This window comes from Macrotis lagotis, chromosome 5, assembly GCF_037893015.1.
Source record: "Macrotis lagotis isolate mMagLag1 chromosome 5, bilby.v1.9.chrom.fasta, whole genome shotgun sequence".
NCBI lineage: Eukaryota > Metazoa > Chordata > Mammalia > Peramelemorphia > Peramelidae > Macrotis > Macrotis lagotis.
Window position 1 is genome coordinate 260,357,742 of NC_133662.1, and position 71,444 is coordinate 260,429,185.

At 47.2% G+C, this 71,444-nt stretch overlaps 1 protein-coding gene across 3 annotated transcripts; it reads right to left on the reverse strand.

The window, feature by feature from the left end:
• Positions 1 to 5,226: 5,226 nt before the first annotated feature.
• EPHB3 (EPH receptor B3) lies at positions 5,227 to 35,788 on the reverse strand. Of its 3 annotated transcripts, none has more exons than XM_074189597.1 (16): positions 35,718 to 35,788; positions 23,727 to 23,791; positions 22,384 to 23,056; positions 19,229 to 19,384; positions 18,503 to 18,853; positions 17,532 to 17,656; positions 15,905 to 16,064; positions 15,294 to 15,402; positions 14,691 to 14,743; positions 12,706 to 12,867; positions 12,002 to 12,249; positions 10,418 to 10,633; positions 10,143 to 10,292; positions 9,227 to 9,420; positions 8,978 to 9,133; positions 5,227 to 7,841 (listed from the first exon to the last, which is right to left on the reverse strand). In XM_074189597.1, the coding sequence occupies exons 2-16, from the start codon at positions 23,781 to 23,783 to the stop codon at positions 7,733 to 7,735; spliced, it is 2,919 nt and encodes a 972-aa protein (XP_074045698.1). In that variant the 5' UTR covers positions 23,784 to 23,791; positions 35,718 to 35,788; the 3' UTR covers positions 5,227 to 7,732. The 3 variants fall into 3 exon arrangements, with proteins under 3 accessions (XP_074045698.1, XP_074045700.1, XP_074045699.1); XM_074189598.1 differs by having other exon boundaries at positions 5,230 to 7,841; positions 12,706 to 12,828; XM_074189599.1 differs by lacking the exon at positions 35,718 to 35,788 and having other exon boundaries at positions 5,229 to 7,841; positions 12,706 to 12,828; positions 23,727 to 23,888.
• Between the last annotated feature and the right edge of the window lie 35,656 nt (positions 35,789 to 71,444).

Sequence of the window (71,444 nt, forward strand, 5' to 3'; positions counted from 1 at the left end):
CCCACTCAAAGAGCATAACCCCCACATCTAGATCTGATAGTCCTGTGGAATCAAAGAAAGGAGACCCTGGGGCAGAAGAGAGCATATTTGTCCCTTCTACATATACTCCCCAGCTTTTCCTTCAAAATTTCACCATTTGATATCCCCACGTTAGAGTAGGGTCTCCCACCTCCCATAATTCCATTGCTTCCAGCACAATGTCAGAGACACAGTCGGTGATTATTGATTGAGGGATTGATCCCCTGATATTGAAAGTTGAGGGTTTGGAGGGTTTGGAGAGGGAACTGAAGTCTCCTGAAGTGCCAAGTTAGACTGAGTTTGAAAGACAAGTTAGCATATGCGGTAGGTCCCTCTTCTGGCTGAGGAAGCTAGGCTTGGTATGCCCCAAGCTTGATCAGAAATTACCTTCTCTGACTTGTGACCTGGGGGGGGGGGGTGTCATCAGAGGAAGAGGAGAAGGAGAGGAGGAAGAGTAAAAGAAGAAGGAAAAGGAGTAAAAAGAAAGGGAGGAAGAGGAGAGAAAAAAGAGGAGGAGGAGGAAGAAGAGAAGGAGGAAGAAAAGAAAGGGTGAGGAGAGGGAAAAAGAGGAAGAGAAGGAGGAAGAGAAATGCCCAAGGGGAGCTGGGCCTACCCCTCCTTCCCTCCCAACTCCCCAGGTAGATAGAGGCTGGCCCCAGAACAGGACAGGTTTCACAGCCTTTGCCCTCCCCATTGGTCCTGAGAGCCCCCATTGCTTTCTATCACCCTCCCTTCCCCACTTGTGTGTATACACTCATTTTCCTCAGCTAGACATGGGAGAGATGGGTGTGGAATCGGGGTAGGGGTAGGGGGTTAGGATCCATTTTTGGAGGCATCTGAGGAGAGAGTTCATCCTTTTGGGGCAGAGGAGGGAGGCCTCAGCATCATGGGGAGCCCCAGGGGAGTCAAAGGAAGGGAGAGGCGGGTCTGCCTACAGAGAGCTCTGAGGACCAGGAGCCAGAGCCTCCCACAGGTCAGAGGCCGGCTGTGACCTTGTCAGGTCTCTCCGGACCATTTCCTCCTCCTGCTCCACCCCCTCTCCTGACTCAGGCCAGTCCTTGGGGGAGGGGAGGGTGTCCTGGGATCTCTTTTTTCATCCCACTGGGGAAGGGGTGGAAGGAGCTCAGCTGGACTCAGGGGTGCTCCCTGGCCCCATCCGCACCCTGCTCCATCTCTCACTTCAGGCAGGGAGAGAATGACGGTTTCCCAGGGAGCCTCCCCACTGACTTGAGGAGCTGTTATCTAATTTGGAAGAGGAAGGATTTGGGGCTGGAAAAGCTAGGGGTTTCCTTCACCCCTGCCCTAGAGCAGGGCATAAGGTGCAAACTGTCGGGGTGCGGACAGACAGAATGGGTTAGATTCTTGCTCCCCCACCCTACCATTTGGAGGCGGATGAAAGTTCCCCAGGGACTCTAGAGATTGGGGCTGAGTGGGTGAACCTCAGGAAAGGGCCCCACGCTGGGAACTTCAGGGGAGGCTTGGGGGCATCAGTCCTCCCTGGTGATTGGGCCTGCAGAGCCTGGGGCCAACTGAGGGGATTGGGAGTACTCCTCCCCACCCAGAAGCTGGAGGCTGGGGGCACCCTGTGCTCCTTTGGACCCCTAGGGCCCCAATTTGTACCCCCTCCCCACTTCCATGTTGGGGGCTCAGGCGAGGAGAAGCAGGAACCAGGGAGGAGAGAGACGAGAAGAGGCTACTGACCCCCCCATCTATCTCGCCCAGACAGACAGTGGTGGGGGCTGCGGGGAGGGAGATGGGGAGGCTGGGTGGGGCCAGGAGCAGGCCGGCTCTTCTCTCTCCTCCCCTCCCCTCCCCCTCCTCTCCCCCTCCCCCTCCTCCTCCTCCCCTCCTCCCTCCTTTCTCCCTCCTTTCCTCTTCCTCTTCTCCCTTCTTCTGCTCTTCCTCCTCCTCCCTCCTCTTTTCCTCCTCTTCCTCTCCTCCCTCCCCCCTCCCCTGGGCATGGGCACTGCGGCAGCCTCACTCCGTGGGGGGAATATTAAGGAGCCTGGCTCGCTTGTGCAGCAGTGTGTGTATGTGTGTGTGTTTCCTTGTGAGTGTGGAGGGTGCACGTGTGTGCATGCATGTTCACGTATGTGCATAAGAACCAGGGAGGAAGCAGCGGAGTCTTCTCACACCCCGGGGTCCACTAGGACCTTGGGGCCTATCCCTGAACATCAGCTCTAGGTCCTTGGAGACACAGGGAGGATAAAGGAGGAGGGTCTTCAGTCTTAGAGCAGAGCTGGGTGGGATCTGAGGGGGACCTTCTGCCCCCCCCCCGCATCTGCCTCCCAGTGAGCTGACAAGAAAGACTGGAGGCTCCTGCCTGTCCTGCTGAGCTGGGCCCCTGGAACCCTGAGGTGACCCTCCTCCTTGGCTCTCTGCCCACCCGGAGAATCAGGAAGGTGGGGGGTGGAGAGAGAGGCCCTTTGGGGTCTCGGGCAACTCCAGAGAACGCACCCCTTCCTGTCCTCTTGGCCTGGGCACAGTCTACAAGAGCAGTGGGCCTGTGGGGGGGGCAGCAGGATTCTGAGAGCAGGTGGGGGAGGGGCCGTGTCTGGGCTCTGGTGGGTGACGAGAGGGGTCAGAGCCGAGCTGCAGCAGGAAACTCCCAGACCTGGGTGGTGACATGGGCCCTGAGGCAGGTGGGAACCGGCCACCCACAGCCCATTAATGTGTCCTCACCCCATATATCTGCATTTCCTCTGGAGAAAGCCTCTCCTGGTTCCCATCAGGTTCAAATTCCTTCCACTGGGTCTTGACTTTGCTTCTCCCCCACTCCTCGGGCTCCCTCACCTGCCTTCTAGTCTAGGCTTCCTCAGAATTGGGAGGCAGAAGACTATGTTGAACTGTTGACAGGTCCCTTCTGGGCCTCAGTTTCCTCATCTGTAAAATGTGATTAGATAGATCCTTTCCAAGTCTAGAGCTCGGACCTTAAGTCCCACCCTTCTGTCCCTTAAGCCCCCACCCCCGTGAATCTCCATGTAAACAATTGCTTCATCTTTTGTTCCTGATACAGCTTCTGACACAGTCACACACACAGTAACTTGACTCTACCCTAGTGGTTTTGATTCTCTTGGAGAACGAGACAACACGTCTCTCTGAGAAGCCAGCCTCCCCCTTTGTTTCAGAAATTACACCCCAAACCTGCTCCTCACCACACACACACACACACACACACACACACACACACACACGCACCCCACACTCCCCTCAAGGAACCCTTCTCAGATTATTTTAGGGAAGAGGCAGGCACTTAGGGCCCCCTTATGCCAACTTTCATCCTAAACCCCTCCTGAACCCCAAGAATTTTCCCAGAGCTCCAGTCGAACTCTCAGGGACCACCAGGGGCAATCAGCTTCTTCCTATTCTCCAGAAACTGGGTTGGTCCTAAAAGAGAGATCAGAACCCCAGCTATTTTGGAATCTCCAGGAAGAGATGGCACAAGCTCCAGAAACCCAGCCTAGTGGGCCTCCACCCCAGTGCCTGGGTCTCCCTAAGACCCTGTTATTCCACATTGCCTCTTCCTTCCCATGAACTAGAGGGGGAGGGCCATCAGATGTCATACTGGAAGGGACCAGAGAAACTATCTAGTTTAGCCCCCTCATTTTACCAAAACAAACAAAAAAACCCCAGGAAGGTGAAAGTGACATGCATACATTAAAAAAGAAGGCTCTTTAGTCAGTCAATCAATCTGTAACACCTTCCTTGGGCTTGCCAAGGTCTTGTAAAATATGTGGGTCTAGGGGCCGCTGGGTGGTGCAGTGGATAGAGCACCAGCCCTGGTCCTGGAGTCAGGAGTTCCTGGGTTCAAATCTGGCCTCAGTAATTGCCTAGCTGCGGGGCCTTGGGCAAGCCACTTGACCCCATTGCCTTGCAAAAACCTAAAAAAAAAAAGTGCATCTAGTAAGTACCTACTGTATACTTAGCAACAGAGCTATAAAGACAGAAATAACGCCCCTCTTATCCCCATAAAACCTCCAAGACTGCAATTGAACCAGAGTCCAAAACTAAGGGCAACTAGAGGTCTGTTAGGGCATTGAATTTCGGGGTGCTCAACTGTTGTTGCATCTTTTAAGTCCACAGTATCTAATTAGCCACAGCAATTAGACTAGAAATGACCGGAGAAGCTTCCTCTGCTCCTGTCTACATGTCCTGATGTGGCAGCCTGCTCAGCAGCACCCCTTATGCCAGGGTCCCAGGGTCTGTTTTCTTCCCAAGGGCCAGTACCTTGAGATAACCCTCCATTAGGGGAATGTTTGCCATTTGAGAATTACTCTCACTCCAAACAAATTTCTAGTTGTAACTCTGCCCTAGGACCTCCCCAGATCTTGAAGTCATCTCTGGCTGGACTGGGGAGTGGAGCAAAGTTTCTCATTATTCAAGGACAACTCCCTGGCACCCCTCTCCCCACTTTGATCCCACTTATAGGATCACAGAGCTAAAGGATGACCCAACTGGAAAGCAGTTTAGAGATCATCTGTTGTTCAAATCCTTCATTTTTCCAACCTGACATCAGAGTCCTAGAGGGGGAAGAGATTTGCTAAGGACTCATAGGTAGTGGAAGAGCTGAGATTAGAACCCGGATCTCCTGGAATTCTTAGTCCTATGTTCTTTCACTCTACAGCCCACACCTAAGGGATGCCCCTTGGCAGGGGCAGCTGGCTTCCCAAACCCTGAGGGAACCCCACCTCATTTTACAAATGAGTAAACTGAGGGACAAAATAACTGGCCAAGATCACACAGGCAGTAAGTGGTGAATTCGAATTCAAATTTCGAGAGCAGAAGTAATGATGAGTCCCTCCAGCCTCCTCAGGCACCTGGAGCTGGCTGTCTCTGTGTGTCTCTATCTCACAGCTTCCTTCTCTGTTCTTCCTCTGGCTGCCTTTCCCTAACTTCCCCTTTCCTCTCCTTCCTCACTCTATCTCCCCATCTCCCCCCTTTCTTTCTCACCCTCTCTCTTTTCCTCTTCCTTTGGCTCCCCCTTTCTCTCTCCTTTTCTCCCTCCCTTTCTCTCCCCTTCCCCCTCTCCCTCTGAATCTCTATCTTCCTTTCCCATCCTCTTCCTCTCCCCATCCCCCACTCCCCAGCACAAAGCCTCTAATCCCATTAGTACCTTCTCCAACTCCAAGGTCTGGGATAACACAGGCAGGAAGACCCAAGAGCTGTCTGCTGTGGGTAAAACCCCACCCAAGCAGCTAACAAGATGGGGGGAGGGAGAAGAGGGCAAATGACCCAGAAGGAAGCTAGTTGAGGCAAGAGGGGAGCCCACTAGCCACAAAATCCTGTGACAGCAGGAATATGCCTTCGTCTCCCCCACAACAGTGTGGGCTTGGTAGATGTGAGCCCCTCCACATGAATCCAGCCTCCAGGGTACCCCAGGGCTTGCAAAGGCTGTGACTCCAATAATTCAGTTTGGCTTTGGGTTGGATTCACTATCTCATTTGCTTAGGGCTGGAAGTGCATATAACTCTTTCATTTATTGACAAGGAAACTGAGGCCTAGAAAGATGAATTACTTACTGGACAGAACATTTAAAGTGGGAGGGAATGTTGGAGGTCAGCTCACCTGACCCCCTGAAAATTGTGTACAGAAGAGAGGGGCTGAGGGATGAGCAAGAGTGCCCCTGCTCCCACCCCCATACAGACATGGCAGCTCCTGTCCTGGGTCCAGGCCTCGACTTTCCTCTCTCTCAACCTTCTTTGTGTCTGTGTTATCCCAGACCTTGGAATTGAAGAAGGCACTAATGGGATTAGAGTCTTTGTGCTGGGAAGTGGGGGATGGGAAGAGGAAGAGGAAGGGAAAGGAAGATAAAGAATCAGAGGGAAAGGAAGAGAGGAGAAAGAAAGGAGGAGGGGGGAAGGAGAGAGAAAGAAGAGAAAGGGAAAGGAGTGAGAAAAAGATAGGAAGATAGAGTGAGGAAGGAGAGAAAGATGGGAAGGGAAATGTTTGATCATCATTATTGACCAGACCTGGGTGTCTTTGGTGTAGGGAAATTCCAGTGCAGGGAAACACTTTCGCCCTGTGCTGCAGTCTGTGGTCCCAGAGAGTCGGCTCGGACACTGAATATCTAAGGGTCTTACCCAGGGTCACACAACCAGTTTGGGTCAGAAATAGAACTTTGAACTCTGTTTGTCTCAGTTTCCCCATCTGTAAAAATGAGTTGGAGAAGGACACAGCAAATCCCTCCAGTATCTTTGCCAAGAAAACCCCAGATTGGGGGTGGGGTAGAGGGGGGGTCACAGACAATTGGACTAGATTGAAACCTGACTGATCTGAACATCCCAAGGCTGAGGCCAACATTCTAACCCCACCTAGTATGAGCTGTCTATGCATCCCCAGGGACCAGCACAGGGGGCTGGGGCAGGAAGCGTCCCTATTTTCTACACCTTTGCACCGGCTGTGACCTGGCTTGAGGATGCTCTCCCTGCTCCTTTCTGAGCCCCTGAAACCCCCATCAGATCAGAGCCATGTCTAATCCCTCTCCCTTCTTGTCCTCTTGAAATCACTTTGCATCAAGTGACTTACCTGTCTACATGGTGGATCGCCCCCTCCCCACCCCCGTCCCCTTTGGGAACGGGGACCTTCTTTTTTGCCTTTCTTTTCTGGGTGACTGGGCTTCTTGGCTGATGCCTTGGTTATCTACATCCCACTAGAATGTAGAAGCCCCCCGAGGGCAGCCCATCGCAGCCTCCTGCACAGGGGAGCTCACAGGAGCTTGGTGCCTGTTTAGTTGGATCTCTGGTGGACTCTAAGTGGCCTGAGGGCAGAGCTGATTTCAGGTTTTTCCCCCTTTATAACCCCAAAGCATCTGGAGTGGAGTTGATGTTGTTTCTGGCTTGTAGAGGTTGCTCCATGAAATTCAGAAAGATCGGGTGGGGTAGACAAAGGTCAGGAGATGGGACGCTGAGCATCTCGGGGAAGGGGCCAGCGAGAGGTGGGCTGGAGGTGAGAATGAGTGGGAGGCATCACAGCAATGACTTATTGCCTTTATTTTGCTGACACCCCCAAGGGCCCTCCCAGCAGGGCCCAAACTCTCCCATGTTCACATGCCCACTAGGCAACAGGGCTAGCACGCACAGCAGACATCCATTCTCTGGCTCTGTGAGTCTCTCAGGGGCAGAGGAACTGCTCCTTGGCTGGCCCTCCTACCCATTTTGGAAGCCAGCCTCAGCACCATCAGGCTGAAGGAGGGGGGCTGGGAGCTATCAGGAAGGAGCCAGGTCCTGCCCCACCCCAGAGTCCATGTGCAAACGTGGAATTGCTGGCTCTCTAGCAGGGGTGGGGTGTCACTCCCTGAAGCTTCCCCCCTCCAGTTTCTGAGGGAGGGGCTGATTTTTGCCTACACGTCGGGGGCCTTACCCCCAGGCTCACCACTGCTGTCTTCCTAGCGTGGAGAATACCCAAGTCTGAGGCTATAGGGGCACCCCCCTGATCGAGAGCAGGGAGGCCTGGGCCCCATGGGGGATGGGCAGCACAATGACTGTCATCCCCTAATCCATCTTCAATATGAAGAGGTGGCAACCGTCCTAAACGTCCTGACTCTGCTCATCCAGGGAGGGAAGGCAGGCCACTGAGGGGGCTTCCGCAGATCCCCTGACACATTGTGAACTTTGGGGCGGCAGCCCTTGACCAAGCCAAGCATCCAAACGTCCAAATGACTGGTCACTCCCAGTCCCTGTGGCACCCCGGGACCTTCTGGGGCTGCTCGAGGGGGTCAGACCTGCACAGGCAGTGTTTGATTCATCTGCAGCCGCATATCCTGGATGCTACTTAGGATCTTCTTCTGGTGTCCGGCCAAAGTCACTCCAATTCGGAGCAGGTCCCTGGGGAAGGGTGGGAGGAAGGACCGTTGGTTAGCTTCCCTAGGTCATTTTCCTAGACTTCTTTTTTCTAACTCTGCCCTTTCTACCCAGGGCTCTTCCCCTTGGGAGTGGCAGAGAATCCACCCACCTTTTCTAGCCTGGAAAAGGTGTCCTCCCTACTACTCTAGGCCTTCTAGCAATTCTCCCAGAATCCCTAAACTCCAGTCTACCTGGCTCTGGTCCAACACTGCCTCCTCCAAGAGGCCTTCCCCAACTCACTCATTCGTTAGCCCCACCACCCCCTCCACAATCCAAAATGACTTTGTACACACACACTTTGCGTCGACTTATCATTAAACATATGATCTTCCTCTAAGTAGAAGGTAAGTTTTTTGAGGGCAGGACCCCTGTCAAGTTAGTATTTGAATCCCTAAGACCTATTACAGTGTGGGGTCCAGAGCAGGCTATAAAATTATTCCTGACTGATACACACACACACACACACACACACACACACACACACACACACACACACACTGTCTCTCTCAATTGATCAGACACTCCTCAATGGCAGACACTGCTCCATTTTTGTCTTTGATCACCAATGTCTCAACACAGCTGAGGCTTCAATAGTGACTTGTGGAACTGAATCCCAGATTTAGAGGATCATAGATTTCAAATTAGAAGGGACCTTGGAGACCAAGAAGTCCAATCCCTTAATCTTACAGATGAGAAACTGAAGCCCAGAGAAAGGAAGTGATTTGTGCAAGGTCATATGAATAGTAAGGGACAGAGACAAGGTCTTCTAAATGTGGAGCTTTCTCCTCTATTAGACTGGATTGAAAAAATCCAAAAGTCACCTGGTCCTCATTTTGTCCAATGAATTTCCAGAGAAACTAAGGGATACTGTACTGATGGACCTTAATGGTCATTGAGGGTGACCCTCAGTGGATACTGGACTAATGAAGGAGTTTGGACCTTAGGGGTTATTGAGGGTGACCCCCAGTGAATACTGATCAATAAAGAGGTCTGGACCTTGATGGTACTCAAGGGTGATCCCCAGTGATTTACCCAAGGTCACTTCCCCAGTCAGGGGCAGAGCCAAGACTCTGGTTCTCAGATTCCAAACCCCTTCCCACTGTGTCAATAGAACTCACTCTGCAGTCATCTGAGCAACAAGGTCGAAGGAGGCAAAGCCAGCACTGACAAAGCTTTCTTTGTAGCGCCCCATCTTGATGGCATCCAGCCAGTCCCCCACCGTGGTGAAGGTGGTGTAGTCAGGGACTGTTCGGTCTAACAGTGGTTGGGACACCCTGTGGGCAGAAAAGAGATAAGGCCATGAACCACTGGGGAGGGAGCTAAGAGCAGGTGAGTGCCAGGCAGGATGGGGAAGGATGGACACATACCCAGACTGGACACTGGCGATGACCTTCAGACTGGCGGCATTTCGAATGAGCTTGTCCAAGGTGTTGACAATCTGGGCAAACTTGGGCCGCAGATTCCGGTCCCGTACCCAGCAGTCTAGCATGAGCTGGTGCAGGGCAGTGGGGCAATCCATGGGGGGTGGCAAGCGGTAATCCTGCTCCACAGCATTGATCACCTGGATCCAGGGATGGAGGGGGAGAGATGTCCAGGAGACATGAGCCTCGTTGGGTTTCGATGACATCTGATCTCCCAAAGGACTCCCAAACCTAAGCATTTGTCTGGTTTTTCCTTGAATCATACTCCACCCCCCTAGCCAACCTGTCTTCCCCATTTCAGAATTGCCCCCTTCCATTGAGGCTTAGCTTGGGGGGGAGGGGTGGCCAGAGGAGGGCCAGTCCCTTCCAGCTAATAAAGTTCCCACTGTTCTCCACTCTTCCCAGAGCACTGGCTCAGATCTCCTAGCAGCAGATACTTAAGCAATTTATAATCTAATCAAAGGTAAGCTCCTGGAGGGCAGAGACCTTCTTACTTTTGCCTTTGTAGTCCCAGCACCTGGCAGGATATTTGGCATTATGCCTCCAGATCATAGGATTTAGAGTTAGACAGAATCTCGGAGGCCTTGTGGTCCAATGTCCTCATTTTACAAAAGAGGAAACTGAGGCCTATGAGGGGAAGTGACTCATCCAAAGACAGTGATTTAGAGCTGGAAAGGATCTTAGAGGAAGTCCATCAAGAAGTCAGGTGACTTGGCCAAGGTCACCCATTAAGTGAGGAAAACGGCACTTAATAAGAACTTGTTAAATTGAACGAAGTGAATAGATGCTGCTTAAATTCACGGGACCACTCCCTCTCGATGAGACCCTCCTGCCCTCCCCTGTGCTTCCAGAACCCGCTTACATCTTGATTGCTCATGTCCCAGTAGGGCCGCTCTCCATAGCTCATCACCTCCCACATGACGATTCCATAGCTCCAGACATCACTGGCTGATGTGAACTTTCGGTAAGCGATGGCTTCAGGGGCCGTCCATCGGATAGGGATCTTCCCGCCCTGGTGGAGAAGAGGGCATAGGCTTTTCACCCTGTGATTCAGGGCTGACTCCCCTCCACAGGGTGGCCCCACCCAGTTGGCCCCACCTCCCGTACTCCCTCATTCCACGATCTCTAGCCCCCTACCAATGAGCTGGTGTAGGTAGGGTCAGCAGGGTCATCCTCCAGAAACCGGGAGAGGCCGAAGTCAGAGACTTTGCAGACCAGATTGCTGTTCACCAGGATATTCCGGGCAGCGAGGTCCCGGTGGACGTAGTTCATCTCTGACAGGTACTTCATGCCTGCTGCGATGCCCCGTAGCATACCCACCAGCTGGATCACAGTAAACTGTCCATCGTTCAGCTGCAGAGTAGGGACGCACAGACTCAGACCCACCCTTCTGCTAAAACCTCCCTTTCCCTTCACAAGTAATGAGTAGTCCAGATCTTCCTCAAGCCCCCCACTCTGTCCAATTTGGGGTGGGAGGGGCATGGTGCCTTCTCTCCCTTTGAAAAATTAAAATAACAATGAATCGGTACCCATTATATTAAGGTCACCCATGCTTCCCAAGATCCTCAATCCTCTCTCCCTTATAACAAAGAAAAATAGAGGGAAGGGGAGGTGACAACAGTTCAGTAGAACTAACCAACATATTGGGGGAAATAGCACGGTATGCTGTGTCTCATACCCACAGTCCCCCATCCCTTCAAAGAAGGGGGGGAGAAGGGAGCACCTTGACCTTTGGGGACTAGGGAAGATGACAGTTTGCCCATGACTGATAGCTCTATGGCAGGGAGGGGTCAGGACATGGTTATTTATTCCATATTCTTTCTAGATATCTAAGCTCATTTGCACCTGATAACCAACCCAGGAGAGGGGGTGCTGCTGTCCTTTGGAGCCAGCCAGGATCCAGACCTGTGACTGGATCAACATGGGGCATTCTTCCAATGCAGTTTAGCCTCTTCTCTGAGACTTAAGATCTTTGAGAATTGTTGGGGACCCCAGAGAGGTGAAGTTGCTTGCCCAGGCTCACAGAGAAGGGATTGAGCCTAGGTTTTGCCCCTCTGAGGAGGGCTTTCTATCACTCTAAATTATGGAATAGTTAATCCCCTCTGCAAGAGTAGATAGGCTCAGGGGTGGCTAGGTGGTGTAGTGGGGGCGGCTAGGTGGCACAGTGGATAGAGCACTGGCCTTGGAGTCAGGAGTACTTGGGTTCAAATCTGGTCTCAGACACTTAATAATGACCTAGCTGTGTGGCCTTGGCCAAGCCACTTAACCTCATTGCCTTGCAAAAACTAAAAAAAGAGTAGATAGGCCCAGACACTGCTCTGCAATGTATAGGGTTAGAGAGATGCTGAGATGACATTCTGTCATTATTCCCATTTTATGGTGGAAGAAACTGAGGCCTGGCATCCTCTTTGCCATCTTCAAATAGAGCCTAGTTGGTCACTTGTCAAGTACGTTAGTGTGGGGCTTAGACTAGTCAGTCACTGGAATAACTCAGATTCAATGATTCTAGGCAAGAAGAGGAAGAAGATTGGGAGATTAAGCAGTTTAAGACCCAGATTTGAGATCTATGGCCTTGGACAGCTTCTCTGAGACTCAGTTTGTTCTCCTGTAAAATAGGACTAAGGTTATTTCCTTGCCTGCTCTCCCAAGACTGTGAGGATCAAGTGATATAAGAAACAAAAATATCACTGGGCAGCACTTCCTGGGATGGGGGGGACTCACTCGAAGGAAAGAGTCGAGAGCACAGTTCTCCATGAACTCCGTGAGGATCATGACAGGCCGGCTCTTGGTGACCACTCCTTCCAGGCGGATGATATTGGGATGGTCAAACTGGCCCATAATGGAGGCTTCGCTCAGAAAGTCTCGCCGCTGCCTTTCCGTGTAGCCAGCCTTCAGCGTCTTGATGGCCACAAAAAGCTCCCGGCGGCCTGGCTGCTTCAGCCGGCCCCTACACACCTCGCCAAACTCCCCTGCAGTCATAGGTCATAGATTACACTCTATCCCTTGTGGATACAACTCCCTCTCCCAGTAGAAAGGAAGCGCCTTACTGGCCCGGATGGTTTAGGTTTTGTGAACAGACCCCCAATACACAGGAGGCTGAAATAAATGTTCACTAAATTAGACAGAGCCCTCCCTGGGCCAGCTCAGGGACCCTCCCATCCTCCACTTCCCTAGAGTAAGGACTCCTAATCTGGAGGCTGTGAATGTATGTCTCTATAAATTTTGATGACTGTATGTCAATATAATTGTTTTCCTTTGAAACTCAATGGATTGGATTTGATATATTTAAGAACGTTATTTGGAGAAGGCACCAGCCCATGCCAAAGGGACCTGTGCTACACAAAGAGTCGCCAGCAAAAGGGATGACAGAGTCGATCTGCTACCTCCTCCCTCCCTCCTATCCTCCCCTGTGTGGTGTGACTCACCAGCTCCAATCACCTCCTCAATCTTGACGCAAGAGACATCAATCTCTTTGGCAAACTCCCTCACGGCCTCATTGGGGTCCTCGTAAGTGAAGGGATCAATGTAAACCTTCATACCAGGGGCAACTGAGGACAGAAGAGAGGGATCAGGGAGGGACAGGGTTCCTGGAGCGGGGGAGGGAAAAGGTGGAGCTCAGCTAGGCCATCTTTAAGGGAATGGCTTGGCAGAGAACTACAGTGACAAATTGGGGGTTATCTCCTTTTCCACCCATGGGGAAGGGGAGCTGAGAGGGCTGTACCCACAATTTTACCAGTTTAGGGAACCCAAGGAAGGAAACTGAAGGAGATCAGAGGCTGACTAGAAATAGCTCGGAGAAGCCCTCATCGTCCTGCCTGGCTTGCTGGCAAAAATGGCAACCAGGCAAGTCAAAGACAGGGCATTTTCTGCAGCTGGGCAGACTCCAGATCCTTGTGGCCCAGTCCCCTGGCAGTCATCAAAAGCTCCTGTGTCTTCCTTGGGCATCTCCCTGAGCTTTATCCATGGCCACCAGCTCAGTTCAGACCTTCATCATCTCCTGCCTGGATTAGCCACTGGCCTGATCATTCAGCTGCCTACTTCCTGCCTGCCTGCCTTCAGTTCCTCCCCCTTTCATCAAACGTTGGCACAGGAATCCCCCTTGAACCCCACTTTCAGCAAATCACCCTCACTATCCACCAAGCCCAGCCAATTTGCTTCTGCCTAATCTCTTCTTCCCAATTTGCAAAGGCCCCCCCCTCCACCATATCCATTGCCACTCCAGCTAGACCAGTCTCCTCATCTTCTCTCACTTCTTATCTGCACCCACTCCTCTCTAGGGCACCATTTTCCCTTTTCCACTCTGTGGCCAAGCACTCTGGCCAAAGCCTAACAGAGAAAACCTCCATTTTCCTTCTCCCAGAGTGGACCCCCCTACCGTGGATGTACCCCCTCCTCTCCTTCACCTCTTACAATGTCTAAGAAGGGCAGAGGTGACCTCCCCCACATAAGGACCTTGCTGACTCCTTCCCTCATTCCACTAGCTACCTGTGCTAGTGAATGAGACAAAAGGAGAGGAGCAGTGAATTTCCTAGCTGTGGGACCTTCGGCAAGCCCCTTCCCCCTCAGCCTCAGTTTCTTCATCTGTAAAATAAGTCTATCAAGCTGTGTCCTCTGGCTGATCCCAAATGCAGACTAGCTTCCTGGCTGTGAGTCTAAAAGATTTTCTGAATACAGCCTAGAATTGGGCTCCTTGTACGGAGCTGACTCAGTTTCATGAATAATCCTCTTTCCTCTTTTCCTGATGTTCTTTGCAAAGTGAAAAGTCTGTGTTCATTGAGGACCTTCTAGTTCATGATTTTTCAGGTCCTTTTTTTTCTTTAGGTTTTTGCAAGGCAGTGGGGTTAAGTGACTTGCCCAAGGCCACACAGCTAGGTCATTGTCTGAGGCTGGATTTGAACTCAGGTCCTCCTGACTCTGGGGCCAGTACACTATCCACTGCACCACCTAGCCACCCCAAGTTCACAATTTTTCAAAAAGAATATAAGCTTCTTGAGAGCAGGAAGTATTTTATCCTTGGTCTTTGTGCTCCCAGCCAGCATAGTGCCTGGGCCAGAGTAGGTATCTAATAATTGCTTGCTAAACAGCATATGATCCAGTGTGAGATTGTTCTGGGCCTGCATGTCTGGTCTCCCCTATCTTGACAAGACCTCCCTTAAGGTCAGGGACCAGATTTCAGACCTCTGAGAAGCTCAGCACAGTCCTAGGCTCCTGGGGGAGAGCAGAATGAGTATATGCTTCCCATACTCATCAGCTACATTCCCACTGGGGTGGATCCCCCAAACCCAAGTGGGGCTTGAGGAAAGCAAAGGTAGGACAAGAAATTGGGGGGCTGGGAATCCCATGATGGGGGGCAGTCTCAAAACTCCTGGGTCTCCTGGGGAGGAGAGGGAGGGCTCTTCTCATCACTTACTGTATTGCTGCAGCTTCTCTGTGTACTCTGAGTCAGACCCATGGCGTTGCTTCCTGGGGGGGGGACAGTGGGGAGGGGTCAGTACCTGAGATACACCTTCCCACATAGTCACACACACACACACACCCCTACCCAGATCCAGGAGGATGGAGTCAACAGAGAGAATTCATTGGCAGAGATTCTGGAGGGGTTTGCCATTTCCTCATCCAGCTCATTTTAAAGATGAGGAAACTTAGTGTAGAGGATGAAATCCAGGGTTCAAATCCTGATTCTGACACTTAGCTCCTTTGCGACTTTAGTCAAGTCACTCTCCATTCCCAGGACCTCGTTTTTCTCTTTAGTAAATGAGGGGTCTGGACCAGAGAGTCTTAAAGGTCTTTCCAAATCTAGATTCCTCATCATTTCCTCATCTCAGTTTCAATTTCCTCAACTGTAAAATGAGGAGTTAGACTACAAATGAAACTCTGGGATCCCATGTGTCCCAGCTAGAGGTGCTAAAGCCTAACGGGGGACATGGATACTGTGGGAAGCTCTTGGAGGAAGAGGGTGGCTGCAGAGGGGCCAGGGTCCCCAGGACTGTTGTCTGAGAGAGGGGGAGCGAACCTGAGGCAGACAATGGCGATGACAACCACCACCACGAGGAAGACCAGACCAGCAGTGGCTGAGCCCACGATGAGAGGTAGCTGTTCTTGGAGCTGTTGGGCCCCTGGACCTAAAGATAGGAGAAAGGGTGATTGTGAGGGTTGGGGGAGACACTATGGTGGGCATTGGCAGGGGGTTCCTTCCAGCAAGCAACCAGGACCCTGGGCAGAGGGGAAAGCATTAAGAAGAGATAAAGGGAGAATGGGAAGAATCCTAAGCAACACAGGAAGACCTGCATTAACTATGCAGAGAGAAGTAAATAAGAAGTACCAGGAGAACCATATCTCAAAGAGGACAAAGATGTAAATGAAAAGAACTCAAAGGAAGCCAAATACTTGGGGCTGGAGTCCTGACACACAGGACTCAAGTCCCTCTCTTGGCCCCCAGCTCTGTTCCTGAACATGGGTGCAGTGAGGGGCTATGACCCTACTGGATTATATACATAATCATAGTGAAGGGTAATTTTCCTTAATTTTTACAAATTGGAGGGAAGGGACGAGATATTAACAATTTAAGAATGAGTTCAACAGAGAGAGTAGGAGGTAGGAGAGTGCTACCTGCGGTCTACTCACCTCCCTCCCCCGTAGTTTCAAACTCTACTGGGTGGCTGTACTGGCCATAGCCAGCCACAGTTCGAGCTCGGACCTGGACCACATAACAGGCGTCTGGCCGCAGACCATCCAGTTGCACCGAGTTCCGCTGACTGGTCACTGTGGAAGCGATGCCCTCACTCTGTAGGGATCAGAGAAAGCCATGGGGACTTTGAAAAGCACCCTTTCAACCCCCTCCCCCTGAGGTGACCCACCCCAGAGGTCCCATTCCTTTTGGTTTGGGGAAAAATGGAGGTGCAATCTCCATGTCATTTGGTGCCTCCCAGAATGCTCAGTGTCCTACAGTGCCAAGGAAGGCCCTTGAGCACTTCCCTAAGCCACTCTTTACTTGTTCCTTCCCATAGTCAACTACTCTAAGCCCCTTCCGCATCATCTCTCTCATTTATCATCATTTTCAATCCTATCCAACTCTTTGTGACCCCATCTGGGATTTTCTTAGCAGAGATTCTGGAGGGGTTTGCCATTTCTGCATCCAGCTCATTTTAAAGATGAGAAAACTGAGGCAAACAGGGTTAAGTGATTTGCCGTGGGTCACATAACTAGGAAATGGGCAAAGTTAGATTTGAACTCAGGTCTTCTTGACTCTAGGTCCAGGACTCTCTCATTTAAACTACTTCAATAGCCTCCCAATTGATCTCCCTGCCTAGAGTGCCTTTCTATTCCAACCTCATGGCTTCCAAAATAATCTTCCTCAAGTCTGCAGGTCCGACTTGGCCATTCCCCTGCTCAAGAGCCTTTATTGGCTAGCTCCCTATTACTTCTACGATATAATTTAATGCCTTTGTTTGGTGTTCCAAGATCAGCATAGAGGACTCCTACTCTATTCCAAGCAAACTCCTCCCTTAAAGCTGCCTTGGGATGACATCCCAAGCTGCCATGTCTATGTCTTTTCTCAGGCTGACTCTTCTGCCTGGAATGTTCTCCTCAGTCTAGAATTCTGCCCCCCCCCCCCAACAGAATGGAAGACCCTGTAGCTCTGTCACATTTAATCAACCTCCTTCCATAGCTCCACCCTTCCTTCCCTTGTCACGTTAGGGTCTGACACACAGGGCTCCAGGACTCCAAACCCACCTTGGGCTCCACTAGCCCCTTTCTTGGCCCCCAGATCTGTTCCTGACATGCACACACAGACATATGTGCAAACATACCCACACACACTTATGTACAAATAGGCAGAAATACATGACCACAGGACAAACCCAGAAGAGCATACTGGCATGCACAGTCATGTGTAAACACATACACACACAAGCAAATGTATGTGCCCAGACCCACACATGCATGCACAACCTAAAACACAACACACATGTGCACACATGTTCATACATCTATACTCATCTGCAAAAACTCATCCTGCAAGCACAAATACACAAGTGTATTTACATGCACATATGAGCAAATATGCATACATCACACACTCATCTGCAAAAACACATCTTGCAAGCACACACACGTGTGTACTCACATGCACACACAGTGCAAATGTACACACATTGACACATTCATCTGCAAAAACCCCTAACACAAGCACAAACACATATATGTGAGCCTGCATCCACATACATGCACAAATACCTACTGCACTAACCTTTTCAAAGTACTTCATCTCATAGTCTAAGATGATGCCATTGGGACGTTCAGGGGGAGCCCAGGACAAGGTCAAACTGCTTCCAGAGCTGCTATGGAGATGCATGGTGGGAACTTCTGATGGAGCTAGGGTTGGAGGGGAGAAGTCATCTTCTGGTTTCTCTAGTTCTCAACTCCCCACCATGATCCACTCCCCATTTCCCAACCTCACCCAGAAACAACAGAATCCAGGGGAAAGAGCACTGGCTCTGGGGTTATGGGACCTATGTCACTTCCTGCGTGATTTGCAACTCAGTTTCTTTCCCTGGGCCTCAGTCTCTACCTCTGCAAATGAGGGAGTTGGACGGGATGGCCTCTGAGGTGCCTCCCAGGTTTGGATTTATGATCTTTGACCCACACCCTAAGGCTCAAGGGCCTGCTCAAGGAGTAGGAGTATTCACCTGCTAGTCAGGATTCCACCATAAGGAAAAAGTCTGACACTGGCCATGAGTCCACTGTGGCAACCCTCTACAAGTGTGACACAGTCCTTTGAAGGCCATAGGAATCCTCAGTCCTGAAGACAGGGGCAGCTATTCTCCTCCCTTACCTCCACACAATCCCAGTAGGATGGAAACTCCCGGAGGACAGGAATTGCTTTTCATTCTGTCTGTGTACCCTCCTTCCTTACCACACATAGCTAATGTTTGCTGACTTGGGTAGGATGAGAAAAAGAAGCTCTTAAACGCAGACCCCAGTTGAGACCATGGCCTAGAGACTATATGAGGCGTGCCTTGGCAACCTGCCTGGGCATTGTGCCCCACCCACCCTAGCAGGCCATTAGAAAGTCTCATTAGAAAACACAAGTGACCCCGAGTGCTGACCCCTTGTCCAATTCTACCAGACCCTGTGATTTTCTTCATTTGGCCAGTCAGAAGAGTTGTACCCAGAATGACTAGGGAGGGTTTTGCTTCAGATCCCAGAGGTCTTCCTCACCTGCTTGGTTGGTGGTGATGTTCACAGCAGCATAGCGGGGAGGTGAGGGGCTCTTCCCAGAGACCCCATTAACAGCCTGCACCTCAAAGCTGTAGCGTGTGTGGGCCAGTAGGCGGCTCACATGGACCCGCCGCTCAGTTAGTCCCAGCTGCCGGGGCACAAACTCCACATTGTCATCACAGCGGGAGCAGGTAGCCAGGCCAGACACCCCAGGGCCCCCCTGGCACTTCTTGCAGATGACATTATAGAGGAGATCATCCCGACCTCCCAGGTCCCGGGGTTCACTCCACTCCAGCACCAGTGAGGTCTCATTCACATTGGAAATCACGCTGTGGGGTGGGGATGGCACAGCTGGCAGAGAGTGGAGGAGGGGGCAGTGTCAGAGAAAGAGTGATGGCAGGGGGAGGGGAGGAGGAAGCTTCCCCTAACCCCTGAGAGTGCCATCTCCGCCCCCCCCTCCACTTTATCCTAATCACAGTACAGACAGACAGAAATTAGAAGACAAACCACACCAGCCATGGGCAGGGCAGGAAGAAGTCCCAGGAAAATGTGACTTCTCTCAATTTGCCCTGTGGCAAAGCCCCAGCTGTCTGCCCTTGGGAAGGCTCTTTGGAGCAGCTAGCTTGAGAAAATGAGGGGATTGGCAATAGAGGAGAAACCAGATCCCCGCCCCCCCCCGCCGGGGTCAAAGTCAGGACCAGAGGTTAGAGATGAAGAGTCACTCACTAGTGCAGGCACTGTCGGGAGGGTCGGAGTCAGCACGATAAAAGTTGTTATGGCAAGTACAGATGGTAGCGGCAGCAGAGGTTGTGCGGCTATTGGGGGGGCAAGGGAGGCAGGGTCCCTCTCCCTGTTTTGCCTTGAAGCTCCCAGGGGGACAGGCTAACAGATCACAAAACAGAAGATCTGGTCAAAAACTCTGCATGATTCAGCAAGGTCTCTGAGGCCCTCCCTAGGATGGGCCTCAGCTCTCCCTTCTCTCCCCTTCCAGACCTCGGGGTAATGCCAACATTACCCAATTCCAGTCCCAGTAACAAAGGGCTCTTCTGGCCCCATGGAAACCCCATGTCAGCGGATTCCCCCCTCGCCATTGCCCCCTCCCCCAGTCTGGGGGCCTCAAGAACGACGTCAGCTTTACCACCTGACCAGCTTGGGCTTGTTGGACTTGGAACAGGTTGAAGGAGGAAAAGACCACCAGGAGGGTTTTAGCAGAGCCCCTTCCCATTCAGTCTTCTAAGCAAAGGTCTGACACCTTGGGGGAACCCCAGACCCCTCCCAGGTCACTCCTGTGGGTCCAGGAGGAACCAACTCCCCAGAATACCCAGAAATACCTAGGACCTTGGGACCCTCAACTCCTCCCCCCAATCAATTCTTTCACTGAGAACAGTGGCCCTATTCTTCCCAATGGCCCCTGGAGGCAGTGGGGTAAAGAATGGAGAGGTCTCCAGGCCCAACCCCAGTTGTGGGTGGGTGGGTGGGTGGAAGAGACAGGTTATGGCCAAGACCCTTGGGCATCTCCCTACAAGTTTCTGGAGCAGTTCCAAAGAGAGGACCAGCTAGGTATTCAGCCTCTAACAGGGGGACCTCACTCAGAGAGAAGGCATTGCTGAATGATGGAAGGGCTGACAGGCTCCCGGCACATGCTGAGAATGGCAAGGAGGCTGGAGAGAAGTTGCCAGTGGGTCCCCAGAGATAGTCCAGGACTGCCCTCTAGCATTTGTGCATTCCCTGAGCACATGGTTGGTCCTTTGATACACACTTGTTTTTGAGTTTGAATTTGAGTTGAATACTGATGAGGCCCAAAAGTGAAGTGACTTATCCAAGACCACATGGTAAGCTAGGATTAGAACCCAAAACCTGATTCAAATTTTGTATTTCAATCTAACAAAAACTAACACTGGGATTTTATTACAATACTTCCTTGTCCCTCCAGCACCTACTTTAAGTCCACTGAATAGTAATAATAATCTTTTCCCCCCCCAAACCAGATTTGTGATTTCATCTATGGAGGGAGTTCCCAGTTAGGATTTTTCACCTGGTTCTGCAACTTTTAAGTTATTGCCCAAGAAAATGAGAGATTCAGTCACTTGCCAAGGTCACCCAGCCAGAAAGGTGACAGAGGAGGCAGAGCCAGAAAATGTAAACTCCTACTAGAGGTCCCATGAGCTCCAGCCTCAGTTTCCATAGTGCTTTAAGGTCCACATCTTATCTTATTTGATCTTCTCATCAGGGTTGGGAGGAGGTGCTGGAGGTTGCTATTATTATTATTATTATTATTAAATTTCATAATATAATATATTATCAGTTTTCTCAGCTGTAAAACAAAGGGGTTGGATCTGGCTTCTGAGTTCCCTTCCAACTTTAGATCTATGAGTCCATCATTCTTAATCAAGTAACTTCTCCATGCCTCAGTTTCCATTGCTGTAAAGGGAGGGGGATTGAACTAGGTGATCTTTGGGGTCCCTTTCAGTTCTGTTCTTCTGACAATGTTCACTCATGCCCCCATGTGCTGATCTGTGTCTACCCTGTCTCCACCTATCTAGCTGGCCCACTGGCATAAAGGATTTCATTGGCCATTGCTCTGCCGTCCTGTAGCATTTGTCCATATTCCTCTGCATCAGGGAACCTGAGGCAGGGACTCTTGGGCCATCTCCAAAGTTCAAACCCAGGATGGGTGGGAGCCCCCCCCCCCTTGCTCCTCTCTCTGGGCCTCTCCCCTTCCCCCACACCCTCCTCTCTGCTCCCCCTTGCTAAAAGCAGCTTAACCAGTTGCTAAGGGAACCAAGAACATTTCCTGCCTGGGACCTGCAGAGTGTCCAGGCCCTCCCTCCTTCCTCAATGAGGACTCCAGATAGCATCCTCACCCTCAGAATCCACCAGCTCCAACCCCAAGCTCAGGGAGCTAGGTCTAATAGGACTTCCAGCCTCTTCTGCCTGGCTCCCAGAGTCTGTACCCATTTAGGGGCCAAGGAACCACCCTGGAGGGACCGGGGAGATTCCTCTTTAGAAACACCTTCTGTCAAGCAGCTAGGTATCATGGGAAGATGAGGAGAATGGGGCAGGAGGCCTGGCTGCCATATAGCCTCAGGCAATTCACAACCTCTCTAGGCCTCAGCCTCCTAATCTAGAAAATGGGGATAATAATAGCTGCCCCACTGAGCTTCTAGGCTTATTATCAAGATCAAAGGAAATTATGGAAGTAAAAGTGTCTTAGAAAGAACATGTTGTGAAACCCTTTGAGTGCGGAAGCGGGCGCCTCCCCCTCCCTGGTAGCCAGATCAGAAATCAAAAACGTCATGGACGCAGCAAGCGCGGTCTTGGAGAACAATGAAGAAAATCTATCATCCTCATCAAGGCAAAAAGGTGGGGCACTCCTAGGGCAGAATGCTACATGTATGGTCAGACATCATCTCTGTATCAGATGGCTTTATAAGAAGGGAGGGGTTCATTTGAGGAAGGACAGTTAGATAGCTCAGAAATGATCATGATATAAAAAGAAAAAATCAATAAAACTTATTTTAAAAAATATTTTTTAAAAAAGTCGTTCTGTCAGTGGTAGAATAGTTCTGTGGTCTTTTGTTTCAACTTTATACAGACCAAGTAGCTGCTCTAGTAAAAGGGATCTACCGATCTCAGGTCACCTCTGTCTGATAGGTCTCCCCTCTTCTTGTTCTCTTTCTCTACTTCCCCTTAAATAAACATTTCCTTTCAACTCAGCCCTCAGTGTCCAACCTACTGTGAGCAGGCAGTGGGTACCAAGTAGTATTAGGGAGACTGGGCAGGTAGCCATGAAGATGGGTGACTTGGTTGCCCTTCCCTTCTATCTCCCACCCAGGCCAGACCCATGCCAAGCATGCCCATGCTGGCCCACCTCCACTTACCCTGACACTGAGTCTCCTTGGCAGTGGGTTCATAGCCAGCAGCGCAGGTACAGGCCCCCACGGGCACCATCCACTCGCCATCACCATTGCAGTACAGTTTGAGGGGCACTGAGACCTCCACAGCATTGGGGATACAGGTCCCAGGAGCAATCACCAGGGAGGTGGGTTCAGCCCCCGTGAGGGTCTCCGGAAAGAGGGCGAAGCTGGCGATAGTTCGGGCACATTTCTTATAGAAGACACGGACAGAGATGAGGGACATGCAGGCCCCCTGGTCCTGGAAGGCCAGGTAGAAGCCAGCCTTGGAGAGGGGCCCGAAGCTCCGCACCTTGGTGTTGATGCGGCCTGCATCGAGGCGGGAGAAGCTCTCGTCGGGGGCGATCGTGTCCACCTTGATGTAAGGATTCTCCATCCAGAAGGGGCTGGAGGCAGAGGCCACATCACTGTCAGCCTCATAATAAAAGAGGTTGAATGTCTCCTTGCAGGAGCCGGGGATATTGGGAATACTATTGCAGTCCCGAACGGTAAACTTGATTTCCACATACACCCTCTGAACCTCTCTCCGGCGGATGAAACCTGTCCGCAACCAGTTGTTCTGGCTGCTCTCCCGCACGTTACACACCTGGTATGTCCGGATGGGGTTCATGGCCACATCGTAGCCACTGACCTCTTCCCACTGTGGAGCAGACAGAGGAATGAAGAGTTGGTTACAGAGGCTGATGGGAGGGAATCCCAAAGTGCCAGAGCCAGATTCAACCTTGGTGATCACCACTTGGACCCCAGTTGTTTGATAGATGAGGAAAATGGAGGCCAGAGAGGGTAAGGGACTCATCATGCAGGTCCCCCAGACAGCTAGGGGCCAAGCTGGCATCAGAACTCATAGACTGCTATCTGTGAGACAGGACTGAGTTGACTGAGGGACACAGAGGCAAAGGAAGAACTGGGCAGATGGACTGTCAGACAGAGAATGAGCCACAGATAGAGTAGAGAGAAGTGAGAGATGAGACAGTTGGCAGCAGAGGGGAAACACCATAAAGATGGTGAGTGAAAGGAAATTGATATCCCAGGGAAGGGAAGAAACAGAGACAGCCAGTGAGCTGGGCTGATGGGTAAAGATGACAGTGACATGTCTCTTCAGGGGCTCTGCCCTAGGGATCAAAGACCAAGAGGCAGACAAAGGGAGGGGGTGGGGTGGGCAGGTAGAGAAATGTGGCAGCCAGTCTTTCTAGGCACTAGAGAAATTCTAGATGACTGGGATCATGCCATCCCTGAACTTGCAAAGGTTGGGGGAGGGGGAGTAGAGCAGGTTGGTCCCACTCAGCAGATGGGGGGGAGGGCAATCTTACCCCAGTTTCTGGATGGGCCGTCCATGCCAGCTCAGATGTCACCCACTTTGTGTCCATGAGGGTCTCTGAAAGGTGGGGAGACAACAGGAAGAAGAGAAAGGTCAGACACTCAATTAGCCCAGGAGGCAGAGAAAACAAGGGAGAGACAGTTGACTGAAGTAGGGATCAACCAAAGGAAAACCATCCCCAGATCTAGCCTTGGGCTGGGGGATAAGGGTCCTTCACCTGTCGTGACATAGATTTAGAGCTAGTTTCCTAGCCTAGCACTTTCATTTTGCAGAGTAGGAAACTGAGAACAAGAATAAAAGGATCACGATTAGCTATCCTGGGAGCAAGGGCCAGAGTTAGCATGTAAACCCAAGAGTTGTATCTACCAGCCCACAAGGCCATTCAAGCCTTCCATCTGCTCCTCACTGGCAGGCCCAGGAGGAGTGGGCCCTGGAAGAAGTCTGGCCCTTCTCCTAATCCCCAGGGTCCCACTCCCTCTCCTACCACAAGGACTACCCAGAGGAGGCCCCATGAACTGGCCAAGGTCCTGAAGGTCAGAGCCCTGGGGATGAGGTTGGGTATCTGTGGCTGACCCCAAAGGCCTGGGTTAATGAGGCCTGAGCTAGAGGCCGGTTCACACACCTACAGGCCTTACTAATCCACACACAAAGAGCCTGCCTGGTCCTTTATCCCTGAACAAAAGGCTGTGTGTGCCCAGGCCCCTGCTGGCCCACTTACTCCCCTGACTCCAAGGCTGACACAAAGGGCCAACCACACACACACACAGCCCCTTGGAGCAAAGGGGCTGCTAGGGGGAGGGGCATGAACCCAAGGGACCCCCTACACTTCCTTCACTGGCCTTGCTCTCCCAGTACCAGTCAGAGAGAAGGGAACAATCCTTTGAGTTCCAAACAACAGCTTGTACCCTGACTCAAAGGGACCTAATCACAGATCTAGATCTCCCAAAGCCCAGGTTACCCTGGAGGTCTGGAGACTCAGGTGGAGTGGAAGGAGGAAAAGAAATGCTGTGGTCTTTCCTCAGTTTTGTTTGAGGAAAGGGGAAGTAGCCAAGAATCTAAGGGAGGGAAGGCCTTGGGTCATATAGGCCCACCTCTCACCCCTCACCAGCCCAGCAGCCCTGATAATGACCAGCCTTCTGGGTCTTTCTTGAATTCTCCCCAGCAGCAGGGAACTCACTAGCTTTCAAGAAAACCAATCCATCAATTAGTTCTAATAATCCCAGGATTTTCCCCCAACCATGAGAAGGAGGCTTCCCCAGACCCTGTCCCTGCCTGCCTCAGAAAAGAGCTGGGCTAGCCAAGGGTCCTGACTCTGGGGGTCTAAGGGGTCTGATTGAGAAACCAGATATAGAGCTTTACAGGGTCAAGGTGTAAGGGGAAGGGAAGCCTAAGGTCCAGAGGTAGGCAGGAGTGAAAGTCATTTCCTATGGAGGGAGCACCTTCCCCTGACCCCTGGGGGCTACCTGCCAAGGGGAAATGATAACTTTTCATGAAATGCCTAGCAGGCCCCACTGAGAGGCCCAGAGAGGCCCAGACAGGCCCAGCTCTGAGCGGGAGACAGAGAAAGAGATGAAGCAGTGGTGGGTAAAAGAGGACAGAGATAGGCAGGTGAGAGAGTGAGGCCCACATGGCTCAGCCTCAGGGGATAACTGAGCCTCTGATGTTAGCTCCCTGAGACACTGATCGTAATGATGACTCTACTTACAATCAATATTTATATGTTTTCTATGAGCCAGGCAGGTCCTCTGCTAATTGTTTTACAAATATTATATTATTTGATCCTGGAAGTTAAGTGCTATGATGATCACCACTTTACAGATGAGGGAACTGAGGCAGATGGAGGTGAGGTGACTTGACCAAGGTCACACAGCAGATCTGAACTCAGATCTTCCTGGTGTTCCTGCACTGTGGCACCACCTTGCCATCTCTGGTTATGTGATCAGGGGCAAGTCACTTCTCTGATGTACTATAGAAATATTAGTGATTAATAGAAGTCCTGGATGTCTCTTTCAGTTCTTGACTGATCAGGTCTAATCACCTTGTGTACAGAGGAAGAAACTGAGGGCAGAGGAAGGGAAGTGACTTGCCTAAGGTCACACAGAACTCAAATTCTAAACCTTTCTTCCCTCATGAGAACACGCACAGACATTGATGACCAGAACAAAAGTAGGGAGACAGTTACAAAGACCCAGAGATGGTCACAGATGCAGCAACACTGGGCAAGAGGTTCAGAGAGACCAGGAAGCTGTCTGAGGTGTCTTCCTGCAACTCAGCCCCAGTCACCAAATGACCCTGTCTGTCATGTAGATTGGGAATCCAGTCTAAACTGACAGAGATACCCAGACAGAAAGACAGTCTAAGTGAACCAGAGAACAAGATGGAGAGAACAGCAGCCAGGAAGGCAGAGACAGAGTCAGAGGCTGCCAAGTGGTCTCTCCTGCAGCCAGCCGCCCCGAAAATGCCTGTCCCCGGGCCTGAGTGGAGCCAAGCTGCTCCCCTCCCCACCAGAGCAGCCAGGCAAGCAGGCAGCTCAGCCTCCCACCCTGGCTGGCTCCCTCTCCCTTCCCTGACTCCATCCCTCCCCTCTCTCCTGCTCCCTCACTCGCTCACTTCCTCCTGCTCTGCCCCTGCCAAACCCATCTGGAACTGTTTAAACCCAAATATTCAGCCCCCTCCCCCCCTCCAGTTAGATTCCTCCACAGTTTCAAACAAGCCCAGAGATGGGAGGAGGGAGAATGAGAAGGAGGGATGGGGAGAGAAGGGGAAGAGAAGAGAGGAGAAGAGAAGAGAGGAGAAGAAAAGAGGGGAGAGGGGAAGAGAGATCAGGGCTCAGAGGGAACAACAGAGAAGCATCTTGCTTGCTGCCCTTCATCTTGGTATTATTTCTAGAGAGCTTGGAAGGGGAAAGACTGTTGGCCACTGCTCAATCGCGGCACATTTTTCTCATTAATAGAGAGGACTTGGATTTTTTGTCATGTGTTCAGGAGGAAGGGCCCCGGTCACCCTGAGGGGCGGGTCTGGCTCTCCTACCCCTGCCCCCCTTCCTCCTGGATGGAAGCAAGGAGAAGGGGCCTCCTCATCCCTACCACAGGGATGACTGGGTGGGACTCAGCCCCTTTGGTGGAGCCAACACAGCCCCATCCTCCCACCTCCTCCCTGGGGCCCAAGGAGGGTAGACACCTCTCTATCTGAGGGACCAGCAGGGCAACAGAGCCAAGAAAATACAACCAGCACCCAGTTCCCCAAACTCCTGGGGAACCCCATTTTGTAGCTCCTTGCACATATTGGGGTGGGAATTGGGACAGAAGTCCTAAGGGGATACCATCTCAGTAGTGTCTGATAGCCAGGAAATGCCATCTGATTCCATCCTTGCTTTCAAAATAGTCCCCCAACCCAGCTGAGGAGTAGACAGGAGCAAACACACAGTAGGGCCAGAGTGGCCAAAAGCAGAGTAGTCAGCCCAGTCGAGTAGACCCATACGGATGACCCAGGGATAGGAGCCACACTCAGCTTGAGAGCCCACTTGCTCAGAAGAGAGGGAGTTCCCAAGTTCAGGTTTCCACAGAGACACAGAGCCGCCACGTGGCAACAGATGTGCGGTTCCCTGGTGTGTTCCAAGAATACAGATGCACTCAGGGTTTGCCCCCCAGCTCAGTTCTCCTGCTCTTCAGTACTGGAGTCCAAAGAGAGCAAATCAACACATACTACATACCACACACACACACACACATACACACACACACACACACACACACACACACACACACACACACACACTCTCTGTCTCTCTCTTTCCATTACCACTTTTGTTACAATGTTTTTCATTAATTAGAGCTGGCTATTGCTGAGTTTCAGCTTTAGATACATAGTTATAAACTTAGTTGCTACCTGCTCGCTGCTACACTCAAAAGGTTAGCATTTCTGTTACAATGTTTTTCATTAGTTACAAGCTCACTATTTACTGGTTCAGCTTTAGATACAGAGTTACAATCTTGGTTGGGGGAACTTGCCCCTGCCACACTCCTTACCTTTTTTGTTACAATGTTTTTCATTAGTTACAAGTTTACTGTTACTGAGTTTCAGCTTTAGATACAGTTACAACCTTGGTTTACTACCTGCCACTGCTAGTCTCAGACACTCCATTTCTGCTACAGTATTTTTTCATTGGTTACAAGCTCATTGTTGAGGCCCATCATTAGATACATAGTTACAGCCTTGGTTAGCTACATGCTCACTGCTACACACAGAGTCTACATTAAGAACCACATACTATGATTAGAGACAAATAGTTACAGTCTTTGAGACAAATGCAGTTACAGTTTTGGTTACAAAGACTCACGCAAGCACGAGGACTTTGTGTCTCAGTCTCTCTCTCTCTCTCTCTCTCTCTCTCTGCCCCCCCCAGCTCAGTTAACCTGCTTCTCAGTGCTGGAGTCCAAAGAGAGCAAATTGAAACACACACACACACACACACACACACACACCACACGCATTGAGCCTTGTGCAGAGACGTTCAGATCCATAGAATCTGTCTTCTAAAGTCATGCATGTTCACAGAATTTCATATGCCCAAAGTTAATTTTGGTTAGACCCACTTATGTTACATATTCACAATCTTTGTTGTACACACACTTTGTCACACTCCCAGAGAATAGATCTTCATTAGCTACACACACTCTTCTAAGGTTTATAGTCAGTCTGTCTCAGGTATGTGATCACACACACACATTTGAAAACACACCTGGTCCAAGTAATATAAAGACACAGTTGTATACAATTCCAGCAAAGGTCCCACAAATGCCTTCAGCTGAGCCTTTACCCTTCTATAAATACACACACACACACACACACACACACACACACACAAACCACACCATAACATACACAGGCTCAGGTGTGTGCAGGCTCTGTGACACTCAGTCTTGATCAGACAGTCCCCCCATCTCAGAATCTCCTCAGAATTCACATAGGCACAACCTGGTGCCCAAACTCCTGTAGATGTCTGCATAGACAACTTCTCAGAGGCACATCCTTATCCTCCTTCTATCCAACTCCACTGCCTATTTGGACTGTCAGCTCAGTACAAGGGGAACTTGAAAGAGGAAGCCAGTCCTGGTCTGGCAAGGGAGCTGAAGCTCTTTGGTGTCCCTTCCCCCACCCTGCCCATCAGCCTGCCCACCAGTCTCAGGTCCCCCAGGTGTGGCACCTCCTCTAGGTAAGACAAAACAGAAGCACAGACAACATGGAGCCAATGAGGTGAGGTAGGAAAGCTGTTGGGGCAGCTCTGTATTGGAGGGAGGGAGGAAAGGCTGAGCCTAATAAAGGATGCAGGAAGAAAGGGGTGGCAGGGAGTGGAACCACCAGCAACCAACCGGTCCTGCCTCCTGTTGCCCATGTACAAGCAGGATTGGGGACCCTGGTCATGGGATTAGTGCAGGAGGAGTGACTAGGGTTGCAACTAGCCTGGAGTGAGACAGAACCCTCCCCAGCTGAGGGAGAGGTGGGTGCAGCTGATATGGGACCCACTCTGACCACCATTAAGGAGTTGCCACTTTTGGCCCAGCACCTGCCTCTCTCGAAAAACCCCAAAGAGGAACACGATTCTTTGTTCCCTGATTCGTTTTTCCATCTTTGGGCTCAAGCTCCAGGCAGAGGACCTAGGCCACTCTAGGCCAAGGACTTTAGATGTCCATCATGGTCCCCAGAACCCACCATGCCCCACCCAACCCTCCTCCATGTCAGCCCCAGGCTCCTGCTCTGAGCCCGAGTGGCAGGTCAGTCCAGTGAGCCTCGCCCTGAGAATAGGCGTGTCTCCCAAATCCAAAGAGCCTGAAAAACGAGGGAAAGAAACCGAAAGGCTAAACCTTGAACCTCAACCCAAAGAGAGGGAAAACTCCTGGAGAGCCTTTTCAGTCCAACAGAGACCAACATACTAAGGCCAAGCAAAGAAGTGGCTACGGGCAGAACATAGCCTTTGAGAGGAAACAAAGAAATGTCCTCCTGGATTTGTCACCCTCACAGATCTTCCAGGAAGCAAATCCCCAGGGCCCACTACCCTGAATTGGCCACCCCCTCTCCTTACCCTGACTCTTCCCCTTTCTATTCCCTCCCTCTGGGCAGACCTGGCTCTCCATCTCTCTTCATAGTGCCCTATCTGAACACACCCCCAGTTACATATGCACATACACATTCCCCACCCCTGTCCTCTTGGAACAATGCCCTCTCCCCTTATTCTTTAGATACAAATCCTCAGAGTGGGGTAACAAGAGCTGAGTGGAGATGGGACCATGGAGACAAGGGTTTCAGGAGGAATCCTGCACCTCAGTGATATGATCACCCCTCTCTCCACTATGTAGGGATAACTCTGTGCTTATTCCTCACTCTAGTCTACTCTCTAATCTTTCAGGTTGGCCCCTTAGCCCCTGGGTCCAGAAAGGAGAAAAAGAGAAAGAGCATCCTAGACCAGAGAACACATTATGTTTTTCATTCTTCCCCCTCAGATCTCTGGGCTGTATAATTAAATAAACATGAGAGGGAGAAGAAGCAAGAAAGGAGCAAAGCAGGGAGCCAGGAGCCTGAAACAGCAGGTCTCTAACCCCAGAGCAGTTCTTCTTGGAAGGTGGGGAGCCTTAGATGGAAAAGCCCTCTCCTCACCAGGGAACAGGACCTTGGAATTGTGGCTCAGGTCTTTCCTAGGAATCTAATCCATCGTTCTCCCCACTGATGGGGAAGGGGATTAGGGAGAGAGGAAGGCCTGGTGAGTGGGCTCCAGCCCATCACCACCACACATTCATCCACCAGCTCAAGTGCCCAGCTATGCCCAAGGCCACCCCTCCCCCGGCCTCAGCCTCCCTGGATCCTGACAAACCAGTTTGACTCAGCCCAGCAGGCCAGGTACAATTTTTAAACTATTCAGGGCTGGTGATTCAGCCTCTTCAGGCTGTTTAATTAGCACACCGCCAGGGTGGTAGAGGCCTTTCCCAGGACAGTTGAGTGGCCACCGTGGCGGTGGTGGCGCGGTGATGGTGGTGGTGGTGGCGGCAGCCGATGGCGGCAACAACTAATGAGAAGAAAATGCAGCAGTAAACTGGTTCCCCCAAATACCTGCTGCCATCAATCATCAGCCCCACAGAAATGCCAGCTCATGACAAAACTGGAGGGGGGGGGGAAAGAATACCAGTTCCCCAAACAGGTGAATAAGTCACAGAAACCACCAGGATTCTTTGTCCCCAGAGTAGCAGCAGCCAGAGCTGCTCTGTTTCTGTCTCTGTCTTTCACACACACACACACACACACACACACACACACACACACACACACACACACACACTCCCTGATATACCTCTCTTCTCCAGTTTCAGTCTCTGGGGCAACCCACCTCCCATGCCTGTGTCTTGGGGTTCCAGGGAGAGTCTGACTCACTAAGACCCCACCTTCCCTCATAACCTGCCAGACCCTAAACAAAGATGGGGAGAGACTGGGGTTTATTCTTCTTTCCCTAAGTAGTCCTATAGTGACTCCCGAGACAGGTTGAGGAACTCTCAATTGTATCTCAAATCAGTCCAATGACAAGACCTATCCCCCATCCCTAGGTCCTTTGCTGTCCTGATTCCTATCACCTAATCTTTTTTATCTACTCAGTCAGAACACAGATTCCTTCCCATGTACCCATGCTCCAAAAGGAATCAGCAAGAAAATGACCAGGATAAATCTGATCTCTACTCGTCAGTCTCTCTGTCCCTAGCTATTGGAAGGTACTTGAAAGGCAGAGATCAGTCGACAAGCTTTCATTAATCAACTGCACTGTGGCCAGGAAGGAATGTTCACTTATTTGGTGAGAGACGCTCAGGACTCTGGTCCCAGGGAGATTCAAAATGGGGGTGTTCTTGGGGACCAAAGCAGATGGAGTTGAGCATGAATAACTGATCAATAACTATTATTCATTCATTCATTCATTCATTCATTCATTCTTGGGAATCTTTTCTTGGTGGGTCCTAAGCCATGGGAAGCTAGCCAAAGTGGCACAGTTCAAAAAGTTGAGTCCTAAGTATTAGTCTGAAATCCTGGGCATGCTTCTGGGCTCTGGGTCTGTTTCTTCATCTGTAAAATGGGGAGGTTGAATTATAGGATCCCTTCTAGCTATGATCCCTCAGGAGGAAGGGATTGGGAGGGCATTCAGGACCAGCCAGTGTCTAACTGCAGGGAGGTGAATAATAACCCAGATTTATATAGTTCATTAAGAATTGCAAAGCACCAGGCCCATTATCTCCTGTGAACCTCATAACAAGCCTGGGAGGTAAGCAGTGCAAGTGTTATTATCTCTATTTACAGGTGCAGAAACTGAGGCAAGGTAACTCTCATTTGAGGGAGTTAGGTTAGATGGCTCATATCAGAAGCCCAATTCTCACTGCCTCTCACTGAGTCTCAGGCAGGGAGGAATCAGCTCTGGAACCACAAGCCACAACAATAAAAACTTCTCCTGATGTGTCCTCAGAAGCTTCTCACTGCAGACCAATGGGACCTTGGCAGAAGTCTGGGGAATGACAGGAATCCAGAGGAATCTCTCCTCCTTCTTAGCAAGACACAGATGGGGGACAGATCCTCTTTTTCCATCCCCCCCAAACACCACTCTCTCCAACCAGAAATGATTCATACAGATCCCCCAAGGATGCCTCCTGAGCCTTTCCAGTGGCATCTTAGGACCCAGGCACCCTATTTCCCCTGAAATTTGTCTCCACAAGTAGCCAATGTGCCTTCAGAGTTCAGGGCAGGAGGTGAGAAGGGGCTAATTCTGCTTCTTCTAAGACCACCTTTTGCTCACTCCCTAGAGCTGCAGGAGGGTCCTTGAATATGCCTGTGGGTTGAGCACCGAGGCAAGCTAGGACTCCTGCCTTCCCCGGGGGCCTGCTCTGGGGTGGGGTGGGGGGAGGCAAAGGCCCAAGAAATGAGCTTGGCCCAGGGTTGATCAGATTTATAGGGCAGGAAACCCTTCCCCCACCACACACACCCTCAAACAGACATAAAGACAGACCAGGCTGCAGGTGCTGGGCTCTGGAGGACAGGAAGACCCCCGGGCTAGAGAGTAGGGAGGCAGCTCAGGACCAGCCCAGGTGCCCATGAACAGGCACACCAACACATGGCTGATCAGGCTAGGGAGAGTCCAAACCTAGCCTCAGCAGGCTACTAACTGTGTGAAGCGGGCAGGTCACCTCCTTTCTTCATCCAGAAAAGGGGCATAATAGGAGCAGCCACATGACTGAAGTATTCTGAGAGCCAAGGAGGTAAGACAAGGCTTTGTAAACTCTACTTAAACCTAACACATTATTATCATGATTATCATTTGCACTCACAGTTCTAAGCCCAGAAAGCAAGTTGCAGGGGTGCAGAGAGAACCCGGGGAGGCCAGCAGATCCAGAGCTCATTGTACAGCCAGGGAACTCAAGGCAGGGGAAGCAAGGGTAGAGGCTCCCGGCCTGCTCTCCCCTCTCCTCACATGGCCTCTTTAGAACAGCGCCTGACCCACACACTAGTTTTCCATAGTTCCAAACCACCTGCCTGCTGCGCTTAGTTCACAGGAATCTCGGGCTGGAAGCGACCCTGGAAGGCTCAGTGTCCCCCGTCTTTGTTTTGTGAGGGAGTGAGCTGAGTCTACAGGATGGAAAGCGACTTGGGCAGGATCACACAGGTAGAGACAAGATGTGAGTCTAGGTCCTTCACCTCTTCTGTTATTCAAATTATCTGCCGGCTCCCCAGACACAAGCTGCAGAGAGCAGAGTCCAGCTGGAAGGTTCTCTACTCTGGGATTTCAGTCTGAACTGAATGGAGCAAAGGGAGCTTTTCAAAAGCTAGGAAGGGGCACCCACCTGCAGCACCCTCTCCTAGTCCCAGTCAGCTCTCCCCACTCTTGGACATCCAACAATGCCCTCCAGCACACACACACACACACACACACACACACAGTCCCATGAACCCTTCTTTCAAAAATATCTCCTTCCTTTGGGTGGATCCAAAAATCCCCTAGTCCAACTCATATGTCCATAAACTTACCCAGAGTCTGTCTGTCTCTCTCTGTCACATGCACACGCACACACACAAACCCAGAAAGAGGGACCTGGGAACCACTCACACTCACAGCCTGAAGGCACCCAACAACAAAGACAGCTTCACTGCTTTCTCCAGCCTGTGATCCTATGGCAGACCCACATCTTAGTGAGTGTGCGAATGTGGGCCCTGCCCCTGTGCACATCTCCGTCTGTGTCTGTGTCTGTGTCTGTGTCTGTGTCTGTGTCTGTGTCTGCGTCTGTGTCTGTGTCTGCTGGCTCCCGACCTTCTGGGAGAGGGCTCTGATCTTAGTGTAGAGGGATGAGAAAAACTGGGGGGGGGGGCAATCCCAGAGTGTGCCCCCCTCTAAAATAAGAAAAAAAGGGAGAAAGTCTTTCCCTATGAAACACACACACACCACACTCATTTACACACTCACACATATAAACACACACCACACTCATTTACACACTCTCATTCATATGCATGCATGCAAGCACAAACACACACACACACACACACATACACACACACACACACACGCATGCATACAGCCGCTTTCCCCCACCAAACCCCTAGATCTATATCCAGATCTAGGCTCCTGCCCAAATAGGATACTTTTATGGGCAAACCAAGTTAACCAGGTTCATTTTAAGCTCCTAAACTTTAGGGGAGATTGTGTGTGTGTGTGTGTGTGTGTGTGTGTGTGTGCGTGCATATGAATGTGAGTGTGTAAATGAGGGTGATATGTGTATGTGTGTGTATGTGTGTGTGTGTTCCCACTGGCTGCCGGAATCTGTGCAAGTCTCTATTGTTTGTGTCCATCTTCCACGCTTGGGTCGGGGTGTGTGTGTGTGAGTGTGTGTGTTGTCCCTCCAGAGAGGACCAGAACACTTGTGCCCCTGCTCGCCAGGGATTTGGGAGTGCCCCCCCCCCAGCCCGCACTGCCTGAGGAGGAGGAGGGAGGCGAGCCATTGTGCTGGCTGGCTGGCCTTGCTCACTTGGCACTGTCGGAGGACCAGGATCAAACCAGAAACTTCGGGGGCCCGCTTAGGGGTGCATGGGCCTGCCCAAGGCCTGCCTGGGTCTCCTAGAGAAATGGGGGAGCTCCCTGCTGGGGTGGGGCGCTCCCCCCCCCCGTGCCTGCCTCCTTGGCCCTTGCTGATAAACAATAACAGTGCCCCAGCCTCTGCCACCCCCGCAAGGCAGCAGCAGCCCCGGGAGAGGATGCCAGGCTCAGCCCTTCGGCCCACAAAGCGGGCTGGCTGGGGCCCGGAGCCGCGGGGACCCCCCCAGCAGGAAGGCACTCACGTAGGCGAGGGACAGGCGCCCCCCTTACCTGCGGCCCCCATTCCATCTCCCCGACTGCTCACAGGGGCGCCCCCCACCCCGGGGTGTGGGCTGGCGCGGATGGCAGCCCGCAGCGTCCTCCCGGCCGAGGCCCCTCGGAGAGGTGCCCGGGAGGATGCCCCGCTCCTCTCCCCAGCTCGGCTCCAACGGCTCCCCTCCCCCCGCCCGGTCCCGCGTAGCGGATCCCCCCCCCCCCCAGCTGACAGCGCAGCCCCCCGCGCCCCCCGCGCATCCCTCCCGCTTTCCCCGAGCGCGGGCGATCGATTCCCCGCCCCCCCTGGGCCAGCGGCTCCGGGAGGCCCGGGCCGTCCTCGGGGCGCGGGGCGCGGGCTGCCGGCCGGCCCGGGGTGTCCCCCCCCCGGCCCGGGCTGCCCCCCGCCCGCGGACTGGGGTACCCCCCCCGGCCCGGGCTGCCCCCCCCGGCCCGGGCTGCCCCCCGCCCGCGGACTGGGGTACCCCCCCCCGGCCCGGGCTGCCCCCCGCCCGCGGCCCGGGCTGCCCCCCGCCCGCGGACTGGGGTACCCCTCCCGGCCCGGGCTGCCCCCCGCCCGCGGCCCGGGCTGCCCCCCGCCCCCGGCCCGGGCTGCCTCACCTTCCAGCGCCCCGCAGCCGGGGCAGAGGAGCAGCAGCGGCAGCAGCAGCGGCAGCAGCGGCGGCAGCAGCGGCGGCGGCGGGGGCGCCAGCCGGAGGAGCGGCCCCCGCGGCCCCGGGAGCCCCGGGAGCCTCCGCAGCCCCGGCGCCGCCGGCGGCCGGCAGCCCGGCCGGGCTCGGCCCATGGCCCGCGGGGCGGGGGGCCCGGGCTGGGGGCGCTGCCCGGCAGGTCCCCCGGGGCTGGGGGCCCGGCCCCGCCGGGATCGGACCGGCCCCCGCGGACGGGCTCCTGGCGGCGCACGGGCCTCGGGGCGGGCGCGCGGCGGCTGTGGCCGGCGGGCCGGGCCGGGCTCGGGCCGGGCTCGGGCTCGGGCTCGGGGTCCGCGCTCGGGGGTCCGCGCTCGGGGCTCCGCGGCGGCTCCCGCACGGCCGGCGCCTCCACTCGTGCTCCCGCCTGCACTGGCGCGGCCGCTCGGGGAGAGGGTCGGGCCGGCCCGCTGCCCGTCACCCGCCTCGCCACGCCCTCCGCCCGCCGCGGCCAATGGGCGCGCGCCGGGCGCGGGGACACGCCCCGAGGCGCCGCGCCCCTGCGTCCCCAGGTGCCGGCGCCCCCCCCAGCCCCACCCCCAGAGCCCCGGGCCCGGGCGCGGGGCGGAGCCGGAGAAAAGATGAATCAAAGTGGGCGGGGCCACGCCGTCCGTCCGCAGGGCGGCCACGCCCCTCGGCCCCCTCGGCGTGGGGAGCGGACAGCGGGCGCGCGAGAGCGGGCCTGGAGCGCCCCCCGGCGGCCGCCCCGGCCCTCTTCTTTCTTTCCCTCCTGGGCCGTCTCCTGTGACTGTGCCGGACAGACAGACGGCCATCTGGCAGAACTCCCTTATTTGGCAGATGGGGAAACCGAGGCCCAGAGACGTTGAATGAGGGGAACCCAGGTACAAACCCCGGCACCCCACATTCAGCACCTGTAGAGGAAGGAACTGCGGGCCTGTGACTTACCCAAGGCCAGACCAGAAAGGACTGAGTGATCCTGGGCAGGGAGGAGACAAACCGCAGGCCCAGGTCCTCTCCTCAGCACCACCACTAAATACAAACCACACCTAGATGCTGGGAATGGAGATCGAACAACTCAGACAATCGAGAAGGAGGCGACCTCCGAAAGGGTGGCCTCCAGCCTTTTAGGGCGTCGCGGGATGCAGGAGACAGACATGAGGAAGAGGTGGGGGGCAATCTGACTGGGGGACATGGAGGAAAGAGTGTGAAACTGGAGTCAGGAAGACAAGCTTCACTTTTGCCCCTGATACTAGCCGAGTGACCCTGAGCAAGTCACTGACCTCTCTCTCTCTGTCTCAGTTTCTTCCTCTGTAAAATGAGGTTACTAAGAACACCTACCTCATAAAAGCTGTTTTGATGATTAAATGAGATAACAGGTAAACTGCCTTGCAAACATCAGCATTAAAACTAGGGACTCCCTTTATAGCAGTGTGTGGTGGCGCAGCGGCTGAAGCACTGGCCCTGGAGTCAGAAGGACCTGAATCCAGATCGGACCTCCTTAAATCCTTACTGTGTGACGCTAGGCATGGCACTTCACCCCGATTGCCTCACATCCAAAGCCATCTCCAATCACCTTGGTTCCTACCTGGCCACTGGAGCCAGACGTCTCTGGAGGAGAAAGTGAGGTGGATGACAGCGCAGCATCCCCTCCCTCAAATCCAATTCACGTAATTGTCTTGTAGTGGCTAAGAATTGGCAATCAAAAGGAGGTCTATCAACTGGGGAATGATTAAACAAGCTGTGGTATATGATTGTGATGCATTATGATCCTACTGGGAGAAATGACAAGCAGGATGATCTCAGAAAAACCTGGAAAGACTTACGTGAACTGATGCAGAGTGCAGTGACCAGAAGCAGGACAACTTTGTACAGTGACAGCCATATTGTTCGAGGAAGAGCTGTGAATGATTTAGCTATCCCCAGCAAAGCAATGATCCAAGACCATGCCAAAAGACTGAGGCTAAAGCATGCTATCCACCTCTAGAGAAAGGACTGATATCGACGGAATACAGACTGAAGCATACTTTGAGTCTTCTTGTACAAAATAGCTAATATAGAAATGTTTTACATTGTTAAAAATGTGCAATCCACTTGAAAAGATAGGTTTGAGTCAAATTAAGAAGGGAAGCTGTAATTACCTAATATAGAGTAGTAGTGTGCATTTTATCCTAAAGGAAGTTTCTTTTTAGTCAAGTTTTTTCCCACCGCCCTTCCCAATGGCAACCCCTGGGCTGAGAGGTCTGGAAACTGCCTTCACTGTCAGGGTCCCAGGCAGGATGGAGATCTCTCTGTCTCAGTTTCTTCTCTGTAAAATGAGGTTAATAATAACACCTTCATAAAGCTGTTTTGATGATTAAATGAGATAACAGGTAAAGTGCTCTGCAAACATCAGCATCCCACATAAGTACTAGCTGCTGCTATTATTATCATCATGAAACATAAGGACTCCCTTCATAGCAGTTTTACCAAATTCGAGAAGATTCAGGGAGACCTGTCCTCAAGGAACTGAAGGCTGACATGTGAACAAGGATTCAGACTTGTTCAACTGGACCCTAGAAGGCAAGAACCAGGGGCAATGGCTGAAAACTGGAAAGAGTTTGTAAATGCAAAAATTATCTCTGGAAAACCTTCACTTTGATGAGGACTGCTGCCACCATGAGGAAGGAAGGAGGATAGCAGGGCAGTGGCTTCTTCCTTGTTAACCTAGATTGATTGCCTCTAAGTTTCCATTCTAGAAACAGAAGGTTTATGAGTAACCTGGTTTACATATGTTTTGCAAGACAAAGAAAAATTTCCACAAAATTTGCGTAATTCCTTTTTCAGGGGAAATAGTGCTTGCAATACAAATATCATGTTTTGATTCGAACGTCTCATAAAGGGATGGTGCTCAACCTGGGCAATTTGTTTTTTGCTTTCATATGTTGAATCAAGGAACCTCGGGTCAGTATAATGCCTAATCAGCCTCATTTGGCATTGACCATTCATGAAGGCAGCATCATTTGCTTTTAATAATATCATTACACGCATCTTTGTGTGGGTTTACTTATATATGGTAAGCATAAATGTGTATGGTGGACGGTGATATACAACAATATTTGTAGCAATGGCCCCAATGAAGAAGAAGAGGGTTTAAAGAAAAAGGATAACATTACATTGGAAATCAAAAAAGAAATCATTGAGAAGCATGAATGCGGTGCATGTGTGACTGACCTTTCATAGTTTCATGACTTGTCTGCCATCTATTATCTGTACCATTTTGAAGAAGAAGACTGGGAGTGGCAGAGAAAAGATAGTGGAGAAAGGCTAGCATTCTCACAAGCTCCCCCCAGGACCATTCCAAATACCTTTAAATAATGATTCTAATCAAATTCTAGAAAGGCAGAATCCACAAAAAGACCAAGTGAAACAATTTCCCAGCCCAATACCCCTTGGATGATCTGTAGGAAGGATCTGTTATACCAGGGTTAGAAAGGGCTACAGTGCAACTTGGGCAGGACTGGCAGTGCTGGAACAAAGTAACTCCATCCATCCAGGACCAGCTCATCCTGCCTGAGTCCCTGACAGTGAGGGCAGTTTCCAGACCCCTCAACCCAGGGACTGCCATTGGGAAGGGCAGTAGGAAAACTCTGTTGCACAGAGTGAGAGTAGAATCCAGTCTAGCACAGGCCTTGGCACAGTCCCAACCCCTAGGGACCAGGAGCAGTCTTGGGGAGATACCTGGCATGATGCTGCCCAGCAGCTACTTCCAGAGTTCTCAGTCCATGGACAGTAAGGGGGTCAGGGGAAAATGCAGAGGTCTGTTTGTTATCTCTGAGGCAGGACTCTCTTGCTTTACCCATATTCAGACCCAGGTTGCAGGAACCCCAGACTCAGAAAAAGTAGTTTTATTGCTATAGCAGAGCAGTAAAAGTCCTCACAGTTCTAGGACAGATAAGAATAATTGTGCTAAACCTGAGTACAGGCCAGGAGAGCAATCAGAGCCTCTCATAAGACTTTGGAGAAATTGAGGTCCCTGGAGGGTGTCTCTGAAAACAGCTGCAAAAACCCTCAAAGGCTTGGGACAGTGGCTCTTCCACTCTGGAGGCAGAGTTCCACCTTAACAAAGAGTTAAAATTAAGTCATAGGCTGGGGAAATGAGCACATATCTGAAAAGAAATTCAATTATAGACAATTCCTTTGTCCCTATAGAGGATCAAAATACACACTCAGAAGATAACAAAGGCAAAGTTTCTGTATCCAAAGACTTCAAGAAAAATATGAATTGGTCTCAGGCTATGGAAGAGCTCAAAAGAGATTTTGAAAATCAAGCAAGGGAAGTAGGGGAAAATGGTAAAAGAAATGAGAGTGATGCAGGAAAATCATGAAAACCAAGTCAGCAACAGGGTGAAGGAATTACACAAAAAAATACCAAAGAAAATAACATCTTAAAAACCAGTTTGGGTCAAATGAAAAAAAAAGCAGTCCAAAAGATCAATGAAGAGAAGAATGCCTTAAAAAAGCAGAATTGGCCAGATGGAGAAGGAAATTGAAAAGCTCTCTGAAGAAAATAATTCCTTCAAAACTAGAATGGAGTCAAGGGAAGCTGATGACTTTGTGAGAAATCAAGAAACAATAAAACAAAACCAAAAGAATGAAAAACTAGACAAAAATATGAAATATTTCATTGGAACAACTGACTTGGAAAATAGATCCAGAAGAGATAACTTAGAAATTTTTGGACTACCTGAAAGTCATGACCAAAAAAAGACTTCATTTTTCAAGAAATTCTCCAGGGAAATTGTCCTGACATCCTAGAAGCAGAGGGTAAAATAGAAATTAAGGGAATCTACCAATGATCTCATGAAAGAGATCCCTAAATGAAAACTGCCAGGAATATTATAACAAAATTTCAGCATTCCCAAGTCAAGAAGAAAATATTATAATCATCTAGAAAGAAACAATTCAAATATCATGGAGCCATAATCAAGATAACACAAGATTTAGCTACTTCTACATTAAGGACTCATAGGGCTTGGAATATGATGTTCCAGAAGGCAAAAGAGCTTGGATTACAACCAAAAATTAATTAACCAGAAAAACTAAACATACTTTTTCAGGGGAAAAAGTGTTAGCCCTTCATTTTCAAAAAAGATCATAACATCAGGGAGATAATGCCATAACAAGCATGTGAAATGAATTTGAGTGAGGGGGGTATTAAGTCATCAGCCTCACTTTCTCCTCCAGACTCATCTGGTTCCAGTGACCAGATATGAATCAGGATAACTGGAGATGACCCTGGATGCAATGCAATAGGAGTTAAGTGACTTGCCCAAGGTCACATAGTAAGAGTCAAGTGTCTGAGGATGGATTGCAACTCTCATCCTCCTGATTCAAGGACAGTGCTCTCTCTACTGCTCCACCTAGCTGCCTTTTTTTGGTGGGGGGGAGTAGGCATTCAATGAAATAGGGTACTTTCAAACTTTCCTGATGAAATGACCAGAAATGAAGAGAAAGTTTGATCTTCAAGTACAGGACTCAGGTGAAACACAGAGGTGGAAGGACAAATTATGAGGTACTTAATCATGCTGAATTGTTTGTATTACTGCATGAGAAGATGATACTGCTGACTTATATAAACCTCTTTTATTAGAGTAGTTAGAAGGAGCATATGTAGACAAGGCACAGGTGGGAGTTTAATTTAAAGTTATAAGATATTAAAAAGATAGAGTTAATGGGTGAGAAAGGAATTTCCTGGGAGAAAGGGAAGGGAGAGGTAGAATGAAGTAAATTATTTCACATAAAAGAGGCAAAGAAAAGTTTTTCCATGGAGTGGAAGAGGGGCATCATAGGGGAAGGGACATCATCAGAAAAGGCTCAGAGAGGATATAATATGCACACTCAGTTGGGTATAGAAATCTATCTTACCCCAGATGAAAATAGGAGAGGAAAGGGATGAGAGAAAGGGGCAGGGAGAGGGAGGGGAGTATTAGTGACAGAAGAAAGGGAAGATTCTGGAAGAGGGTAATCAGATTCAACACAATTTTGAGGAGGGACAGAATGGAAGGAGAGAGAGAATAAAATAAATGAGGGTGGGGGGAAATAGGATGGAGGGAAATATAGTTAACAATAGCAACTGTGAGAAAAAAATATTGAAACAAGTTCTCCAATGGACTTATGATAAAGAATGATATCCATCCCAAAGAAAGAGCTGATGGTATCTGAATATAGACTGAAGCACACTTTTTTTCTCACTTTAATTTTCAAGAGGTTTCTCTTTCTTTGTGGGGAGGGAAATTATGTTTAATTTTACAACAAGACTCTTGTAGTAACATGCTTCATGGCTATGCATTTTTTTTTTTAGTTTTTGTAAGGCAATGGGATTAAGTGGCTTGCCCAAGGCAAGCTAGGTAATTATTAAGTGTCTGAGGCCGGATTTGAATTCAGGTACTCCTGGCTCCAGGACTGGTGCTCTATCCACTGTGCCATCTAGCCACCCATGGCTATGAATTTTTTTTTAGGTTTTTGCAAGGCAAATGGGGTTAAGTGGCTTGCCCAAGGCCACACAGCTAGGTAATTATTAAGTGTCTGAGACCGGATTTGAACCCAGGTACTCCTGACTCCAAGGCCGGTGCTTTATCCACTAGGCCACCTAGCCGCCCAGGCTATGAATTTTTAACATGCATCAAGTAACTTTTTTTCTAAATGGGGTGTGGGGTGGGAGAAAGGGAGCGAATTTGAAATTCAAGGTTTTGAAAGTAATTGTTGAAACTTGCTTTTGCATGTAACTGGCATAAAATGTCAAAATTATATATATACATATATATGTATGATGAAATAAAGATGGTACGTGCAGTGAAAGGGATCATGGAAATATCAAAACAACAGCCATGTGGTCTAGAAGATGATTTAAAGGTATTTCTCATGTGGACCAATGAGAAGCAGTTAGCAGATGATACCATAACTGAGAACATAGAGAAATGAACTGATGGATCTGTATGAGGAGCAACAGTGAGAGGTTGGGGAGGATATCTCAGCAGAGAAAGAGGTTGAGAAGTTGGAGGAATCCTTCATGGCAAGTGAGATTAGGGAGGCTTATCAGATGTGGGGGGAAAAGTGCAAAATTTTGTTGAAAAACATCACCTAAATAAGGTTGTAGCAGTGCAAGCTAGGACTATTTTTGACGATAATGCAATATCACATTTGAAAAAATGTCAAAGGCAAGTGTCGCTAGATAGATTCTTAGTCAGAAGTGAATGTAAAGAGAAAAAAAATCAGTGAGTCAAAACATGAAAGTGATTCTAAAAAACAAAAATAAGTGAAGGCAGTAGTGTTATTTTAACTTTTAGTGAAAGTAGCAAAAGGGAGAACACTCCCAACACTCCCAACAACGAGATCTCTGATGTTCTCATGGAAGGAGATTCTCCTTCCAAGCAATAACCCTTCCCCCTCCTCCCTCTCCTTTCCATCATGCCAGACACAACTCTTTTTAAAGAATAATGTGCAGGTTAATTTGTTTTATTTTTCAGTCTATCTTGTGTATTAATCATTGCTATTGTATTTCAGGTATATTAAGGACAAAATTTTACCTAAAATTATAAATAATTATTTTTATATAAATATTTTTGGGAATGTGCTACCAATCATCCGACTTTACGTTGTTTCTTATGGGAAAAGTCACTTTGCAACACAAACAAATAGCATGATGAACAGAATCTTGGAAGGAATTAAATTGTAAACTGAGGTTCTACTGTCTATGATCCTGTGACTTCCTTGGTTCCCTCAGAGGGGATTTGGTAGTCCCTGAGTTCACTTCCTAGGATCCTAAGATATTAGCAGTAACTCAGCAGCAAGGAAACAAGTTAAAGTGGCACCCACACCTAACCCTAGCCATGACTATCTCTCACCTAGTCTCCTTTTAGGAAACTGCAGGATCCTGCCACTACCACATCCGGCTGGGTCCCAGAGGGGACATATTACACCTTTTGCCTCAATTGTGCTTTATGCTATTTTCTCCAAGTGCAAGTGAATGTATTAGATAAGGTATGATTACACTGAACCTTGTGCTTATCAAAGTGTTGCTGAGTGCTAAGGATATAATGCAAAAGTAAGCAAGATGATCCCAGGCCTTGGGGAGCTTCTAATGTTGGAAGGGGACATGTAGGGAGGTGGGAGTAGGATTCTGGGCAAGGTTTGAAAATAGCTGGAAAATGACTTAGAGAGGGGAGCCTTGGAGAAGAATCATGTGTACTTCTCAAGTGAAAGGTCCCTGCCCCAGATTCTGGTGGCCTCCATGTTCCCAGAGAGTCAGGGTGTATCCAAGGAGAATCATTCTTGTCCTGGGAGATGCTGACTCCATGCTAGTTGAATGACCTCAGGTGGTTTCTGAGCCTTTTTTTACATTCTATCTAAAGATGAGGGAGGTAGACCAGATGGCCCATAAGGTCCTTGCCAACTTCTTTAGCATCTTGTGTTAATAACCATCTTAGACTAAGGGCAAGTTGAAGATGCTAGAGGAGAGCCCCAGAGGGGAGAAGCCATGCCTGTGCCTACTATCAATCTACAGAAGTCAGAAGGGATGAATTATTATTGGTAGAACTCAGGCTTTTAGGCTGATAGATCTAATGTTTACCCTTCATTTTCGAAGACCATGCCATCAGGGAAATGATGCCATGACAAGCATGTGAATTGGATTTGAGTGAAGTGGTGCTGTACTATGTCATCAATCTCACTTCTTCTCCAGAGCCATCTGGGCCCAGTGATCAGATATAAATCAGGACTAGATATGGCCCCAGACGTGAGGCAATCAGGGTTGCCCAAGGTCTCACAAGTAAGAGTCAAGTGTCTGAGGCTGGATTTGAACTGACTCCAAGGCCAGTGCTCTATCCGCTTAGCCACCTACCTCCTCTGATAGATCTAGAAATAAAGGATCCAGAGAGGTTACCCGATCTAGTCACCTCATTTTACAGAGCATACAGAGACAATGTGAAAAATTATTTGCCTGAGATCACATAGCTAGTTAGCTAAAAAGCATCAAAGTTAGGATTTATATCCAGGTCCTCTGACGCACACTCTTCCTCATAAATTTTCTCCTCTACAAGTCTGTTCTTAGCCCCTTGAGATCCTCTCAGAACAGGTCTTCTTGTCCTTTTACCTCTCTGGCCCCTGTGGCTTGATCAGATCTTTTCAGACTCTGTGAAGACCTGGTCTTTGGGGATCTGAAAGAGTTCTAGAGTGTTGACTGGGACTGAGCAGTGTGGAGCAGGTGTAGTTTCCCGGAAGGGCCTCCCCTGTCTTATTCTTTCCCTAGGCGGCAGTTCCCTGTTTACATAGCATCTCTGCCAGGAGGACCCACCTTGGGCAAACAGAATCAGCCGGGTGGCAGGCACTGGGCCCTTTGTTCCAGAGTTTGATAGGAGTGGCAGTAGTGGGCAAGTAACAGGGAGACCCCAGGGAGCTCCAGATATTGGCGCCAATGTTCCCACGGGAACCATGCTTGATCAAGGTGCTGGAAGGGCAAGAAGGGCAAAAGGATGATGGTGCCTGGCGGGAAACTGGATCACCTGCCATGAGGGATGGACTCCAGGGACTAAGGGTCAGGCTGCTCACTGGAACACTAATTTAGTGCCTGAATGCCTAATGACATCTACAGCAGAGGCAGTATTGCCTAATGGGTAGGGTGCCAGACTGGGAGTTATGCAGACCTTGTTCCCAAATTCTACTTAGACTGTATTAAATCTGGTGACCCTGTGCAAGTCATATGACCATAGATTCTAAGGTAGAAGGAAACTTAGAGATCAAGTAACACAAGTTTTTTACTTTATAGAAGACAAAACTGAGCCTCACTCAAAGATAGGAAATTATTTGAACAGGGTCACACAAAGGATCATTTTACAAATGACAAAACTGAGGTGACTAGTACTATTTTTTGGTGAATTACCCAAGATAACATGGGGGGATCACAAAGATCTAGAACCCAAATCCTTTTACTTCAAATCCATCTTCTTTCCAACCCAACATAGTGCCCTATTTCCCTGAGGCTCCCCACCCCCAACTCCACCACTGGGCCTATGAACTTTGGATGAGGGAAAAAAGACAGCTCTAGTCCCATTAATGGCTAATGAACACTTACCACATCTCTCAAATATTAGAAAACATGTTTGTGAGGGGGCCCTAGGAGGTGAATGACACCAGAAAAACTCTGGAATCTGACCTGATCCAATCTCCTCTTTATGTAGATGAGGCCCACAGGTAGGGAGGGAGTGGCAGTCAGAATTCTAACATGGTCTTTTTCTCATCTGCAAAATAGGAATGGTGATAATAATACTTCCCTTACGGGGTTATTTTGAGAATCCAGTGAGATAATGTCTATAACAAATTTTGCAAACCTTAAATTTCTGTATAAATATCTGCTATTATCCTTTTTATTGCTGGGCTATGGCTTGGGGGTTACCACCTCCTCCTCCTCCAAAGCCATTCTCCAGCCTCCTTTCTAATGGGTCTGCTTTCTTTCTTTCAGTCCTTAGAGTGAGGCCCAGGGCTCGGAGAGCAACAGGCCCTAGGAACCCTGGCTCCCTCTTCCCCTTTCCTTTGCTCAGGATTGCCCACAGGCTCTTCCCCCTAGGAGACCACAAAATAATTGCAGACATCATTTTATATGCTTTATTATTTCTAAGACACATTGTATAACGATTCTCTCATTACGCTTTCACAAGTCACGGGTGGCGGGCAGGGCAGTCGGCATTATGATCTTGATTTTATGAGGGTGCAGAGGGTAAGAGGCTAGACAACTCTTCCAAGGTCAAGCAGCCAGGAAGTACATGCAATTAAAAATAAAGAAAGCACCCCCACTCCAGAATCCAGGGACCTGGGTTCAAATCCTTATGAAACTTACTCTCTGTGTAAGATTTAGCAAATCCCCTCACCTCCTGCCTCAGTTTCCCTTGCTGTAAGAAGGTGTCAAACTAGCTGCTTTCTGAAGTCCTTTTCTATGATCTTTGATAGTTTTATGATCTTCTCATCCATAACCCTAGCTCCTTTCATCTCGTTGTTCTTGAAGGAGACCGTGGCATCAGGGGAGCGATGCCATGGCGTGCTCTGTGCAAAGTCACTAACTTTGAATAGTGGATAGAATCCAAGACCTGGAATCAGGAAAGTATGGTTTCAAATCCTAGTTCTCTCTCCAACAAACTGTATGACCCAGAGCAAGTCATGAACTCTCTCTAAGCCTGTGTCCTCATCTGAAAGATGGAGATAATCATAATACTGACCTCCCAAGGCTGTGACAAGGCTCAAATGAGATAATGTCTGTCAAGCTCTTTGCAAACCCCCAAAGCGGTATATAAATGGCAGCCAGTTGTTATTATAGCGCACGTCTCCCCCACCCCCACCCCACTCTTGGAAGGGGTTGAAACAAGAACTCGACCTCCAGTCTAAACCACCACAGTTTAGTGGGGGACAGGGTGAGGGGGGAAGGGGTGGGGAATGAAGTTGGCTTGCTCTCAGAATTCAGCTCATCTCTCATTTGTCTTCTCTCTTGGTTCTTCAGAGGCCAGGAGACCCAGACCCCAGCACTATGCCTCAGCCAAGGATTTAGACACCCAGGCATCTATGGCCCTTTGCCACCTACCTACAATATCACTCAAAAGGACCCAGTGAACAGAATCATTTCTGGACTGAGCTGGAATCTGACTCCTTCTCCTAGTAACCAAACACAGATTCTCTTATTTTAAAAAGAAAACAAAACCCCTAGTTTCTGAGTTGCCAGAGTGTTTGTATGTGTCTAGACACAGTCTGAACACCTGTCCAGTTTCCCTAGTGGGGTGGGTAAGGGGGTTGGTGTCATTTTGAGACTAGGAAGGCAGAGAGATTTGGGGGTGGTGGTGAGGAGTTCTGATATCTAATGGTTTATTAAATGAATGGATGAATGAAAAAACATTTATTCTATTCTTACCATGAATTCAACACAATGCTAATTACTAGTGATGAAAAAAGGAAAAAAAAACACCAGTAAAGCCTGTTTTCAAGGAGATCACACTCTAATGGGGGGAGGGGGTCACCACACTTATACAAGAGTTTGCTTCTGGGCCAGGAAGATTACAGAAGTCCAAAGGATGTACCAGTGGGTACCCAGTGATTGGAAGCCATAACAGTGGGTAGCTGGGAAAGTCTTTAGGATGCAGTGACAGCACTGGGAGTAAGGCCTGGCTGACTGTCTTCCATCTCAGTGGATAGCATGTAGTTGATCATCCAAACAGTGTGATCAGCCATGCCACTCCTCCCTGACTGCCCAGGTAGTGCCTGGGCAGCCTTGGGACTTTTAGTGGGAGAAGCAAAAGGAAGGAAAGGGAGATGGGTACTCCCAAGGATGAGATGGATGTTGACTCCCTTTTTTAAACATGTGGCTCATTCTTCTCAAAGGGGAGCTCAAGTTCTGGTCTTCAGGAGAGCCAGATTGTAACTGGAGGTAGCCTGACACCAAAGAGAACTGATCTAACTGGGGCTTGAACTCTGTCTCTTCGCCCTGGTGCTGAGTTCTAGAGAAAATCTCAAAAACTGAACTTAGGGATGACTCTTGTTTAGTCTCCCCATAAGGAAATAAAAGGGCCCCTCCTAGAAGAGGTTTTCAATAGTTATTCCTTCCACATCATGACTTTCCCTAATGAAGTTTTTACATATCTAGGGACAGTTTAAGAAATTAAATAGAGGCGGCTAGGTGGTGCAGTGGATAGAGCACTGGCCTTGGAGTCAGGAGTACCTGAGTTCAAATCCGGCCTCAGACACTTAATAATTACCTAGCCATGTGGCCTTGGGCAAGCCACTTAACCCCATTGCCTTGAAAAATCTAAAAAAAGAAAGAAAGAAAGAAAGAAAGAAAGAAAGAAAGAAAGAAAGAAAGAAAGAAAGAAAGAAAGAAAGAAAAATTAAATAGAGGACAGCCCTGGAGTCAGGAGTTTAAATCTGACCTCAGATGCTTGGCATTTACTAGCTGTGACCCTGAGTAAGTCACTTAACTCCAATAGCTTCCCACACATACACCCCAAAGGAAGAATGAAAGAAAGAAGGAAATAAAGAAGGAAGGAAAGAAAAAAGGAAGGAAGGGAGGGGGGAGGAAGAAAGGAAAGAAGGGAGGGAGGAAGAAATGAAAGAAGGAAGGAAGGAAGGAAGGAAGGAAGGAAGGAAGGAAGGAAGGGAAGAAGAAAGGAAAGAAGGGAGGGAGGGAGGAAGAAATGAAAGAAGGAAGGAAGGAAGGAAGGAAGGAAGGAAGGAAGGAAGGAAGGAAGGAAGGAAGAGATTAAATGGGAATTATTTTAGGAGTTTTTGTGGAAGCTGCAGATGACAGGAAAAAAAATTAGAAACAGAAATACATAAAATATATGTATGTTTTTGTATAATATCAGCATATTTTAAGTTTTTAATATCCTAATAATTCAGACTTCTCTGGTACAAAGGAGGGGTCAGAAGTTTATACACAGATTTTCCAGCTCTCTTCTTGATGTAGAAGGAATAACTGTTTAAAGTAGATAACAAGTTTCTCTCCACTTTGGCTTCAAGTATAATTTAGCCCATGGGGCATTGGGTTTGAAGGCAGGAGGACCAAAGATCAAATTCTACTTCAGAAATAACCTAGATGCACGACTTTAGCCGAGTCATTTAACCCCTATGTGCTTCACTTTTTTCATTTTCAAAATGGTCAGGGGGTGGGGAGGGGGAAGGTATGGACTAAGATCCTTTCAAGGTCTAAATCTAAGAAATCATATTTCCTTTAGCACAAAAGAAATGCATCTGTAACAACAGCATATCACTTGTTCTCTGGAGGCAAAGGTAACTGTGTAGTAATGCTGAATAGAAATTTCACAATTATCTTGGATCTCTACTGTCTCACAAACTCCTGCTCTTCTGACCACCCAGACCTGAATTCTTGTCTTCTCTAGTCACATGGAGCCTTTTTTTAGGTTTTTGCAAGGCAAATGGGGTTAAGTGGCTTGCCTAAGGCCTCACAGCTAGGTAATTATTAAGTGTCTGAGGTCAGATTTGAACTCAGGTCCTCCTGACTCCAGGGCCGGTGCTCTATCCATTGTGCCACCTAGCTGCCCCACTACCCACTTTTAAGTTAATGTTTTCTCCCTCATTTTCTCAAGTCTAGAAATCAGCAAAACCACAAATCAAGCCTAATTTGTAGCATTGGTGGATCTCTAAGGTGTATATATTTATACTGGGAATTAAACAATCAGCTCCTTGAGCCCATTTGAGCCGACTTCAATCCATCCCTGCCTTCTGTTCTAAGAGGTTATTGCAGAAATCACCTCCTGCAACTAGCACCTGATTCAGTAAACTCATGAAGTCACCGCCAAGGCTGGAAAGGTCCATCTCTTACATAGTTGTTTGGTCATCTGTTGCTTAGGAACAAAAACACTGCCTTTTCAGACATGGAGTCCTGCCTCGGATTCAAGGAGGGAAGCGCCTGTGGCCACCATGGACATGACATTGCCATTGTTGGAGAGAAATCCTCTCTCATCTTGACTGTAAGACCAAGGTAAACTCTGGTTCTACATACAAAGGATCCAAAGAGGCCAGAAATCATTTCTCTTTGTTCTCCTAATACATAGTTCTTCCAAACCCAGTTGCCAATCACTTTTTGGGGGGCAAGGCAGTAGAGTTAAGTGACTTGTCCATGATCACACAGCTAGGGAATTAAGTGTCTGAGGTTGGATTTGAACTCAGGTACTCCTGACTCCAGGGCCGGTGCTCTATCCACTGCACCACCTAACTGTCCCCCCACCTATCTTTTTTGTAAGGTTTTGAATTTTACAATTTTTTCCCCCAATCTCCCTTCTCTCTTCCCTCTAGAAGGCAGTCTGTTAATCTTTAGTCTTTCCATGCTATACATTGAGCAAAATTGAATGTGTTGAGAACAAAATCACAGAAAGAAACTTTTAACAACTGGGACTGAGGAGTTAAGGGGAAGGTGCATACACAATTTTAAACTTAACCTACATCATTAACACAGCTCTGATTTGTGGTGATTGAAGCGTAAATCCTCACACAGACAATTTAACCGATTAGAGCTGGCTCCAGCACACCTCTCAACTTTTCCTGCAAAATTCTAAGACAATATTTTAAAAATAAACTTTATTGCTACTGGTTTGTTTACATCACCTAGATTTCCCTTTTTATCTCATCCCAATCTTCCTCATAGTCCTTATAATAAAGATTTTTTTCTTTTTCTTTTTTTTTTAGTTTTTTTTTTTTTTGCAGGGCAAATGGGGTTAAGTGGTTTGCCCAAGGCCACACAGCTAGGTAATTATTAAGTGTCTGAGACTGGATTTGAACCCAGGTACTCCTGACTCCAGGGCCAGTGCTTTATCCACTGCACCACCTAGCTGCCCCTAAAGATTTTTTCAAAAGAAAAAGCAGAAGGAAAAAATTAGCAAATTTCACTAATTCTCCTCAAATCTGAAATAATATACAGTGTTCTACATCCAGGAAATTCTCATGTCTGTGCAAAGGAGTGAGAGGAAATGGCATCTTTATGTATCCATACTGTTCAATATGTTTATCAATATCTTAAATGAGAGCATACTTACAAAATCTGCAGATGACACACAACTGAAAGGGATAACATAACTTGATGGACAATGTTTGGAATGACACCCTCCAGTAATTCAGGGAGCAATATTTCCATACTCTCTTTTCCTACAACTTCTTGCTCATAAATCCTCCATGGGTGTATGTGGAGGAGATTGTCTCACCAGTCTCCTGAGGCTTTTAACAATCTATGATTACTAGGTTAGTGTTCAGTTCTTTTTCTGTCATCCCTCACTCTTTTTTTTTTAGGTTTTTGCAAGGCAATGGGGTTATGTGGCTTGCCCAAGGCCACACAACTAGGCAATTATTAAATGTCTGAGTACAGATTTGAACTCAGGTCCTCCTGACTTCAGGGCTGGTGCTCTATCCACTGCACCACCTAGCCACCCCGATATTAGGCTGATTTAAAAGAGGAAGAGTGTTCTGAATAGGAGAGCTGATCATTTCATTGGATTTGGCATATGTAGGGAATGGTATTTCTTCTGGGAACACATTTTGGGAAAGACTAAGAAAATAGAGGGTCTCTAAAGTAAGATGACTGTGTAATGATTAGAAAATTGAGAAACATGCTATAAATTGGAGGAACTGACAATGCTTATCTTAGGGAAGAGAAGACTCAGGGAAGACAGCAGAGCTGTTCAAGGCTGTCCTATGAAGGAGGAATTATTTGTTTGGTTCCAAAGGGCAGAGTTAGGAGTAGGAAGGCAGATTCAGCTCAGTGACAGGTGCTATTTCCTAGTGAGGAAAGCTGGCCAGAAGTGGAATGGGGGTTCTTCATTTAAGGTTTCCAAGTCAAGGCATTATGAATCTCCTTGGGCCTTCATTTTTTCACATGAATAATGAAGGGCCTGGATTAGATGATTCCTGAGCTTCCCAGTTCTACATTCTATCCATTGAATTGATAGCCCACACTTTGTCCCTTGAACCCAAGACTGAGTTTATGGTAACTATAAAACCAGAATAGAGAGAGCAGGACCCCAGTGGGATAAGAACCCTGTGTGGAGGCAAGTTTCAAGGAAATCCCAAGCTCTCAGACCTGCACAGAACCTCTAGGCCATATCTGTCCTTGCATCTCCTCAGCAGCATCCTCAACAAGGGTCATCTATCTTCTGCCTGAAGACCTCTAGGGAGGGGATTCCCATTCCTCCTAAGGAAACCCAACTCATTTTTCATGTTCTTTTTGTCTGCAAGTGTCTCCTGACTGGATCAGAGCCTTGGTATTGAGTTGTTTTAGTTTAGTTGTTAAATGGAAATTGTACTGAATATTCATTCAGTCGGTTTCTTCTCTTTCATCAAATTAAATATGAGATAATAATGGGTTGCTTTTTTTTTTAAGAAAAGAAGCATTCTCCCTGTTCCTCTACTCCACTCCATCCCATCCCAACCCCATACTTCCTAACACCTGGGGGGGAGGGGGAGTTTGGAGACTGGGAGAAATGAGCAACGTTCAGCCAGGTGGCCCAGCAGGTGCCTACTTTCCCAGCTGTGTTTATTCCACTTCAGTATTGAACCAATAAAATTAAACCTTCACATCTGAATCTGTAACTTTATTGTGAATCATTGCCCAAGATTTCCTCAACAATTTTTTTCCCGTTGGAGCCATCAAAGCAGCATCATTGTCCTGCTCATAAAACGTAAAAGTTTGCAAAGCCCTTTATGGACATTATCTCACAACAACTCTGAGACATAGGTGTTGTGTTTCTCTCCATTTTACAGAGGAGCCTATGGTCATAATGCTAGTAAGAGTCAGAGGTAAGATCTGAAGGTAGGGTTTCACCACCCCATGGTCCAAGCTCACCCCACTGCACCACACACTCGCAGTTTTTTGGAATGACTCTGCTGGGTCTTTAAAAAATCACATCCCATGTCTGAGAGGTTAGTGTGTGTGTGTGTTGTGGATGTTGATATACATATGTATAACAAAAAGAGAGAGACAGACAGAGAGACAGAGAGACAGACAAAGAGAGGGAGAGAAAGACAGACAGAGAGACAGACAGACAGACAGGCAGAGACAGAGACAGACAGACAGAGAGACAGAGAAACACAGAGACAAGAGACAGAGAAAACCAGAAAGAAAAAAACAGAGTAAGAGAGGGAAGAGATAAAGAGACAAAGAAATAGAAAAGGAGAGAGACAAAGAGAAAGACAGAGAGACAGACAAAGACAGAAACAGAGATAGAGGAAAAAACAGAAGTGGAGAGAGGACAGAGAGAGAGACAGACAGAGAGACAGAGAGATAGAGACAGAGACACAGACTGAGAGACAGAGACAGAGAAAGAGAGAGACAGAGAGACTGAGACAGAGAGAGAGAGAGAGAGACTGAGAGAAAGAGACAGAGGAGAGAGAGAGAGAGAGAGAGAGATTGCCTAAATCCACTCTATGTTAGTATTCCAAGCCCCTTCTGTTCAGGGATCCCTAACAGCTTCTCCCTGGTAATTCCAGGGGCCCTCAGGGAAACCCTTTCTTTGTAATCCCCTTTGTTTGAATCCCAGAAACACTTTACAATAAAAAGGAACTTATTACTAAACATGAGGTCAGATAAAACCTGAAGTCAGAGAAGAAAGAAAATAGTAGCTATAAATGTTCCCACTTACCTGCCTGGACTCTGAAAAACCATCCTTGTGCATCTCCCTGAAATTCCCTACATCCCCTCCTTTTTTTGCAAGGGAATGGGGTTAAGTGGCTTGCCCAAAGCCACACAGCTAGGTGATTATTAAGTGTCTAAGACCAGATTTGAACCCAGGTACTCCAGGGCCAGTGCTCTATCCATTGAGCCACCTAGCTGCCCCCTCCTCCTATCCCTTTTTAAAAAAATTTACCAAACACTCAAGGGATGAGTCTCTGCAAAGGAGAGAAAGATGTATTTGGAAATGAAGGCAGTGAGTGGAAGCCAGGGTGTAGATCCCAGGGCAACCTTTCTTCTAGGTGACATTGGGGGGAGTCTATTAACATCTTCTAGGCCTCAGTGTAAAAATGACCTTATGGCAAGCAAGGCAAGAGCTAAGTGAAATGACACAGTGGAGAAAAAGAAAGGTGATTTTGGAGTTAGATATTCTGGGTTCAAAACCTACCTCTGGCCATTACTGTATGATCTTAGACAAGGATCTTAATGTCCCCAGGCCTCAACTCCCTTATTTGTAAGAGGCATGGTTTAGCCAAGAGGTTCCTTAGGACCCTAGCAGCACTAGATCTGTAGTCTTAGACAATAAAAACAAAAGACATCATTAAAAAAATTAACCAATTTCCTCAAAATTCAACAAAAAAGATTTAAGTGCCTACTACATGCTCATTTAGGGACACAAGAACAAAAGCAATTCCACTTCTACCCTCACTGGGAGTCATAGGGCATGAACAGAGATGCATATGATGTAGGGAAGGAAGGAATGGAGTCTTGGAAAAGTCTAGGAAGTTAGCAAGAGGGAGAAGGCCCTTCTCATTGGGGGTATGTTGAGGGAAGAGGAAGTGGGACTTCAACAGAAGCTGGAGAAGAGAGACAGACCACAAAGGCCAAGATGAGAAGAGCCAGCCTCTCTGGCATGGGGTAGTCTAGGCAAGAGCCTGGAGGTGGGAGAGGGTCTATCAACTGTTAGAAATGACTACTTGCCTAATTTGACTGGAAAGCAAAAGGCTTCAAGGGAAGTCATAGGAAAGGAAGCCAGACATGGAGACAGGAGTCCTGGTTCCCTTACTGGTTTGTTTTTTACTTTACTTTTTACTTTGACTGCTCTCTTGAGGTGACCTCAAGAAGCCCTATAATTTTCTCTCCAACTCCCAGGATGAACCCCCAACAACAGAGAGATTGAATGCTCCCTTCCTTTCATAAATCCACCTCCTCAAAATAACATGGCCACTTTGGGAAGATTTCACAGGCTACTATCCACAGCTATGGACATGGTGATGGTGTCTTATCCATCCTGGTTAGAACCACTCCATGAACATACCGGGTAGAAATTCAGTCACCTTGAGGATTTCTGGAAGTGTCCACTTCTCAAAGAGATACCCATGGGAATAAAAAGAAGTCAATAAGCCTACCCTCAAGAGTCTTGGGGTTCCTTTAGGAGAAACTGCCTTCAAATTCTCCCTCTAATGACCACTAGATCTGTGTCCCCAAGCAAGCCCTGCACACCTGAGAGACTCAGTTTCCTCATCTGTGAAATGGGGCTAAAAATAACTGAAAGATGTTCCTGAGAGTTATCACAAGCTTCACTTGGTAGAATGGGGGCAAAGTGCTTTAGAAAATCCAGTAAGGAATGGAGAAGGAGGGGCAGCTAGGTGGCACAGTGGATAGAGAACCAGCCCTAGAGTCAGGAGGATCTGAGTTCAAAACTGGACTCAGACACTTAATGATTACAGAGATGTGGGACCTTGGGCAAGTCACTTAATCATTGCCTTGCAAATACAAACAAACAAACAAAGGAATGGAGAAGGGAGGGGGCAGCTAGGTGGTATAGTAGATAAGGCACTAGCCCTGGGATCAGGAGGATCTGAGTTCAAATATGACCTCAGACACTTGATGCTTACTAGCTATATGACCTTGGGCAAGTCATTTAACCCCATAGCCCCACAAAAAAAGAGTTGAAGAAGGGAATGTGAGGAAAAGGATGATAGATATCAATGACAAAAACAATCAACATGCATTGATTAAGTCTCTACTATTATTCCAACTACTGAAGATTCAAATAGAAAAGTCACATGGTGCCAACTTTGAAAGAGCTTCCATTATAATGGAAGAGACCACCCCTAGGGAAGGTTTCAGCTGCAAGTCAGATGGGATGCCCTCAGGACCTTAGGGTGCAGTGGCAAAGAGAATCTTAAGGCTTTAGTGTCTGTGGATAAAATCCTATCAGTTTCTGATGTTGAACCATTTGACAGTGCCAGGGACTTGAGTGGCAAGAATTTTCTTTTCTGGGTCTTTGTAGCTATCATTGTAATACCTGCCAGGGGTGGTTCCTAAACTACTATGCTGGAATCATAGCTATTCCCAAGGTTCAGGGTCCTGTATTGTCTCCATCAGGGTCTGAGCAGAGATGGCGGTCAAGGTAGTGTTGGTTTGACTTGCTTGACATATGCTTCCCTCAGTCCCTCCCTTGAGGTGCCCTCGCACTCCAACTAGGCTGCCTTGCCAACTCCATGAATGGCAGTTGGTTTGCCAACCAGCTGTTGGAGATGACTGGAAATGCCTGGCTCCTTTACCATAGGAACTGATACTCTGACTACTAGAGAAAGAAGTGGAAGCAAAAATAGCTGAAATGTTTCCCATCCAGTCTTCCAGATGCTGGGTTCCTTGAAGTGGGTGAGTTCAAAAATCATGAATACGGTAATGGGAAAAACCTCAAAGGTCATCCAGTTCAATCCTCTTCATCCATTAAAGGAAAAAAATACTTAGACGTTAATGATGACTTGTTAAAAGCCATCCAAATAGTGAGAGACAGAGATGGAATTTGAACCCAGGTCATCTGACTTCATACCTCCCCCCCAGCCCTGCTACCTCCCTTGCTATCCCCACCCCTTCCCCATCCTTCTCGAAATGGAAAATTGATTTAGAGCTGAAGAGATTTCAGAGGTAGCTGTTCATTCACTCAATTGTGTCCAGGTCCTTATGACCCCATGGATCATATAGCATGCCACACCCTTCTATCCTCTACTCTCTGTCAAAGTCTGTCCAGGTTCATGTTCTTTGCTTCCATGACATTATCCATCAATCTCATCCTCTGTTGTCTTCTCCTTCTTTTGTCTTCAATCTTTCTCAACATCAGGGTCTTTTCCAATGAGTCCCACCTTCTCAACATGTGGCCCAAGTAATTAAGGGTTTGACCTTCCAGTGACTATCTGAATTAACTTCTTCAAGTTTTGACTGATCCATTCATTCATTTATTTATTTTTAATTAAAGATTTTATTTATTTTGAGTTTTACAATTTTTCCCCAATCTTACTTCCCTCCCCCACCCCCCCCACAGAAAGCAATTTGTCAGTCTATACATTGTTTCCTTGTACATTGATCCAAATTGAGTAGCACCATAATTTATGAGCACCAATTCTGCAAAACTAAACTCTCCCACTCTCACAGTCATCCATAGCTACTGGAAAAACCATAGTTTTGACTAAATGGTCTGTTATCAGCAAGGTAATGTCTCTACTTTTCAGTATGCGGGTCCAGATTTGTCATAAGTTCCCTTCTAAGGAACAAGCATTTTTAAATTTCATGGTTGCTGCCACTGTCTGTGGTCATCTTTGAGCCCAAGAATATACAATTTGATACTGGCTCCATTTCTTCTCCTTTTGTTTGCCAGGAAGTAATGGGACCACTTGGGCAGCTAAATTGAGCACCAGGACTAGAATAAAGAAAGCTCATCTTCATGAGTTCAAATCTGGACTCACACACTTATTGGCTTATGCAGTCTTAGGCGAGTCACTTCACCCTGTTTGTCTCAGTTTCTTTATTTCCAAAATGAACTGGGGAAGGAAATGGCAAACAACCCAGTATCTTTGCCAAGAAAATTCCAAATGGGGTCATGAAAAGTCAGACATGACCAAAAACAACAACTTACGGGATCAGTTGCCAAGATCGTAAGTTGTTTTTTTTAATGTAAAAGGCACGTTTTGTATTCTCTCCTTTCACTCCCATCAAGAGTCTTCTTAATTCCTCTTTACTTTTGGCCATCAGAGTGGTATCATCTGCTATCTGAGATTGCTGATATTTCTCCTGGCAATTTTAATTCCAACTTTTGGTATATCCATTCAACTCCCTCTTCCAACAGAGGGCTCAAGTTCAAATTGTGATTTATTATTCATGATTTCAGCACTATTATGATTATGATTATGATTATTCATGATCAGCAGTCCTATTAAGTACAGCTGGCAACTTTATTTACCAACTCTAGGACCTAGTGTCTTCCTGGGTTAAATAAGATGGTTGAATTTCAGGTCACATAAAGGCCCTTCAGTTCCTAAACCTGTGAGTGGACAGATAGGAATGAAACACAGGTTAGAGAGGGGAGATAAATTACTCACAGATACTGAATAAATGGCACAGTGGATAGAGCCCTGGGCTTGGAATCAGGAGGACTAAATTCAAAGCCAGGGTCAAACACTTCCTAGCTATGCGACCCTGGACAAGTCACTTCACCTGTTTGCCTCAGTTTCCTTATCTGTAAAATAAACTGAAGAAGGAAATGGAAAACATTCCAATATTTCTGCCAAGAAAACCCCAAATAGAGTCATGAAGAGTCAGACACAACTCTAGAATTTGAATTCCAGTCAGAGCAGCCTCTCTTATTTGTTGCCTTAGGGTTGAGCTGACCCTACCAATATCTGAACTTCTAGTTCATTGGTCTTTGCTCCCCCTGCTGCCTGACTTTGGAGTCCAGGACCTCCTCTGCAACAATGCCTCTCATCCTGGCTGAGATTCAATGACCACAAATTAGTAAATGCTCAGCCTGGAGAAACCTGTTGATATAGAGAAGAGCCTTGGGGCCACACTGTGCAAGGCCAACACAGATTCTGCTCAGATTAATGCAGGAACCTGAAAACAATCCTGAAGGAACAAGATAGAGGCAGGATAAGATGGAGAGATTCAGAGAGGGAAGACACTAACATTAAGGGAAACTGGGAAAGGTTTTCCATAGAAGGTGGGATTTTATAGCCATTTTTTACAAATAAAGAAACTGAGGCTCAGAAAGGTTCTGTGCCTTAGTAAAGTCACACAGAATAAATGTTAGAAGCTGGATATAAACCTGGGTCCTCTGACTCTTTCAGACTAAAAACACAAAGAGGAGGAATATTGCCTGGTTGGAAGAGGGAGGGGAGATCCTGGCTCTGCCATGTATTAGCTCTGTGATTTTGAGCCTACCACTTTGCCTTTGGGGGCTCAGTTTATTCATCTATAAAAATGAGGAAACTGGTTTACATGACCTCAGATGTCCCCTCTGGCTCTAATTCTGTGATAGTCATGAACACATTCATTTCTTTTTTGGTTCAGTGTGGGGGCCTCAGTGTGGCCACATGTCTGGGAATCAACAGGAGATCATTTATGGTGATCTGTAGGGAGAGGCTGCTGGCTAACAGCTGTTACTTCTTCCAACTCCGCTCCCACAGCAAATATAGTCCTAATCCACCCAATCAGGACTTTCTTTTTCTTTCCCTTTCTAGTGTCCCCTGAAACTCTCATTTATACCAAATTTAAAGTTAGAGGACCTCAGTTCAAATTGTGTCTCTGATCACGATTTGAACTGAGATTCTTTAACTAACTGAGGTCCTCGGTTGATTACACCAGGTGAAGAATAAAGGAGCAGTAGAGAATTAGCCAGAAAAGACCAAACTTGGGGGCATCAGGCTTAAAATTGTTCTGTTCAAAGAAGAGTCTAACTCTGGGGGACCTCAGAACTAGAAGAAAAATGGGAGACGCTGCCACTGATATAAAGGAATGCTTTGTGCGGGAGTTGTCCACAAGTGGAGGTAGTGAGCTTCCCCTTCCCCAGAGAGCTTCAAGCAGAGGTTGGATGACCATTTGGCAGGGCACCCTTACTTTGACACAAATGCTCCTCTAGGTCCCTTTGGCCTCTGAGATCCTGAGGGTGGTATCAAAGATTCAAATACTGTCTGTCTTTCCTAATTCCTGTATTGCCTGCCTGTTTCCACTTCTACAAAATGAGGGGTTGGACTAGCTGGTCTCCTATATCTCTTGAAGCTAGAAATGACTCTGAGAAGGTTGTGGTTTTTATGTGAGTGGGGTGCAATGGGAAGGGTGACCGGAAGACCTTGCTAATCTAATCAAATCTGCTTCCTCAGGACCTCCCCTTTCTGGGATCTGATCCAAGAAACACTGCCCAATGGATCAAGGCTTTTATCTTTCTAAACCTTGTGACTGGGCCTCACCCCATGTCCTTGAGATTTTTATTCTTCTTGGTCCTTTAATGAGCTAAGGAAGCAGTTTTCTCTTTTACCCAGATAATACAAGTAAGGAAGACACAATATGAAACAAATCAATCGACAAGCATTTCTTAAACACCAACTGTTGCCAAGTACTCTGCTGAGTCTGGGAAGAAAAAGACAAAGACTTTATCTTTAAAATGCCTATGTTGTATTAATGGAAACATAAAAATATATGCCAAGCAAAAACATGGTGCCCCTTCTAAGATGGTTCTCACATCCCCTCTAGGTCATCTCTTCTTCAGGTTAAACAATTTAAATTGCCTCAAGTGGTGGGATCAAAAGTGGTATCCTTCATTCTCTTGATTATTCTCTTGAAGACTATCGTAGCTCACCGATGGTCCTTACTAAAAAACATGGCGCCAAGAACTAAACACAAGACCGTGACATAGTCTGATCAAGAAATCACCTCTCTGGGCTTGGGTCTCTGCCTTTATTAATACAGTCTAAGATTACATTGGTTTCTTGGCTGCCATCTACACATATTGAGTCTGTGGTCCACTGAAACCCCCAGATCTTTTTCAGAGGGCTATATTGTCATTCTTCTCAATCTATATAATTAAACGCACATTTTTTGGGGGGGGGGGATAGTGTATATACTCAGTTAAAATTTTTTCCTCTTCTCAAGAAATAAAACAATTCAATGGGACCCATGACTTAACATCAAACTTCAGCAAAGTCAATAGTTTTTCTAACCTTTGATGTTCTTCCTTTGTGGGTTTGGGGCTTCTGGGAATCCTTTGATGTGTGGTTCTCCTTGGAGGCAGGAGTGAAATCTGTAGCACAAATGGCCCATTGTTCTGCAGTGACTAATGGGCTGACAGGTAAAAGGGAGTGGGTGGGGTTTCTCAATATTTCTACTTCTGATTGGTTTCCCTCATTTCAGATGAAGGAGAAAGAGGAATACAGACAACAGAGCTGCTTCTTCCTTGAGAGAAAGAACTACATCTTGATGCATTCTGTGACTATAGCCTGAGCTAGGAGCAAGGTTCACAAATTCATCACAATGAAGTCTTATTTCCAGAGAAATGGCGAAGGGAACTGGGGGTAAAGGGAGACAGCAGGTTGCACTTCACCAGAGTGAGAGGATAGCACTGGGCATGAAATCAGAGGACCTTCATTTGGACCCTGGTTATAGCGTTTCCTACCTGTGTGACTTTGAACATATCATTTCCACCCTTTGCATATCAGTAAGACTAGACTAAAGGGTCCCCCTTCTAGTGCCCTTCCTCTGGTCCTCATGTACCAACTGAATTCTTCCTAGAAAACCCCAAACAGAGATTGGACAAGTACCCATTGAGAACTGACTTACCCGTGAAAGAATGAAGACACCTTTCCTCTTATTCATCTCAACATGGAATAGAGTTGTAACTAGGATGTGGTTATGGGGCTTTGTTCAAGGGTTCTGAAATTTACAGGGCATTGACAGAGCATATCCTTTTTCAGTAGCACAGAAAAAAACCTGAGTTTATTCTCTAAATTGTTTTTTATTAGACTTATAAGAGACCCTGGGACATGAGAGACCCTGGCATAGGATCACCAAGCATGTTTTTCTCTTATCAAAGAGGGTCTATGCTCTATGAGCAAAGAAGAATTGGGGTGATTGGAGTAACTCAAATGTGCAAATTTAGAGGATCCAAACCAAATGATCACATGACCTATTTGTGTCCAACCCAAGCATTCTGGGCTTGTACTGATCTGATCAGTCACTGTAGGTCACATTGGTCCTCTTTCAGAATGAAGGACAACAACCAAGAAACTTTAAGTGAGGAAACTCTCTGTGAGGCCTATGACTTCATACAATAAATATTAAGCTCCTGATATGTGCAGCCATTGTGCTAAACCCAAGCAATACAAAGAAAGGTAAAAGACAATCCCTGGTGTCACAATATGCAAACACATGTGTGGATTCAAGACTTATAGATCCATATGGACATAGCTCATATTAATTATATTGATATATAAAATAGGAAATTATTAACAGAGGAGATACTTCCTATAGAAGGTGGGTATTCAGTTGGGACTTGAAGAAAGGGAAGATAGGAGGCAGAGATGAGGAAGGAGACCATTACAGAACATTCCAGTCATCCCTGACTGTCTCCCCCCTGAGGTTCAAGGCTTCTGAAATTTACATGGCATTGTCAGGAAATTATCCTTTTTCAATAGATGAGAAAAAATATGAGTTTATTCTCTTTTTGTTTGTTCTTTTAGTTTTTGCAAGGCAATGGGGTTAAGTGGCTTGCCCAAGGCCACACAGCTAGGTAATTATTAAGTGTCTGAGGCCGGATATGAACTCAGGTCCTTCTGACTCCAGAGCTGGCGCTCTATCCACTGCGCCACCTAGCCACTCTGAGTTTATTCTCTAGATTTTTTTTTTTACCGATGATTATCTTTCCATTGATGAGGAGAAAGAGAAAATGCCCCAAAGTGAGAGATGGATTCTGGGAACAGCAAAGATGGGTAGAGATCAGAATAAGATTTCCAAAGTTTGGAAGGGGGGGGGCAGGTTACAAGGACTACCATCCCTTTACCAGTAAAGAGATGCTGGCTATTGAAAAGATTTAACTTGAAAGAATATAATGTCTCTCCCAGGAAAGTTCTTCCAACATCCTCCTGACCTGGATGTGTCTAGAAAGACCCCATTGCAGCTTTCAGAGGTTCTCTTCAGAAGAATTTTTTTGCTTTGATGTCTCCAAATCCTTGAGCCCATCTCCCATTCTTTAGGGATGATGATCATCCTTGTGCCATTGTTGGATTTACGTAATCCTAAATTTGCTGGAGTCTTTTTTTTTAGGTTTTTGCAAGGCAAATGGAGTTAAGTGGCTTGCCCAAGGTCATACAGCTAGGTAATTATTAAGTGTCTGAGGTTGGATTTGAACTCAGGTCCTCCTGACTCCAGGGCTAGCTCTCTATCCTCTGTGCCACCTAGCCGCTCCCAGAGTCTTCTTAAAGGCTCAGGTGATAGCCACAGGTAACGTTCACAACCTGCTTTGACATGGTATAGTGACCACAGTCCTGATCTTCAAGTCAGAAGAGATCCAGAGTTCAAATTCTGCCTCACATATTTTTGCCTTTTTCTTTGTATCACTTTCCTCTCATCTTTAAAATAAGAGTAATAATACTTAGAAAGTGTTTTTGTGAGTAAAAATTTAACTCAACAAACACTGATCAAGCAACTCTAACACAATGTACACAATGTACATTCTTTTGCTATTTAATTACTGATGAGCATATAAGATCAACACCAACCCATCAGTCCCTGCCCCCAAGGACCTTATAGCCTACTGGGCTGTTTTCTGTACTGATGGCAACCTCAAAGGCTTGGGCTTAAAGCCTCTGAGAAGGGAAGAGAATTGTTCATTCCAATGAGTCCAGAAATATCATGTCTGGCAGAGGGAGTGCCCACTTCTGGACAGAATTCTTTTTTTTTTTTAGATTTTTCAAGGCAATGGGGTTAAGTGACTTGCCCAAGGCCACACAGCTAGGTAATTATCAAGTGTCTGAGGTTGGATTTGAACCCAGGTACTCCTGACTCCAAGGCCAGTGCTCTATCCACTGCATCACCTAGCTGCCCTCAGAATTCTGAGATATAAATAACCTCTTTATTGAAATGTAATTAGTCAGGTTTTGGTGACTGGTTTTGAATTCTAACTCTCCAGCTTATAAATGAAAGCTCTTACTACTGCAATGCCAGGCTGTAGAATGATTTGATGGGCAACTTGTAGGATTTTCTTATTTTTTAAAAAATGTATGATCTACCTGTGTCACACTAATGTACGTGTGTACATTCTTCCCTTCACTTAACTCTCTCAACATGCCTCTCATCCAACTAACATTTTGGAAATTTGTAAAATCATTCCATCTTTGGATCGCAATGCTTTATTAATTTCATCAACTTATGATTCCTGTTCACACACAAAAAAAATGGAAAAAGGCTTCATCCCAAGGGAATTGTTTCTGGGTCTGTTGACATATTTAAGGCCAAAACAGGGCGTCTTCTTAAGAGTTGTGTTGTCTTCCTTCACTTTAGAGATGAGGAAACCTGGAGGCAACAGGGTTAAATAACTTGCTGAAGGGCACAGGACATTTAGGATCATAGATTTAGAGAAGGCTCTCAGCCATCATCTCATCTTTCACTTTGAGGTGAAATGACTCGTCTAGGGTCACACTCATTAGGTGGTAGAATTTAAATCTAGATCCATTGACTTCAAATAGAACACAATTTTCAACAGAACATACTATTTGATAAAATATCACTCTGATTTTGGGGGTTTTTTGTTGCAATGACCAGAGACGCTGATGTAAAAGCCCTTTTCTTCCATACCAACATTCTTCCAGCAATGTGGCCATGTGGTCATGAATGATGGAAGTCAGAATGATGGAATTCACAGTTCCCAGAAGACTTAAAATGCACGTGACCCAATGAGTAATGGAAAGATGCCTGCTAGGTGTAGTAGGTTGTAGCATATTACCCTAAATGACTTGCACATGAAAAATGGTGTACAAGCTATCACCAGGGGCATGAGTTATTGGAAAAGGAGGTGAGCCAGGCCTGGAGTGAGGAAAGAAGGAAGGAATGAACTTTCTGTGAGCCACATCAGACCTCAGGGGGTAAGAAAAAATGAAATAAGCCCTTTGTCTGGATTCTCTATGGAAGATTTACAGATGGCCATGAGCAAAAGTCCTGGAGAGAAAGATGAGGAGAGATTGTGACCTACCCTTGTAGAGAGGATAGCCATACCCAGGTCATCCCAATGCCAACCATGGAGTTATGCATCACTCGCTATCCTCAACTCTTCTGCTAATTGTGAATGTTATCAGACCTTGTTTCAGTGACATGATTCTGAGTGATGCTTTAGATCATGAGACATTCATTAGCATTATTCAGTAGCTTTGACAACAAAGATATAAGAAATAATTCTATCCATGCTTTGCCCAAAATACAACGAATCAACCAGTAAGCATTTATTAAGTAGCTCCTATAGGACACTGCTGAACCTGGCCTTAGAAAACAAAAGCAAAATAGTCCCTGCTCTCAAAGAGCTCACGTTGTAAGGGGATAGGGTGAATGAGATAGGGAGAATTTATCTATAATTGGGCACCTGCAATGTAGCAATTGCATTTTTGATAATTAAATCTGGTTAGTGGGTTGGTTAATTTAATTTCTTTTTTTTAAATTTGTTGTCTCTGAATGAGGGAGTAGAAGGAATAAGGTGATGTAAAAGTTTGTTTAATCAATCTCTCTTTTTTGGTTGTTGGTTCAAAGAAATTCCATTTATACTTCCTGATTTAAGACTGACTGCTGTCCCTGGTCCACATCTGGCAAATCCCCTTCCTTGAAGAATGACTGGTTGGTTATTCTACATTGTACTCACCGTCCATGTCCACTGTATTGTCATAACCACGGTCTTTCAAGTTTTTTCCATCATTCTCATCCAAAGAAAATCCAGTGCTGATCCCTTATGAAAATGTTCTTTTGTGGTACCAGGTATCCTCTGACCCCAGAGCTGATGAATGCCTTTTCTGTCATCCATTATCTTCCATTACTTAGTTATAAAATGATTCATCTCTTAATTAATTGTTAATTAAATAATATTATCTAAATAAATTAATATTGAATACTAATTCAATAGTTGTTATCTCTGATGGGCAGTTTATGGAATTTTCCAATTTTTCCCTAAATTATTTTAGTGTAACTTGCCTGAGTATGTGGATGTGCAGGCTTTCTTCCATAATTAACTTTAATATAAAGAAGGAAGGAAACAAATCTTGACTGATTGATTATGGACTTTACAAATATCTCCTTTGCTCCTCACAGCAATCCTGGGAGGTAGATGCTGTCATTAGGCCCATTTTACAGTTGAAAAAAACCAAGGCAGCTAGAAGTTAAATGACTTGTTACTAGGTCACACTGCTAGTAAAGGTCTGAGGTTGGATTTGTACCCAGCTCTTCTGACTCAAATTCCAGAACTCGATTCTCAATGCTACGTACCCTGCCCTACAAATCATTTATTTTCTTTTTTCCTACCTCCCAGTTGAAAAAGAAAAACTAAACTCTTGTGACAAATATGCATAATCAAGCAAAACAAATCCTTAAAATGATCATCCATGAAAATGCAGATCTCCTTCTGTCTAAGTCTATCGCCTCTTTGTCAAGATGTGAGAGCTTTGATTTATCCCTTGGTGCCATAGTTAGTCATTGATTTACTCAGAGTCCTGAAGTCTTCCTGAGTTGTTTTTTTTATTATGATTTGTTGAGTGTGTATAAATTGTCTTCTTAGTTTTGTTCCCTTCACTCTGCATCAGAAAAAGCTTACCTTCTCAATACTCCTTTCAAGAAATTCAATAAAATGGGGGAAGAGCAAAGTTAGTGGACACCCTTGAAAATTTCATAAGCACTCAGAAATAAAGAAACCAAAGAACAGACATAATGAAAAAAATAGATTGAAAGCAATAAATACCAAAATGTTTGAAAAAAATGAACTGATTCAGTTGATTCAGTTCAACAAGGAGAGTCACATCAGAAATAAAGCTAAATTATGAGACATGAGAAAATGAAAAAAATAAACAAACAATCAAAGGAAAATATTACATGAATGAGAAGACGATGAGTTGAAATAAAGGTGATAAATGTGACCAAGGAATTTCAGAATGCAATGATGAGATTCTGAAGTTTAGAGATATACTCAGAGAATATAAATATAGCAATAAAAGAGAGGATAGCCTTGAAGAAGGAATACAATAGCAGAAAACCACATTCAAAAATTACTTAGGCTAATGACACAGCTAGGTCATTATTAAGTGTCTGAGATTAGATTTGAACTCAGGTCCTCCTGACATTAAGTGTCTGAGATTGGATTTGAACTCAGGTCCTCCTGACTCCAGGGCCAGTGTTCTATCCACTGAGCCACCTAGTCACCCCTTTGTCCTTCATTCTCAAAGAAGACCATGACATCAGGAAGATGATACTATGACTTGCAAGTGAATTGAATTTAAGTGAGGGAGTCAAATGCTTTAGAGGAAAAAATAAACCAATCATATGGAGAGATAAGTACAGGATGCCAAGATACTATGAATCTAAGAGAATAAGACTGCTGTGAGGGGATTGGGACCTGACCCAACATCTCCCAAACTGGAGACTTGGACAGATGCTACAAGCTGATTTATTCGGCTGACAGTCAAGAAAAGCTGTCCCACTTTCCATTAACTTCTAAATATTGTAGAAATAGGAACGATTTTCTAATTGGAAAATGTTCATAAATTTCTGCTCTTCTGTCAGTGCATTTCAGAGCCACAATATGGTTTTACTTTCAGGGGCTACTGTGTGAATTCAGCTAAAGTGGTATTGGGCAATTAACTTAAAGAACCTTAAAACAACCACTAGAAACAGTTAAAGGCCAGACAATCACAGGAAAGAATAATCCAACAGCACAGGCAGTCGGCAAACACTTTCTAAAAAACAGATGGGGAAGAGAGAGGAAAAAACCAGTGGATTGCACTCTTACCTGAAATGCAAAATATATTTGTGCAGATATGTCCTTCCAAGGATTACGCCAGAGAGCATAAATCCAAGGCCAAAAACACGCACCCTCAAGCAAGATCTTCTCTGGCCAACTGGTACCATTTCATCTTGATCTGACTGAAGGAGCTGGGGATGCCTTGCACGGTGAAAGGAAAACTTGGGAGGGACAGTAGAACTTCTTCCAGCTTTCATGGGCTGTCACAAGGGAGAGGGACTTTATTTGTCTTTCTATGATCTAGATGTCAATAGGAGGGGCAACAGGTAAAAGCTTCAGAAAAACAAATTTAGACTTTATGTAATATTTTCTCACTCACAAGGACAGATATTCAAAAGTGGAATGAGATGATTTGAGATGGAATGGGCTCCCCTTCATTGGAAATTTTCTTTTTTTTTTAATTTAAAAAATTTATTTACTTAAGGTAATGGGGTTGAGTGACTTATCCACAGTCACACAGCTAGGTAATTATTGAGTGTCTGAGGCCAAATTTGAACTCAGGTCCTCCTGACTCCAGGGCTGCTGCTCTGTCCACTGCACCACCTAGCTGCCCCCTACTACACAATTTAATGAAAATATGTAGACAATAATATCATATTGTGCTTATGATTAACTACAAAAAATTTGCTTTGATAGTTTAGTAGTGGTTGGGAAAATCAGTTGTTTGGTTTATCAGGAAAACTACTTACTCCCTCTCTTTGGCTCCCTTCTTCCTTTTTTTTTTTGTGGAAATGGAATCATTCTTTCCCAATTCCTCCCATCAGCCCCTTGGTATGTGGCTTTCCTTTACTCTGAAAGGGGAGGAGGTTGAATCTGCTGTGGTAGAAAACAAGAGGAGGAGAATGTCCCAAGGCTAACTCCTTCTGTTTCAGAGAAACACAGAGAGAGAAATTTTCTTTACCAAGACTCCTTTCCCCAATATCTCCTAATAGCGCTCAATTGCACCTAGGGGAAATCCATGTCATCTATGGCTTAATATTTTCCTTACTTTAGAAGAAGACTTATCAATAAAATCTCATCGGTTCATTTTAAGCCTCTGGTTTCAAAAATTCCAGAGAGACATTTCCTTTGCACTCTCTGACTACTCATCACTTCTTGAACAGATGAAATACATACAGACCACTAATGCTTTGGGTTAACCACAGTTATCGTGATGCTGACAAGTACAGATCAGGTGAACAATACGGAGAATATAAACTTTAAAGAAACAGAAACAAACTATGGAATGGAAATCACTTTCCCTGGGGAAAGAGGTGGATAGGAGGAGAGAAGGGAAGCATCACCATTAGCCTATTCAGCAGAGGCAACCACAATCTTTAACCTTCTATTCCACACGGTTTCTGTGTAATACAGCCCCCCAGTCATGGCCATGTCAGTAATTACAGCAGTAGAGATACTGATCTCCAGGAGCCCCCGTCATCTATCTCTCAGTTGGGCTATTCAAGAACCCCACCCTCTCCCAAGTATATTGTTCACTTCTCGATCCTTCAAGATGGCCATATCTTCTTTCCTTCAAAATAAAGGGAGCCATCTTTTATGTGAACAGTCACAGCACCTTGGATTAGGATACTCAAATGCCTCTATTCTAGCTACATTCCAGTAGCATTTCTTGGTGTATGGTTCTCCAAGGGACAAGATTATTCAGGAAAGAAAGACTGACAGTGAGACAGTTCGAGATCATAAATAAAGACTGGTTGTATACGTAACATACATAAAACCACTTTGATTCCCCACCCTAGAAGTTTCTAGACCTATCAGGTAATGTAAAAGGTCAGGAAATGCAGGGATCCAAGAGTCAATCCTTTGAACTATTATCATTAAGGAACCTGTCAAGAGTGAGTCAATCAGTAAGTATCTAATAAGTGCCTACTATACGCTAGGGATATATAGAAAGGAAAAAAAAAACATGATCCCCATCCTTGAGGAACTCATGATCTACTGGGAGAGATGATAGAGAGTGCAAATGGAAAATACTTGCATCAGGAAAGGGCTGGTAGTGGGGTCAGCTAGGTAGAAAAAGTCCTTCTGCAGAAGGTGACATTTGAGCTGAAGATTTAAGGAGGTTAGGGAAGCCAACACAGAGATGAAGGAGGAGGTCATTGAGCAGAGGGATGACGTGGTCAGACTCAAACTTTAGTACCTGAGTCAGGAGGATGGATTGGAACAAAGAAAGGGTTGAGGCAAGGAGAGTATGAGGTGATGAGGGCCTGAATTAGGGTGGAAGATGATAAATGGAGAAAAGAGATATGCACAAGGAGTGTGAAAGAAGATAAGAAAACTTGAAAACATATTGGAATGTGCAGTGAGTGATAAGTCAAAGACGAGTCCAGGATGCTGAGAATGAATGACCCAGAGAATGGTGACTGACAATAGTAAGGACGATGGGGGAAGGAAGGATAGGGGAGGGAAAGAAAGAAGAGAGAAAATAATGAATCCTGTTTTGGATGATTTGGATTTCAATTGCCTTTGGAACATCCAATTCAAAATACATGATGATGAGTTTTGAGCACTAGAGAAGCTGGGTCTATAGATCATTTGCATAAAGATACTCATTGAAGCCATGAAAGTTGATGAGCTGATCCAGTCAGTCCATATAGGGGAGAAGGAGAAGAGGGTCCAGGACAGCGCCTCCGGAGGATACTCACAACTAGTAGTAATGAAGATGTGGGAAAAAAGGAGAAAGCAATTCCAAGAAAACCCAGAGAAGAGAGAGTCTGAGCAGTGAGTAAATCCTTTCATGCCCTCTGAGTACAGCAGCGCAAGATCAGTGGATGATGCAGGGTTCCCTTTGGGAACGAGAGAATTCTCCCCACCCTACCCCTAAACACTCACTTCATCCCTCCTCTCTCTTAGTTATATTTAGGTCAAAGCTAGGAACTTCTGAACTGCTAGTAAAAGAAGACTGGCATATAGAATGGGGAATTTATTTTCAGATTGTTCCAAAGTATCAAGTATCATTTTCCTCTTCTTTTAAAAATAAAATTTTTTGTAAGTTTTCTCCGGGAAGAGAAAGAGAAAAAAAGGGAAAGAAGGAATACAGAATAAATTTAGACAGTAACTGCATCAATCAATAAATTTTTATTGAGTACCAACTATGTATCAAGCAACATTAGGAGACAAGATATCAATAACACATTTTTTTAAATAAAAGTCCTCCAACACTCAAAATTATACTAACCCATCTTGATTCCAAAGAAGAGATAAAAGAAGGCACATAGTTCCCTTTCCTTCTTTGCAGAGGTAGGGGATTATGGGTGTAGAATTCTGCATACAACCTTTTTCAATGTGATGGCTAATTTTTTTAATTGATATTTTATTTTATTTTTCCAATTACATGTTATGAAAAATTTTCACCATTCATCCACATGGATATGCATATTTTAAGATTACATAATTTCCTTCCACCCTCCCTTCCCACTCCCTTCCCCTCAGTGGCAAACAGTCCATTGAATATTGATCACACACATTTATGTTTAACATGCTTCCAGATTAGTCATTTTCCATATGAGAAATTAGGATTAAGGGAAAAAGAAAGAAAATCATGAGATAGGAAAGAAATACAGAAGAGAAATTTTTAAAAAGTGAATGCAGTGCTCATTCCGATTTTGTAGGATTTTGTTTTGTTTTTCTTCCTCTGGATGTGGATAACATTATCCATAACAGGTCTCCTA

What these genes read in the sequence shown, in the direction of transcription:
- EPHB3 (XM_074189597.1), bottom strand. Translation starts at nt 23,783, where the DNA reads ATGGACACAAAGTGGGTGACATCTGAGCTGGCATGGACGGCCCATCCA. An exon ending in CAAGGAGACTCAGTGTCAGG is followed by an intron (nt 19,385 to 22,383) that starts GTAAGTGGAGGT and finishes GTGATCTGTTAG; the next exon opens with CCTGTCCCCCTGGGAGCTTC. An exon ending in GGGACATGAGCAATCAAGAT is followed by an intron (nt 9,421 to 10,142) that starts GTAAGCGGGTTC and finishes CCCTGGATCCAG; the next exon opens with GTGATCAATGCTGTGGAGCA.